Genomic DNA, 72,089 nt, shown 5'->3' with positions numbered 1-72,089 from the left:
GTGCCAATTGTAAAGTTTCCAGTAAGTTACTGAACATTTTACAGGAAATGTTTTACGGTGTGGTTCCAGTTGCACCTACTGGGACAGCACCAGTCTGCAGTTTGCCTCGTGGCACTATATACAAGGAAATGCTGAGGGCCTGTGGGACCAGGAGGAATCTTGGTTCCCACTGGATTTTCATTTCCAACTGAAAGAGAAAGCTGCTCCACTGGCTGCAGGACGGACATGTTGAAGAACAGATGTTTCTCTACACAGCCGTGGCAGCTGCCGCTTCAGATTGACAAAACCAGACATATTAGCTTCACACTCCTGAAGTAGGAACCTAGGTTTCAATTTACAATATTTGGAATGTCAAAGTCAATATAGACCTCGATCTGCATAAACAAACCAAATGTTGTCTGACTTTGTCCCTCTGGCTTTCTATTTTATTGGTCAATTTTGGCCCAAAATCAATGGGAGTGAAGGAACTCAAGATGCAATTGTTTTCAAAATGGTATCTCTTAAATATCAAACATGTTCAAATATGGATTGTGTAGGCCCATGTAGCTCAATAATTACTTTGTCTCAAATTATAATTCAGAAAACATAAAAAAAACACATATTCCTCTATCATTCACGAATCCTAAAGGGGCAATCTGCAGTTCAAACAACAACAAAGCGGTCACCCCACCACCTTTTTAGGTAAACATTTTAGGGATGGACTGAAGAAATGTAACTATTCTCCTGAGTGGCGCAGTGGTCTAAGGCACTGCATCTCAGTACTAGAGGTGTCACTACTGGATGGAAAAATACTGAGGATAATAGTGGATGATATTTCCACTCCTATTTGCAATATTCTCAATTTAAGCCTACTCGAATGTGTGTGCCCCCAGGCTTGGAGTGAAGCATAAGTCATTCCGCTACCTAAGAATAGTAAAGCCCCCTTTACTGGCTCAAATAGCCGACCAATCAGCCTGTTACCAACCCTTAGTAAACTTTTGGAAAAAATTGTGTTTGACCAAATACAATGCTATTTTACAGTAAAGAAATTGACAAGAAACTTTCAGCATGCTTATAGAGAAGGACATTCAACAAGCAAAGCACCTATTCAAATGACTGATGATTGGCTGAGAGAAATTGATGATAAAAAGATAGTGGTGTCTGTCTTGTTAGACTTCAGAGTGGCTTTTGACATTATCAGTCATAGTCTGCTGCTGGCAAAACGTATGTGTTACGGCTTCACACCCCCTGCTATATTGTGGATGAAGCGTTATCTGCCTAACAGAACACAGAGGGTGTTCCTTAGTGGAAGCCTCTCCAACATAATTCAGATAGAATCAGGAATTCCCCAAGGCAGCTGTCTAGGCCCATTACTTTTTTTTCAATCTTTACTAATGAATTGCCACTGGCTTTGAGAAAAGCCAGAATGTCTATGTATGCGGATGACGCAAAACTATACATGTCAGCTACTACAGTGACTGAAATGACTGCAATACTTAACAAAGAGTTGTGGTTAGTTTCAGAGTGGGTGTCAGAGTGGGTGTCAAGGAATAAGTTAGTCCTAAATATTTCTAAAGCGAAAAGCATTGTATTTGGGACAAATCATTCACTAAACCCTAAACCTCAACAAAATCTTGTAATAAATAATGTGAAAATTGAGAAAGTTGAGGTGACTAAACTGCTTGGAGTTACCTTGGATTGTAAACTGTCATGGTCAAAACATATTGATACAACAGTAGCTAAGATGGGAAGAAGTACAGTTGAAGTCGGAAGTTTACATACACTTAGGTTGGAGTCATTAAAACTCGTTTTTCAACCAATCCACAAACTTCTTGTTAACATACTATAGTTTTGGCAAGTCGGTTAGGACATCTATTTTGTGCATGACACAAGTAATTTTTCCAACAATTGTTTACAGACACATTATTTAACTTATAATTCACTGTATCACAATTCCACTTGGTCAGAAGTTTACATACACTAAGTTGACTGTGCTTTTGAACAACTTGGAAAATTCCAGAAAATTATGTCATGGCTTTAGAAGCTTCTGATAGGCTAATTGACATCATTTTTGTCAATTGGAGGTGTACCTGTGCATGTATTTCAAGGCCCTCCTTCAAACTCAGTGCCTCTTTGCTTGACATCATGGGAAAATCAAAAGATATCATCCAAGACCTCAGAAAAGAAAATTGGTGACCTCCACAAGTCTGGTTCATCCTTGAGAGCAATTTCCAAACACCTGAAGGTACCATGTTCATCTGTACAAACTATAGTACGCAAGCATAAACACCATGGGACCACGCAGCCGTCATATCGCTCAGGAAGGAGACGCGTTCTGTCTCCTTCTTGCAAAAAGTGCAAATCAATCTCAGAACAAGAGCAAAAGACCTTGTGAAGATGCTGGAGGAAACTGTAACGGTTGTCTTCATAAATGGACCAAGGCGCAGCAGGTATGTGAATACTCATGGTTATTTATTACCAAAAAAGAGTAAAGCATCCACTTGAAAAAACAATGACGGTGACAACAGTTTTACAGGCTATAAACGCAGTGTAAAAACAACCACCCACAAACCCCAGTGACAAACATACTCCTACATATATGACTCCCAATCAGCAACAACGATCCCCAGCTGTTCCTGATCAGGAGTCACAAGACACACAGAACATTCAAACACACACACAAGACTGCCACGTCCTGACCCCCAAACTACTACAACAGCTCCATCTGCTGGTCAGGACGTGACAGAAACAGGTACAAAAGTATCTGTATCCACAGACATAACCTGAAAGGCCACTCAGCAGGGAAGAAGCCACTGCTCCAAAACCGCCATGAAAAAGCCAGACTACAGTTTGCAACATGGGGACAAAAATCGTACATTTTGGAGAAATGTCCTCTGGTCTGATGAAACAAAAATAGAACTGTTTGGCCATAATGACCATTGTTATGTTTGGAGGAAAAAGGGGGAGACTTGCGAGCCGAAAAACACCATCCCAACCGTGAAGCACAGGGGTGGCAGCTTCATGTTGTGGGGGTGCTTTGCTGCAGGAGGGACTGGTGCACTTCACAAAATAGATGGCATCATGAGGATGGGAATTTATGTGGATATCTTGAAGCAACATCTCAAGACATCAGTCAGGAAGTTAAAGCTTGGTCGCAAATGGGTCTTCCAAATGGACAATGACCCCAAGCATATTCCAAAGTTGTGGCAAAATGGCTTAAGGACAACAAGGTCAAGGTATTGGAGTGGCCATGACAAAGCCCTGCCCTCAATCCTATAGAAAATTTGTGGCAGAACTGAAAAATTGTGTGTGAACAAGGAGGCCTACAAACCTGTCTCAGTTACACCAGCTCTGTCAGGAGGAATGGGCCAAAATTCACCCAACTTATTGTGGGAAGCTTTTGGAAGGCTACCCGAAACATTTGACCCAAGTTAAACAATTTAAAGGCAACGCTACCAAATACTTATTGAGTTTATGTAAACTTCTGACCCACTGGGAATGTGATGGAAGAAATTAAAACTGAAATAAATCATTCTCTCTACTATTATTCTGATATTTCACGTTCTTAAAATAAAGTGGTAATCCAAACTGACCTAAGAAAGGGGATTTTTACTCGGATTAAATGTCAGGAATTGTGAAAAACTGAGTTTAAATGTATTTGGCTAAGGTGTTTGTAAACTTCTGATTTCAACTGTACGTTTATAATAAAGCACTGCTCTACCTTCTTAACAGCAAAACCTAGTTTTGTCGCACCTGGACTACTTTTCAGTCGTGTGGTCAGGTGCCACAAAAAAGGACTTAGGAAATGTTGCAATTGGTTCAGAACATGGCAGCACGGCTGGCTCTTGAATGTACACCGAGAGCTAATATTAACAATATTCATGTCAGTCTCTCCTGGCTCCAAGTGGAGGAGAGATTGACTTCATCACGACAGTACTTGTATTTATGAGAGGTATTGACATGTTGAATGCACCGAGCTGTCTGTTTGAACTACTGGTGCACAGCTCTAACACCCATACATAACCCACAAGACATGCCACAAGAGGTCTCTTCACAGCCCCCAAGTCCTGAACAGACTATGGGAGGTGATCCAGCCTCTCTCCTGACTGACGTCCCTCTAGGCCCCCCCGGCCAGAGGCACAGGAGCGTCGGGATCACTTCTGTTCCCCAGAGCATCCTAACTCCCAAGTATATGAAATCAAGAGTGCACATTCCACAACACCATGGTCTGCACCCTCCTCAGCCAGCGTCTTGACTAGCCAGAGTCAAGGAGACTCCCGCTCCAGTCGTGGAACCACAGCTAGCCTCTGTCAAGGGCCTGTTCTGGTTGCCGTCGCAGTTGTCTTTTCCTCCCTGTGTGGCTGACACTCGGGTGCCCGAGGTTCGACTGTCTGCTACCCTGGAAACTTCAGCCACAAAGACTCCACCTGCTCTCCCTCAGGAGCCCCTCACTGCTCCTGGCCCAGAGTCCAAGCCCGCACTGAAGTCGTTACCCGCTCCTTGGATGGAGCCACAGCCTGCAGCTACATCAGAGGTCAAGTACAGGGGTCTCTCCAGTCACAGCCTGATGGGACCGGCCAGTCCCAGGCCTGGAGTCCTGCTGGCCCAACCTGCTAGGACTGTGATAGTTCCGGCCTCCGAGGGTTCTAGCCCATGTGGGTCATCAGGCTCTTGCCCCGCTAGGTTCAAAGGTACCAGTTGCTCTAGTAGGGCCAGCGCTCTACTATTCTCCAAGTCCAGCGTCAGTATCCCTGGTATGTCCAGAGTCGTTCTCTCTGTCAGGTCCAGAATCGTTCTCCTTGTCAGGTTCAGAGTTGTTCTCCCTGTCAGGTTCAGAGTTGTTCTCCCTGTCAGGTTCAGAGTCGTTCTCCCTGTCAGGTTCAGAGTCGTTCTCCCTGTCAGTTTCAGAGTCGTTCTCCCTGTCAGTTTCAGAGTTGTTCTCCCTGTCAGGTTCAGAGTCGTTCTCCCTGTCAGGTTCAGAGTCGTTCTCCCTGTCAGGTTCAGAGTCGTTCTCCCTGTCAGGTTCAGAGTTGTTCTCCCTGTCAGGTTCAGAGTCGTTCTCCCTGTCAGGTTCAGAGTTGTTCTCCCTGTCAGGTTCAGAGTCATTCTCCCTGTCAGGTTTAGAGTCGTTCTCTCTGTCAGGTTCAGAGTCGTTCTCTCTGTCAGGTTCAGAGTCGTTCTCCCTGTCAGTTTCAGAGTCGTTCTCCCTGTCAAGTTCATAGTATTTTTCCCTGTCAGATTCAGAGTTGTTCTCACTGTCTCCAGCTCTAGTCGGCCCTCAGTCTGCTGCTCTGCCAGGCTTTAGGTTATCTGCCCCACTAGGTTTGCAGCATCTGCCCTCAGTTGGTCGGCAGCACACAGCCTCAGTCAGCAAGCAGTCAGCTCCCTCTGTGTTACATGCCAAACCACCTGCCCTAGTTCTAGGCCCTGGGTCTCCCGTCCCGCTAGACCCAGAGTTATCTGCTCCTCTAGGTGTGCAGTTAGACAGTTCACAGCCCTCAGCCTGCACCCAGTCACCTATACTAGCACTAGGCTATATACGTTCCCTGCTTGGCTAGATTTGCGGCCTCCCACTATACCTGGCTTGCAGTCCTCAGATTTAGTAGTGTGTTCCAAGTCCTCTGCCCTGCTAGGCCCTCAGCTCCCTGACATACATACAGTGCATTCGGAAAGTATTCATACCCCTTGACTTTTTCCACATTTTGTTACGTTACAGCCTTATTCGAAAATGCATGAAATTATTTTTATTTCTCATCAATCTACACACAATACCCCATAAAACTTTTTTTGTCAATTTGCAAATGTATTAAAAATAAAAACAGAAATACCTTATTTACATAAGTATTCAGACCCTTTGCTATGAGACTCGAAATTGAGCTAAGGTGCATCCTGTTTCCATTGATTATCCTTGATGTTTCTGTAACTTGATTGGAGTCCACATGTGGTAGATTCAATTGATTGGACATGATTTGGAAATGAACACACCTATCTATTTAAATTCCCACAGTTGACAGTGCAGCTCTGAGACAGGATTGAGTCGAGGCACAGATCTGGAGACAAATGTCTGCAGGATTGAAGGTTCCTCTGTGGAGATGGGAGAACCTTCCAGAAGGACAACTATTTCTGCAGCACTCCAACAATCAGGTATTTATTGTAGAGTGGCAAGACGGAAGGCACACTTCAATAAAAGGCACATGACAGCCTTGGAGTTTGCCAAAATGCACCTTATTAAGTACTCTCAGACAATGAGAAACAAGATTCTCTGGTCTCATGAAACCAAGATTGAACTCTTTGGCCTGAATGCCAAGTGTCATGTTTGGAGGAAACCTGGCACCATCCCTGTGGTGAAGCATTGTGGTGGAAGAATCATGCAGTGGGGATGTTTTTCAGTGGCAGGGACTGGGAGACCAGTCAGGATCGAGGGAAAGATAAACGGAGCAAAGTAAAGAGAGATCCTTGATGAAACCTGCTCCAGAGTGCTCAGGACCTCAGACTGGGACGAAGGTTCACCTTCCATCAGGACAATGACCCTAAGCACACAGCCAAGACAACGCAAGAGTGGCTTCGGCACAAGTCTCTGAATGTCCTTAAGTGTCCCAGCCAGAGCTCGGGCTTAAACCCGATGGAACATCTATGGAGAGACATTAAAACAGCTGTGCAGTGACGCTCCCCATCCAACCTGACAGAGCTTGAGAGGATCTACAGAGAAGAATGGAAGAAACTCCCCTAATAAAGGTGTGCCACGCTTGTATCATCACAGAAATTGTTGCCAAAGGTGCTTCAACAAGGTAGAGGGTAAAGGGTCTGAATATTTATGTATATTTCTGTTTTAAACGTTTCATCAGGTTAGCAGTTGACCTTACTCTTCAATAACACAGACCCCAAAATTAATCAAGAGGAGGAAAATAGGTATATTCAAAGAGGGCAAATCATAGATTCTAATAAGAGCTACCAATTCATCACGTTTCTCAGAGTCTAAATGATCTACCAAAAAAAAAAAGATCTTTGCAAAGTCTGGGAGTTTTTCAACCGACCTTGTAAGATCTCATCCGAAACCCTAACTTCCTTCTCTTCTCAACCCTCCACAAAGTTAAAGCCACAAGATGCAGTGACTGGAGCAGCAGTCAACGCTGACCTCACCGCTGGAGTGCCTTCCACTTTGCTTAGACCACTGGAGTGATAACATTTTAACAGGTTCACATGGCATAATTTAGAGGACTTCCTATGACCAGGGGTTTCAATAAGATAGTTCAAATCTGACACTGCGCAACACAGTGAAAGGACCACAGTATTTTGCCTGAAAAGGTGAACTTACAAGAGTCAAAAGAGCAAGTACACAATCACCGGGACTAAACTCACGCAGCTCAGCCTGTCCGTCATATTTCAGTTTCATTTTCTGTTGAGAACATATTCGATTTTCTTTCGCCAGTTCACCAGCCCTATACAACTTCAGCCTAAAACCATTTACATAGTCAATAAGGTTCCGAGGTGGTTCTTCAGGCAAACTACCATCCTGCAGCACTGCTAAAGGCCCACGCACCTTATGCCCAAACATTAAGTCATTTGGGCTAAACCCTGTGCTTTCCTGCACTACTTCACGAGCAGCTAGTAACAACCAAGGTAACCCCTCCTCCCAATCTGCAGACAGTTCTGTACAGTATGCACGAAGCAAGGATTTTAATGTTTGATGAAAACGTTCCAAAGCTCCCTGACTCTGAGCTAGGAACGCAGTAGACTTATTGTGTTTAACTTTAAGCTGTTTGAGAACCTGAGCAAATAAATGGGAGGTAAAGTTAGACCCCTGATCTGACTGGATGATTTTTGGAATCCCAAATGTTGAAATAAATTGAGTTAACACTTTAACTACTGATTCGAAGTGATGGAACGCAAGGAAAAAGCTGCCAGATATCTAGTTGCTTGACACATAACAGTTAATAAGTAGCTATGACCTGACTTGGACCGTGGTAAAGATCCAACACAATCGATAATAAGATGCTCAAAAGGTTGCTCTATGGCTGGTATTGGATACAAAGGTAATGGCTTTACAACCTGGTTTGGCTTGCTTGTGCGCTGACAAGTATGACAACACAGTATGTATCTATAATGACAACACTGAGATGAATAATGTCACTATGTTGTTACATGAAATAAGCATCTACAACAATTTTATAATGTACCTATATCAAAACTATGTTTGTCAAACAAATACAAATACAGGAACTATGAACACCTTAACTTCAGAATTAAAATATGTTGCACTGTCATTTTGAACCATGGATAAAAGAATGCAACAATTATTGGATTAATTAAGGAATTAACAAGAGGAAGAAAGCTGATGAATGATACTAAATTGTCAACAACATAGCGGTCAATAGATATCAAGACCAAATTATCTTTTCCTCGATCCTGACTAGTCTCCCTGTCCTGCTGCTGAAAATCATCCCCACAGCACGATGCTGCCACCACCATGCTTCATCGTAGGGATGGTGCTAGGTTTCCTCCAGACGTGACTCTTGACATCTCGGCCAAATAGTTCAATCTTGGTTTCTTCAGGCCACAGAATCTTGTTTCTCATGGTCTGAGAGTCATTTAGGTGTTTTTGGCAAACTCCATGCGGGCTGTCATGTGCCTTTTACTGAGGATTGGCTTCCGTCGGGACACTCTACCATAAAGGCCTGATTGGTGGAGTGCTGCTGAGATGTTTGTCCTTTTGGAAGGTTATCCCATCCCTGGCCAAGGCCCTTCTCCACCGATTGGCCAGCTCCAGGAAGAGTCTTGGTGGTTACAAACTTCTTCCATTTAAGAATGATAGAGGCCAATGTGTTCTTGGAGACCTTCAATGCAGCATAATTTTTTGTTACCCTTCCCCAGATATGTGCCTCGACACAATCCTGTCTCTGAGGAATATGACAATAAATAGTTAAAATGTAAAAAGGCTATAAAACACGATTTTTGTAAAAATGTTCTTAACCAGGTGGTTGATATGTCAGTAAAAAATATGGTGGACTAAGAGTAGATAACATTTTTTTTTTATATAATTATTTTTGGTGAAAAAATTGATTGAATTGTTGACAACCACGTTTCATGACCCACGGGATTAATGAATCAATATTCAGACATAACGTTGCCAATAAAATAAGGCCTATAATTGTAATAAAAATGCATTTTGTCATATCATAGCTCAAATCTTATTATGTAGCAAAATTTGAAATTGTGTTTGTTACATTGGACAAAAGTAGAGATTCTGAGCTACAAATGGCCTTTGAGAAAATGGCCTTTGAATGTCCTGGTACTTCTACTGGAGGGCTCTCTTTGTCTACACCCATTCAGCATCGTTCACACCCTCTTAAGGGTTGATCCGAGCATTCTGTATTAACAACAGCAGTCAAGCACCCCTATAAAGAGTTATTATACACAGATTCAAAAAAGCTATTGATAACAAATGTGTATGTTGTGGTAGTGACCAAGAGACTCTTGACCATTTATTTTGGGACTGTTCTCATGTCAGAAGATTTTGGAGTGAGTTAGAAGATTTTATTACAAAATCAACTACTATTAATGTTAATTTGAAACACTGATATTGTGTTTTATTTTGATCAAAATTATATGAACCGTGATTTAACCTGTTGGGGCTAGGGGGCAGAATACTCTTGCCCAGAAATTAGTAGATTTGAATAGAAAACACTCTAAAGTTTCTAAAACTGTTTGAATGGTGTCTGTGAGTATAACAGAACTCATATGGCAGGCCAAAACCTGAGAAGATTCCATACAGGAAGTGCCCTGTCTGACAATTTGTTCTCCTTCTGTGGCATCTCTATCAAAAATACAGCATCTCTGCTGTAACGTCACATTTTCTAAGGCTTCTATTGGCTCTCAGAAGGCGCCAGAAAGTGGAATGGGGTCTCTGCAGTCTCTGGGCGAAAAACAGCAGGCGTTTTTGTGAGTGGTCAGACAGGGAACAATGACACTGGAGATGCGCGTCCACGAGACGACTGCATGTTTTTCTTTCAGTCTTTGAATGAATACAACGTTGCCCGGTTGGAATATTATCGCTATTTTACGAGAAAAATAGCATAAAAATTGATTTTAAATAGCGTTTGACATGCTTCGAAGTACGGTAATGGAATATTTTGAATTTTTTTGTCACGACATGCGCTCGTGCGTCACCCTTCGGATACTGACCTGAGCACACGAACAAAACGGAGCTATTTGAATATAACTATGGATTATTTGGAACCAAAACAACATTTATTGTTGAAGTAGAAGTCTTGGGAGTGCAGTCTGACGAAGAACAGCAAAGGTAATCCAATTTTTCTTACAGTAAATCTGAGTTTGGTGAGGGCCAAACTTGGTGGGTGTCAAATTAGCTAGCCGTGATGGCCGGGCTATCTACTCAGAATATTGCAAAATGTGCTTTCACCGAAAAGCTATTTTAAAATCTGACACCGCGATTGCATAAAGGAGTTCAAAAAGGCTGTGTGATTATTTTTGACAAGGTACTCTCCTGACATAATCTAATGTTTTGCTTTCGCTGTAAAGCTTTTTTGAAATTGGACAATGTGGTTAGATTAACGAGAGTCTTGTCTTTAAAATGGTGTAAAATAGTCATATGTTTGAGAAATTGAAGTTATAGCATTTATGAGGTATTTGTATTTCGCGAAATACAAATACCTCATAAATGCTATAACTTCAATATATATATATAAATATATATTTAAAATATATTTAAAAGCAGTCAGGCAACCAAGCTAACTTGCTAGCTCCTTCCAAACACAAGTGAGAGAACAGCTCACTGAACATTACTCACCCTAGCAGAGCTGGTTAGGCTGTTATGTTATCCAAAGCGTTGGTGACTGGAATCCAGGCTGTATCACAACCGGCCGTGATTGGGAGTCCCATAAGGCGGTGCACAATTGGCCCAGTGTCGTCTGGGTTTGGCCGGTGTAGGCTGTCATTGTAATTAAGAATTTGTCTAAACTGACTTGCCTAGTTAAATAAAGGTTACATTTAAAAAAAGTACAAAAACTGTGCAGTCAGATTGTCTATTTGTAAATTCAGAACGTTTCGCTTTCGGAGCTTTCAAGCGCACACTGGACACTGGAGTATGGTTGATCCGAGATTCTGACCTCACAATGGCAGTCAAGCACCCAATCTAACTGGCTAATATTGGCTAGCTTGCTAGCTACTTCCAGAAACATAATGAGAGAACACCACACTCTGACCATTTTACTCGCCCTAGCAGAGCTGGTTAGCCTGTTTTCATGTTATCCAGAGCAGGGGTGCCAGGTAGCCTAGTGGTTAGAGAGTTGGGCCTGTAACCGAAAGGTTGCTAGAACGAATCCCCAAGCTGACAAGGTAAAAATCTGTCGTTCTGCCCCTGAACAAAGAAGTTACCCAACTGTTCTTAGGTCGCCATTGTAAATAAGATAGTGTTCTTAACTGACTTGCCTAGTTAAATAAAAACTGTGCTAATAGTAAAAACATTATTACGCTTTTATGCAACATTTATTGACACCGGCCATATTTCACAGGTTTTGAGCGTTCGTAAATTCATCAGTTATTCTGCGCTCTGGCACACTCAGACGAGAGACTTTTGTTAAGACATGTAGCTAGCTAGCTAGCTAGTTAGGTAAACAATGAACCATAATCCCAACTCATGGTGATACTACCCTGCATGAATCTGCAGGTAGCTAACCAACCAGGCTCAATGTTAGCTAGCTAACATTAGGCTATAACTAGTCAAGCAAATGGGTCTAAGGTGCGAATAATAACATCATACACGTAATGTTAGCTACCGAGCCAGCCAGTTAATGTTAGCTAGCTAGCTAACAGTACACTTAACCCTCCTGCTGTGTTCCGGACAAATTGGACCAACTTACATGTTTTCTCTCAGAAGATGTAGTTAATTTAATCTGATTGTCATAAGGTTGCATGACTTTGTCGACACAGGGCATCTGAACAGACAAAATACATTTTGATGATTTTCGTTACATTTTGGGTGTTTCTTTTTAAACTTTTGTACACTTGTGGTGTTCCTGGTCAAAAATGACCGGTCATTAGAAATGAATGGGTGAGAGTACAATTAGTGTATAAAATTGAATTCAGGCACATGCCCATTCATCAGATGGACACACTTCATCTCCCAGACCTCCACATGCATTTGAGCACATACACACACACACACACACACACACACACACACACACACACACACACTTCACTCCCCGTCTTGGCTTCCATGGCAACCCCCATGGGAACCTTTCCCAATAGAATCTTTCCCCCACGGGAACCACACCTGTTGGCATTCTCCCAATCAATGGCAACATTGTTTCAATAATATTTAGAACTTTTCTCACAGCTCTGGTATATAAAGCTTTTTTGAAGCCTTGCTCACAATTCATTCTGTGGCAGCACAATGACCAAACTGTCACATCCTGACCAGCAGAGGGAGTAATTGTATTAGTTTTGGTCAGGACGTGGCAGAGGGTTTGTGTTTTGTATGTATTTCTACATTCTGTCTAGTTTAGGTTTTCTATGTTTAGGTGTTGGACTCTCAATTGGAGGCAGGTGTTTCTAGTTGCCTCTGATTGAGAGTCCTATTTTTACCTTGTCAGCTTGGGGATTCGTTCTAGCAACCTTTCGGTTACAGGCCCAACTCTCTAACCACTAGGCCACCTGGCACCCCTGCTCTGGATAACATGAAAACAGGCTAACCAGAGCCTCACATAGTATATTGTTTGTGTAAGGGCTGTCGTCGGAGAGAGACCAAGGTGCAGCGGAGTTAGTGTTCATCATAAAAGGTTTTAATTAAAAAACAAGAGAACACTACCAACATGAACAAAAACGACAGCAAACAGATTTGCAGGCTAAACAAACAGCAGTGCAAATACAACTACCCACAAAAACCCAAACCGAACACACACCTATATATAGGACTCTCAATCAGAGGCAACTAGAAACACCTGCCTCCAAAAACCACCTCAAGCTGAACCTCGACAAGACGGAGCTGCTCTTCCTCCCGGGGAAGGACCGCTCGTTCCATGATCTCGCCATCACGGTTGACAACTCCCTTGTGTCCTCCTCCCAGAGTGCTAAGAGCCTCGGCGTGACCCTGGACAACACCCTGTCGTTCTCCACTAACATCAAGGCGGTGACCCGATCCTGTAGGTTCATGCTCTACAACATTCGCAGAGTACGACCCTGCCTCACACAGGAAGCGGCGCAGGTCCTAATCCAGGCACTTGTCATCTCCCGTCTGGATTACTGCAACTCGCTGTTGGCTGGGATCCCTGCCTGTGCCATTAAACCCCTACAACTCATCCAGAACGCCGCAGCCCGTCTGGTGTTCAACCTTCCCAAGTTCTCTCACGTCACCCCGCTCCTCCGCTCTCTCCACTGGCTTCCAGTCGAAGCTCGCATCCGCTACAAGACCATGGTGCTTGCCTACGGAGCTGTGAGGGGAACGGCACCTCCGTACCTTCAGGCTCTGATCAGGCCCTACACCCAAACAAGGGCACTCCGTTCATCCACCTCTGGCCTGCTCGCCTCCCTACCTCTGAGGAAGCACAGTTCCCGCTCAGCCCAGTCAAAACTGTTCGCTGCTCTGGCACCCCAATGGTGGAACAAGCTCCCTCACGACGCCAGGACAGCGGAGTCAATCACCACCTTCCCGAGACACCTGAAACCCCACCTCTTTAAGGAATACCTGGGATAGGATAAAGTAATCCTTCTATCCCCCCCTTAAAAGATTTAGATGCACTATTGTAAAGTGGTTGTTCCACTGGATATTATAAGGTGAATGCACCAATTTGTAAGTCGCTCTAGATAAGAGCGTCTGCTAAATGACTTAAATGTTAAATGTAAAATATCTTTGATCATGACACTGGTGAGGAGGAGAGAGTCCTTGTTCAACTTTGACACAAAGTAGTCTGTGATAAATAGTACAATACGTTTCAACTGAGCATTTGTTATAGTCAAAATAATCCATACATTATGCTTTTTTTACTCAAAAACGAGTTGTATGAGCTCAGGTCAATGAGGCCTACAGGCCATAAATAGCAAATAGAAGTTCAAAACTTGTAATGTTCACAAGAACTTAAGTTGATAAAAAGATCTAACACAGTATTAGGTGATAATAAATTAATTATTATGGATTTATAATCAGCTATAATGGGGTGGTCCTTTTGGACCGGGAACACAGAATAAATTAACATGAAACAGGAGGGTTAAACTTGAAATGAAAGCGCTTTCTGTCAAAATTAGACAGGTGTAATATCTGAAAATGTAGCTAGCTAGACTATCTTACCCGTGGTCTGAAATCTGAGTAGACACCAAGAGTGAATTTACCAGCTAGTACGTCTATCAACAGTTGTTGCGATGACATTCTATTGAAATGAATACTTGCATAGTGTAGTCTTTTATTAAGACATGTAGCTAGCTAGCTAAAAAATGTACCATAATCCCAACTCATGACAATACTACTCTGCATGAATCTGCAGGTAGCTAACCAACCAGGTTCAATGTTAGCTAGCTAACATTAGGCAATAACTGGTTAAGCAAATGGGTCTGAGATATGAATAATAAGATAGTACACGTAATGTTAGCTAGCTGTCACAGCGGTCATATTGAGTGGACCAAAACGCAGCGGGTAAAGTGCTCATCTTCTTATTTTATTAAAGAAAAAACACTTAAACAAAACAAACGACGAAAACAGTCCAGGAAGGTGCACAGACTATACTAGAAACAACCACCCCATAAAACACAATAAAAAAAACCCTACTTAAATATGATCTCTAATCAGAGGCAATGAGGATCAGCTGCCTCCAATTAGAGATCAACCCCAAACAATCCCAACATAGAAATAGACAAACTAGATTTAAACATAGAATTAGAAAACATAGATAGTAAACCAAAAACCCCAATACACACAAAACAAACACCCCCTGCCACGCCCTGACCATACTATCAATACAAATAACCCCTTTTACTGGTCAGGACGTGACACTAGCGAGCCAGCCAGCTAACAGTACACTTTAACTTGAAATGAAACCACTTTATGTAAAAATGTGGTAGGTGTAATATCTGAAATTGTAGCTAGCTAGACTATTCTACCCGTATACATCATTAATGGACACGTCTCCTGTCGGATGCCATGGTTGCCCTTAGTTTGAACATGTAATCCAGAGACAGGTGTTTTCTCCATCTCATTAGCTATCATACTCGAAATCCACTGATTTCAAAACTCAGTCCTCCAGAAAGTGGAGCGCTTACACATAACGAGCGAGCCAGCCAGCTAACGTTAGCTAAATAACAGTACACTTTAACTTGACAATAGGCTTATGCAATTTCACTACGCGATAAACAAAAATAAAAGCCGCCATAGGGATATTACCTAGACATACAGACCAGCTCAAATATAGGCTTTATATACCCTCGCCATCCTTTCGGCAAATTTGACCACGACTCCATTTTGTTGCTCCCAGCCTATAGACAGAAACTAAAACAGGAAACGCCTGTGCTCAGGTCTGTTCAATGCTGGTCTGACCAATCTGATTCCACGCTTCAAGATTGCTTTAATCACGTGGACTGGGATATGTTCTGGATAGCGTCGAACAACAACATGGATGTATACGCTGATTCGGTGAGCGAATTTATTAGCAAGTGCATTGGTGATGTTGTACGAACAGCGACTTTTAAAACCTTCCCCAACCAGAAACTGTGGATTGATGGCAGCATTTGTGCAAAACTGAAAGCGCGAACCACTGCTTTTAATCAGGGCAAGGCGACTGGAAACATGACCGAATACAAACAGTGTAGCTATTCCCTCCGCAAGGCAATCAAACAAGCTAAGCATCAGTATGGAGACAAAGTAGAGTCGCAATTCAACGGCTCAGACACGAGAGGAATGTGGCAGGGTCTACAGTCAATAATGGACTACAAAATGAAAACCAGCCCATGTGGACAAACTAAACAACTTCTTCGCAGGCTTTGAGGACAATACAGTGCCACCGACAGGGCCAGCTACCAAAACCTGCAGACTCTCCTTCATCGCAGCCAACATGAGTAAAACATTTAAACGTCTTAACCCTCGCAAGGCTGCCAGCCCAGACGGCATCCCTAGCGTGTCCTCAGAGCATGCGCAGACCAGCTGGCTGGTGTAAAGTATTCAATCAATCTCTATCCCAGTCTGCTGTTCCCACATGCTTCAAGAGGACCACCATTGTTCCTGTTCCCAAGAAAGCGAAGGTAACTGTGCTAAACAACTATCATCCCCGTAGCACTCACTTCTGTCATCATGAAATGCTTTGAGAGACTAGTCAAAGATCATATCACCTCCACCCTACCTGACACCCTAGACCCACTCCAATTTGCTTATCGCCCCAATAAGTCCACAGACGACGCAATCGCAATCTCACTGCACACTGCCCTAACCCATCTGGACAAGATGAATACCTATGTAAGAATGCTGTTAATCGACTACAGCTCAGCATTTTACACCATAGTGCCCTCCAAACTTGTCATTAACCTCGAGACCCTGGGTCTCGACCCCGCTCTGTGCAACTGGGTCCTGGACTTTCTGACGGGCCGCCCCCAGGTGGTGAGTTTAGGAAACAACATCTCCACCCCGCTGATCCTCAACATTGGGGCCCAACAAGGGTGCATTCTCAGCCCTCTCCTGTACTCCCTGTTCACCCATGTCTGTGGCCATGCACGTCTCCAACTCAATTATCAAGTTTGCAGACGACACTACAGTAGTAGGCTTGATTACCAACAACGACGAGACGGCCTACAGGGAGGAGCTGAGGGTCCTCGGAGTATGGTGTCAGGAAAACAACCTCACATTCAACGTCAACAAAACAAAGGAGATGGTCGTGGACTTTAGGAAACAGCAGAGGGAGCACCCCCCTATCAACATCGACAGGACAGTACTGGAGAAGGAGGAAAGTTTTAACCTGTTTAGGATAGGGGGCAGTATTGACACGGCTGGATAAAAAACATACCCGATTTAATCTGGTTACCACTCCTACCCAGTAACTAGAATATGCATATACTTATTACATATGGATAGAAAACACCCTAAATTTTCTAAAACTGTTTGAATGGTGTCTGTGAGTATAACAGAACTCAAATGGCAGGTCAAAACCTGAGAGATTCCTTTACGGAAGTGGCCTGTCTGACCATTTCTTTAACTTCTTTTCCATCTCTATCATTTACTAAGGATCTCTGCTCTAACGTGACACTTCCCACGTCGTCCATAGGCGCTCAGAGCCCGGGAAAATACAGAATGTCGTCATTCCAGCCCCAGGCTGAAACACATTATCGCCTTTCTCAAGTGGCCGATCAAGGGACACTGGGCTTATGCGCGTGACCCGACCGCCCCCGCCTTTGTGATTTTTTCCTCTGTTTGCCGAAAAGGAGATTCCCTGTCGGAATATTATCGCTTTTCTACGAGAAAAATGTCGTAAAAATTGATTTTAAACAGCGGTTGACATGCTTCGAAGTACGGTAATGGAATATTTAGAATTTTATTGTCACGAATTGCGCCATGCGCGCAACACTTCTTTACTATTTCGGATAGTGTCTGGAACGCACGAACAAAACGCCGCTATTCGGATATAACGATGGATTATTTTGGACCAAACCAACATTTGTTATTGAAGTAGCAGTCCTGGGTGTGCATTCTGACGAAGACAACAAAAGGTAATCAAACTTTTATAATAGTAAATATGATTATGGTGAGTGCTAAACTTGCCGGGTGTCTAAATAGCGAGCCCGTGATGCCTGGGCTATGTACTTAGAATATTGCAAAATGTGCTTTCACCAAAAAGCTATTTTAAAATCGGACATATCGAGTGCATAGAGGAGGTCTGTATCTATAATTCTTAAAATAATTGTTATGCTTTTTGTGAACGTTTATCGTGAGTAATTTAGTAAAATGTTAGCGAATTCCCCGGAAGTTTGCGGGGCGTATGCTAGTTCTGAACGTCACATGCTAATGTAAAAAGCTGGTTTTTGATATAAATATGAACTTGATTGAACAAAACATGCATGTATTGTATAACATAATGTCCTAGGGTTGTCATCTGATGAAGATCATCAAAGGTGAGTGCTGCATTTAGCTGTCTTCTGGGTTTTGGTGACATTATATGCTGGCTTGAAAAATGGGTGTCTGATTATTTCTGGCTTGGTACTCTGCTGACATAATCTAATGTTTTGCTTTCGTTGTAAAGCCTTTTTGAAATCGGACAGTGTGTTTAGATTAACGAGAGTCTTGTCTTTAAATGGCTGTAAAATAGTAATATGTTTGAGAAATTGAAGTAATAGGATTTTTAAGGTTTTGAAAATCGCGCCACAGGCTGGCAGTGGCTGTTACGTAGGTGGGACGAATTCGTCCCGCCTAGCCTAGAGAGTTTAAGTTCCTCGGCATACACATCACAAACAAACTGACGTGGTCCACCCACACGGACAGCGTGGTGAAGAGGGCGCAGCAGCGCCTCTTCCACCTCCGGAGGCTGAAGAAATTTGTCTTGTCACCAAAAACACTCAAACTTTTATAGATGCGCAGTCGGCGGTGCGGCAACTGCTCCGCCCACAGCCGCGGGGCTCTCAAGAGGGTAGTAAGTTCTGCACAACGCATCGCCGGGGACGGGCTACCTGCCCTCCAGGACACCTACACCACCCAATGTCCCAGGAAGGCCAAAAAGATCATCGGGGACCGCAATCACCCAATAGGGGGGCCTGTTCACCCCGCTATCATCCAGAGGGCGAGGTCAGTGCAGGTGCATCAAAGCTGGGACCGAAAGACTGAGGGACAGCTTCTATCTCAAGGCCATCAGACTGTTAAACAGCCATCACTAACATTGAGTGGCTGCTGCCAACATACTGACTCAAATCTCTAGCCACTTTAATAATAAAAATTGGATGTAATACATGTATCACTATTCACTTTAGACAATGCCACTTTATATAATGTTTACCCTACATTACTCATCTCATATGTATATACTGTACTCTATACCATCTACTGCATCCTGCCTATGCCATTCGGCCATCGCTCATCCATATATTTATGTGTACATATTCTTATTCATTCCTTTACACTTACTTCTGTGTATAAGGAAGTTGTTGTGAAATTGTTAGATTACTTGTTAGATATTACGGCATGGTCGGAACTAGAAGCACAAGCATTTCGCTACACTTGCATTAACATCTGCTAACCATGTGTATGTGGCAAATACAATTTGATTTGATTTGATTTGAAATAGACAGAAGCGTGCTATATGGCAGACCAATCCAAACACATCTCTCGGCATGTCCAGCCCACTCATTATCTCAGCCAATCATGGCTAGCGGGAAGGTTGTGGACTTTTCTGTGGCTAAACCAACTAGGCTCCTAATTGAACAATATTATTAGTATTTACAGATGACATACAGGTCTGTTAATAAGGCACATGAAAGTTCACATGTTTGAGAACGCATTTGGTAGAAAAAAAAGTTTACGTTCAAACGGCTCTCCTGTGTAGTACTGACCCGCGACATACGCCTAGTTTCCTGAAACATGTCACATATATTAACTCCAAATGTAGTCTGAACATTGTAATATGGCATAGCTGGTATGACTCTCTTGACATTAGTTAACTGCCTGGTAGAGTTCGGTTATTTCCAAAATATAAAGTGGAATAAAAAAAAAAAATACTTTTGGAAATTCATTTTTGAGTTGTAAGTAATAGGAATTTAAGATGAAATCATTTTTTCAACATGTTTTTCAAGAAGAGACAGTTAAAGGTGTAAAGAACCATGATCGTAAGGTTCTAATTGAAACCTTTCATGGTGCCATAAAGAACCCTTTCATAAGGTTCTATAAAGGTTCTGGGAACTGGTGACAGGTTGCCGCTTATCAAACCAATCAACTTTTTTGCATAGGTGGAGCTCCAAACAGAGGTTTTGTTTCTGAAAAATGTTCAGCATCAAGCTAGGTATCACAAGATAAGAAACTAATGGTGAGTGTTATATGCAAGCCCTGCCACTCAAACACAAACTCTCCTACTGAAGTTCTTTAGACTTCCAATAGTCAAGACAACGAAATGACATTTGGAAGGATGGCCTTGTGAAACTACATCACGGCATATGTCCTTTTGCCAGTGCATATGAAAATTGACAGTTGGGCAGTTGATAAGATGGTATATCTTCATGCAGTATGCGCTAATGGCATACCATAGGAACATTCCATAGACTTGTACAAATGTCCATCTGAACTGAATTATGAAATAATTATTCAAGTTGAGGGAGACAGTTACATCATTGGGACACATAATATTTGCCAGACATCACCTTGCAGTATTCTGACCCAATCATATTGTTTGTATAGTTTGTTATTGTCTCAGATTCCAGAGAGACCTGTTAGCACTAACATGCAAGGCTCTGTAATAATGACACGTCACTCTAACAATTAAAGGTATCAAACAAGATCACACACACACACACACGCACACGCACACACACACACACACACACACACACACACACACACACACACACACACACACACACACACACACACACACACACACAATCACACACACACACACACACACACACACACACACACACACACACATCTAGTACACTGTGATTTCATATTACATCAGCAAAACTCAACCTGTGCTCTGTGAATGACGTTCAAAACTCTAAGGAATTCTACCAATTTAAGGTGTTGGAGACACACAAATGCTTTACTCCAGGGACCTAATAAGGCCCTAAAACAGCATAAACATTCAAAGTGAACCTGAGTACAGCTCTATTGTTATTTGTGTGAGTACAACTTCCATTAGGCCTCAGCCACAGTACAACCCTCACCCCTAAACTAGTCTTCCCTGCACAGGTCAAGAATCATGACTCTGTCACAGGTGGGATCTGAACCGTGGTTTCCTGAGTGGAAAACCAACATCTTAACCAATAGTCCTAGAGGAAAGTCCCTCTTGGACTGAGGGTGACACTGATTTAGAAGTACCTCTGCTACACATTTTAGGAGTACCTCTGACTCACCTCTGCTACACATTTTCCATTTAAGTCATTTAGCAGATGGGCGGGTGGCATTAATTATTAAAAGTCTCAGCCTTTGGGGGTTGGGGGGGGGGTTGTTTTAAGATAAACAATTTGAAGTCAGTTCCAAAATATATTTGATTTGGCCTTTACTACTATAGCCCATAGAAACACATTGAATAACACATTCATAAATGGCAAAAAAGACAGTCAAATAAAAATCATAAGGAATACGTTTTTGAAGTGTCTGTCCTATATAAGAAAGTTCAGGAAATATATATAGATAATTTATTTACACTTTTATTGGGGTAGGCACAAAACCTCCATACTTTCATCCATTTTTTAAACCGGTTACCTTTAGATGAGTCCCGTGACACTTGTGGGGGTTGTAGAGTAAAACGGAGAACGCCATGGTGTTCATGAGAATCCTCCCTTTTCACAACAGTTTGTAGCCAACTGGTTTTCACTGTCATTTTACAGTTTTTTTTATTTTGTATTTCCTTATCTGTTGTTTCCCTAATAACAATTTTTTTTACTTAAAAATTGCACTGTCGGTGGCCTGTAAGTAAGCATTTCACTGTAAGGTCTACACCTGTTGTATTCGGCGCACGTGACAAATGTGACCCGATTTCAGGAAACTAGGCGTATGTTGCAAGTCACGACTTCACAGGAGAGCCTTATGAACGTACATTTTTGTAGCTCATGAAAATGCAATTTTTTATAAATTTTTGCTGAAATTCCTTCTCGAACATGTGAACTTTCATGTGCCTTTATATCAAACTTGTACGTCATCTGTAAATACGAATAAAATGGTTAAATTACAAGCCTAGTTGGTTTAGCCACAAAGAAAGTCAGCAACCTTCCCGCAAGCCATGATTGGCTGAGATAATGAGTGGGCTGGACATGCCGAGAGACGAGTTTGGATTGGTCTGCAGTCTATAAAATGAGCTGCTTGTAATGCAGTCTTTTATATATATAACTTTAGCCATGGAGAACTGCAAATATGTTGCTACTACTCTCAATAATATTGCTGCCCTGAATTTATCAGGTGCTATTGACAAAGGTCAGTGGGAAAAAGTTGTGATGGACTACTTTCTAGATGACTATCGTGCCATACAATGCTGACTCTCTCACTCTGAAAATAACACGTTTTGAAATCAGTGAAACACTACCGTACATTCAAGCTATGCAAACTAAACGGAAACAACACAGGAGGTCTTATAAAAGGGGTTTCAGTCTCTCATGAAGCTTCCATGTATACAGGTAAGAATCTAGCTACAGATTCAGATATTAAACATTTCTATTTTTGTCAAAGTTGTTTTCATTGCAAGCTAAAGCTTGCTGTAAGCTAACCAGCTGGAGTTCGATGGCTGGCTTGCTAACTATCAATGAACCTAACATTATTTGGTTGACTTTAGCGTGCTATGACAATTGGTTTGTATTGCTAGTAACATTACTGTCACGACTTCTGCCGAAGTCGGGTCCTCTCCTTGTTCGGGCGGCGCTCGGCGGTCGGCGTCGCCGGTCTTCTAGCCATCGTCGATCCACTTTTCATTTTCCATTTGTTTTGTCTCGTTTTTCCACACACCTGGTTTCAATTTCCCTCATTTACTTGTTGTGTATTTAACCCTCTGATCCCCCAATGTCTTTGTGTAGGATTGTTTGTTGTAAGTGCTTGTGCACATGTTTACTGGTGCGCATCAGGTTTTGTACCCATGTTGATTATTTTCTTGATGCCGTTGGTTTTGATATTAACCTGTTAGTGCTAGGGGGCAGTATTGACACGGCTGGATAAAAAACTTGGTGGGTGTCTAAATGGCTAGCCGTGATGGCTGGGCTATCTACTGAGAATATTGCAAAATGTGCTTTCACCGAAAAGCTATTTTAAAATCGGACACCTCGATTGCACAAAGGAGTTCTGTATCTATAATTCTTAAAATAATTGTTATGCTTTTTGTGAACGTTTATCGTGAGTAATTTAGTAAATTTTTAGTAAATTCCCCGGAAGTTTGCGGGGGGTATGCTAGTTCTGAACGTCACATGCTAATGTAAAAAGCTGTTTTTTGATATAAATATGAACTTGATTGAACAAAACATGCATGTATTGTATAACATAATGTCCTAGGTGTGTCATCTGATGAAGATCATCAAAGGTTAGTGCTGCATTTAGCTGTCTTCTGGGTTTTTGTGACATTATATGCTAGCTTGAAAAATGGGTGTCTGATTATTTCTGGCTGGGTACTCTGCTGACATAATCTAATGTTTTGCTTTCGTTGTAAAGCCTTTTTGAAATCGGACAGTGTGGTTAGATTAACGAGAGTCTTGTCTTTAAAATGCTGTAAAATAGTCATATGTTTGAGAAATTGAAGTAATAGCATTTCTAAGGTATTTGAAAATCGTGCCACGGGATTCAACTGGCTGTTGCGTAGGTGGGACAAATTCGTCCCGCCTAGCCCAGAGAGGCTAGCTAACATTCACTTATGTGTATGAAGTGTGTGTAATGTTAGTGTAGTTTTCTCAGAATGGCATTTTGCATTGCTAGTTATAGCCTAATGTTAGCTAGCTAACATTGAACCATTGAACCTTCATTTAGTTAGCTATGACAATCGGTTTGTATTGCTAGTTAAAGCTTGCTGTTAGCTAGCCATCTGTTAGATGGCTGGTTAGCTACAGTAGCTAACATTCCCTGTATGAACTGTGTGTAGTGATATCTCAGAACTAATTAATTTGATTATACCTTTATTTAACTTGGCAAGTCAGTTAAGGATAAATTCTTATTTTCAATGACGACCTAGGAACAGTGCCTGTTCAGGGGCAAAACGACAGATTTGTAACTTGTCATCTCGGGATTCGAACTTGCAATCTTTCTGTTACTAGTACAACGCTCTAACCACTAGGCTACCCTGCCTTTTCGCAACTATTGTATAATAATGCTAAAATATTTGTATCTGGAATTTGTCTTGTAAATTATGTCTGAGTGTTGGAGTGTAGTCCTGGCTATCGTCAATAAAAAAATAATTGTGTCGTCTGGTTTAATATAAGGAATTTGAAATTATTTATACTTTTACTCTATGACAATTTAGTACTTTTTCCAACACTGGATGTTATAGCATTTATTTAACATGACCCATCAATTTAAAGAAGTGTGTCTGTGTAAGTGTGCAATATTTATTTAAAAAATATCTGGACACTATGTTTACCTGGAATTGTTCCTTATTGTAGGCTACTACCACTTTTAGTCTTAATCTTTACTATACTACTCACTGTTTAGCACATGACCTCACACGTGAATCCTTGAAGAGATGGGTGGGGCTGGCTTAAGAGGTTGTGAACAATGCTGAATGGGTATAGACAAAGGAGAGCACCCCAGTAGGTACCGAAACTTTCAAAGGCCCTTTTCTCAAAAATGAGTATACAAGTTGATCAACTTTCAAGGCAGAATTACTTTCCTATTCTTCCTCAATTGCGATGTATGATATACCATTTTCTAGAGTCGCTCCTTTTATCCAATGTAAAAAAAATATATTTCAAATGTTGCAACTTAAAACCGATTTGAGCTGGTCAGTCACAAATAAACGTTGATTTGATGTCATTTTAGGCGGAAATTTAAGGGTCTGATCCTTAAGAGGTAAATAAATATGTGAATGACCACCTTACTAGTTATAACTTATTAATACATGTGTGAATAACTAGCTTACTAACAGTTACAGATGTGGGAGTAATGATACATTTATGATGAATAAACAACTTACTAATCCATTACAAATGCTTTATTACATGGTGTTATTTTAAAGTGCTACTACTGACTCTCTATATGTGACTCATTTCAGGAAACTAGGCATATGTCGCACGTCATTACTTCCCAGAAGAGGCATTTGACCGTAAACATTTACTTTAATCAATATGCTTTTTTTTGGGTTGGCAGAAATGCGTTCTGGAACATATGTGCAACTTTCATGTGCAACTTTCATGTAACAAAAGTGTATGCTATCTGTAAATACGAAAGACAAAAAATTACGAGCTTAGTTGCTTTAGTCACGGAGAAAGACAGGAACCTTGCCGCTAGCCATGATTGGCTGAGATAATGGATTGGCTGGACATGTCGAGAGATGAGTTTGGATTGGTTTTCCATGTAGCATGCTTCTGACTATAACATGAGCTGCTCGGTATGTGTAGATAATCCTTTCTACCTCTGCTTTTCTGAAAGATATCATGAAGAATTGCAAGTGTTACTACTGCTGCCCAGTTTCTGGAGGACGATTATGCCACGTTGACTCTCTCTGATTCTGAAAATGAATCAGACTATGAGGAAATCCATGATTTATGTAAAAACATTTTCATTGAACCAGACATTGTAGAGTCTTCTGATGACAATGATGGGGAAGAAACGACAATCAACAGTGTTGTTGTCATGGAAGAAATTGACCGAGATGCCCGGTGGAAGCAGAGTATGATAGCTGAGGAGATGGAGAAAAATTCTGGCTTTGATTGCAAATATGTAGAGGGATTCAAAAAGAGAGCAGAGAAGGATGTTGTATAAAACACCTATCTCCGGATTACAACCATGGTTTCCATGACAGTGTATGCTATCTGCAATCATCCATGTACTATAAATGGGTAAGAGTCTAGCAAGTAAAATTTACAGATAGTATACATTTCTAATTTTGTCAAAAGGTAGTTTTCATTGCTGGCTTGCTAGATAACATTACATCCATGATCTTTGTAGTTATATTACTCGTATCTCAGAAAGCCATTTGCATTGCTAGTTATAGCCTAATATTAGCTAACTAATATTTTTAGCAACTCGGAAATCTCTGCCTTACAACTTCAGTGCATTGATAGGCCCAGGACTAGATAAAGAAAACTAAAGCATGAAGTACCAGTGACTCGCTCAATAAGGAAGTGGTCAGATGGCGCGATTCTACGCTACAGGACTGTTTTGCTAACACAGACTGGAATATGTACCGGCATTCATCCAAAGGCATTGAGGAGTATGTCACCTCAGTCATCGGCTTCATCAATAAGTGCATCGAAGACGTCGTCCCCACAATGACCGTACGTACATATCCCAACCAGAAGCCATGGATTACAGGCAATATCCTCATCAAGCTAAAGGCTAGAGCTGCCGCTTTTGTAAGGGGCTGCGATCTGAGCTGGACAGGAGACTTCAGACATGGCAGCTAACTTATGGCCTAGCATGGCAGGATACACTAGACCTACTTGAGGGTCAGAACATACTTGGCCTTCTGGGAAGGCAGGGGACTATAAACCTGACCCTACCAGGAAGGAAGGAACCTCTCACCCTACAAGGAAGGAAGGGAACTCTGACCTTACCAGGAAGGAGGGGAACTCTGACCCAACAGGGAAGGAGGGGAACTTTCACCCTACAAGGAAGGAAGGGAACTCTGACCTTACCAGGACGGAGGGGAATGACAAAGATCTGTTAAATAGCTGTTGTCCCATTCAGGACAGGAGGTATCTCTAGTGTCTGTCAGGGGAGTAGACTGGCGACTTGGGGAGTCCCGGCTGTGATGACGCTCCAGTGGCGGAGACGATGGCTCCAGCCGGGGAGGCCTGGAGCTGTGGTGGTCATTATCTCTGGTTAGAAGGACAACGTGAAAAAGGTTGGCTGGTATGCCCTCACCCATCTGAGCGGTCGGCTGTGAATTCCCTCACACGCTATATACTTATAACTGATTGGTCTGGTTCTGTCCTCTATGGTGCTGTCCTGTTAGAACATGATGTTTAGGCCCATCACTGTACTCTTGGTGGTCACCACCACACACACAGACACAGATGTTTCCATTTGAGGATGTTTGTATGATTTTGGTCATCCGAATGACTTAGAATCATATTGTTGTGGTTCTGTAAGGCACAAATATACACACATGTAAACAGTATTAGTTCAATCAAATATGCCGAATACTGTCAAACACTTACTTCCAAGCCCTTAACCAACAATGCGGTTCAAGAAATAGATTTAAGCAGTTGCAGTTGCCTTACCAGGTGGTGATGATAAGGGTTATGACTATGCAATATACATATATGTACATGAATAATTGGGAAATAGAATTACACTTACAACATGACTATGAAGGGCTATAAACACAGCATCAATATAAACATAAACTTAAAAATTCACCTCTTAGAGAGAGAGAAACGAATTACTTGGATTGACAAAGGGTCAAGATTCATGGCACCCTCTCTCTCCAGCCTTGTGTCAGAATCTGCCAGGCTGAGTTCTTATCAGATCTGCCCTGGCACCACGGGGTCATAAATTACTCTGCACATGCGCAAGCTCCAAGAACCGTCTGGGGTGACTCTGTGATGACTCTAGAAGCTCGCCCATGGCAGCGAAATAAAACACCTTAATAAAGGCCACTATGGAAAACGCTGTGGTAGTTTGTGCATGCAAAATACTATGTTGACCATTACAACAAGAGTGAAGGAAAAGCAGCCAACAAGTTCTCAGCATATGTGGGAATTAAGAGAACTTTGGCAGTATGTCGGTTGGACGTACTGCCAAATTCTCTAAAATGACATGGGGAGGCATCTTATGGTAGAGAAATTAACATTACATTCTCCAACAACAGCTCTGGGGTACATGTAACAGTTTTGCTTCCGTCCCTCTCCTCGCCCATACCTGGGCTCAATCCAGGGACCCTCTGCACACATCAACAATTGTCACCCACGAAGCACCGTTACCCATCGCTCCACAAAAGCCGGGTCTCAGAGAGAGTGACATCACCGATTTAAATGCTGTTAGCGCCCACCCCGCTAACTATCTAGGCATTCCTCACCGGTTTAATACATACTTGCGGAAAGCATGCCAGCATTCCAATTCTCATGCTCCCTTAAAACTTGAGACATCTGTTGTGTTGTGTGACAACACTGCATATTTTAGAGCAGCCAGATGGAAGCCACACCACAGTAAAAGGCACATAATAGCCTTGGAGTTTGTCAGAAGGCACCTAAAGGACACTCAGACCATGAGAAACAAGATTCTCTGGTCTGATGAAACCAAGATTGAACTCTTTGGCCAGAATGCCAACCGTCATTTCTGGAGGAAACCTGGCACCATCCCTACAGTGAAGTATGGTGGTGGCAGCATCATGCTAAGGGGATGTTTTTCAGTGGCAGGGACTGAGAGACAAGTCACGATTAAGGGAAAGATGAACGGAGCAAAGTACAGAGAGACACTTGATGAAAACCTGTTCCAGAGAGCTCAGGATCTCAAACTGGGTCGAAGGTTCACCACCCAAGAGAACAACGACCCTAAGCACACAGCCAAGACAATGCATGATTGGCTTCAGGACCAGTCTCTGAATGTGCTTGAGTGGCCCAGCCAGAGCCTGGACTAGAACCTAATCGAACATCTGTGGAGAGACCTGAAAATAGCTGCAGCAACACTTCCCATCCAACCTGACAGAGCTTGAGAGGATCTGCAGAGAAGAATGGGAGAAACTCCCCAAATACAGGTCTGCCAAGCTTGTAGCGTCATACCCTGCAATCGCTGGCAAAGATTCTTCAACAAGGTACAGAGTAAAGGGTCAAAATACTTAGGGCTCTCCAGAGGGTGGTGCGGTCTGCCCAACGCATCTCCGGGGGCACATTTCCTGCCTTCCAGGACACCTACAGTACCCAATGTTACAGGAAGGACAAAAACATCATCAAGGACATCAACCACCCGAGCCACGGTCTGTTCACCCCGCTACCATCCATAAAGCGAGGTCAGTACAGGTGCATCAAAGCTGTGACCGAGAGACTGAAAAACAGCTTCTATCTCAAAGCCATCAGACTGTTAAATAGCCATCACTGGCCGACTACCACCCGGTTACTCAACCCTGCACCTTAGAGGATGCTGCCCTATGTACATATACACGGAATTACTGGTGACTTTAAATTGAACACTAATCACTCTAATAATGTTTACATACTATTTTACCCATTTCATGTGTACATACTGTATTCTACTGAATTTTTTGTCAATACCACTCAGACATTGCTTGTCCTAATATTTATATATTTCTTAATTCCCTTCTTTTACTTTTAGAATTGTGTGTATTATTGTGAATTGTTAGATACTACTGCACTGTTGGAGATACTGTAGGAACCAAAGCATCTCGCTTCACCCGCAATAACATCTGACAAATATGTGTATGTGACCAATAACATTTGATTTTAATTTGATTTTGTAGTGTATTAATAAAACAGTTCAGATGGACATTTTAATGTCTATGGAATGTTCCTATGAAATGTCACAATTTTGATAGCATTTGCTATACGTTTGTACACCATAAACTTATGGCTTATCAACTTCCCTACTGTCAACTTTCCTACACACTGGCCAGCTGACATGTGACGTGTCGTCATGTGTCCTGAGGTTGTGGATTTTGGTCCAAACTGAGCTTTGACATCCCATGTAAAATAGCCTTTGAGTGACAAAAACATCACCCATGTTGTATTTTCCCCATTAAAATGCTCAATTGGGTAAATGTACCTTTTCTCTCAGCTCTATCAGTAAGGCTGAAGGACAGGCTAGGTGGGCACAGCAACATCCAATCCTGTCATACATTACATCATGCTTTCACAAAAAATGTGTTTAACAAACCGTTTGTTCAATTCTGTGCTCACTTGTGTATGTTTTGTTGGTGGTGGTGGTGGTGGTGTGTGTGTGTGTGTGTGTGTGTGTGTGTGTGTGTGTGTGTGTGTGTGTGTGTGTGTGTGTGTGTGTGTGTGTGTGTGTGTGTGTGTGTGTGTGTGTGTGTGTGTGTGTGTGTGTGTGTGTGTGTAGTGAGACTCTGGGGAGGAGAGTGTCTGTCAGTAACTCAGGGATAAATAGAGAGGCAGAGCTCAGAGTTTGTCAGACAGTGGACCTGACAGGGTCACACACAGGACCAAGCAGGAGAAGGACCTCAGCATTTTTACCTTTTATTACAAATGGAGGAAAACAAAGATGTTCAGTACTGTTTTCAAGACGGAAACTCTTCTTGCAGAAAGGCTTTGCTATTGACATCTATCTACATAACACTGTACATCTTCTTCTCATTGATTTCAGCAGTTACAGTATTTTTGAACATACTGGTGATCATCTCCATCTCTCACTTCAAGCAGCTCCACACTCCAACCAACCTGCTCATCCTCTCTCTGGCTGCGTCAGATCTCCTGGTGGGACTGATTGTGATACCAGCAACGACTGTAGCAATAATGGAATCATGCTGGGGTTTTGGGGAATATTTCTGTGTGTTTCAGATCTACAGTACTTTCTTATGTACTTCTTTATCTCTGGGTAATTTGGTCTTGATATCTATTGACCGCTATGTTGCTGTGTGTGACCCCTTAATGTACCACTCTAAAATAACAACAACAAGAATGATGTGTTGTATATCCGTTACCTGGTGTTGTTCTATCATATACGATGCTGCTATTATAAAAAACTTAGTAAATGTACAGGTACCAAGTAGGTGTTTGACAGAATGTTTTATTGTTGAAGGGTCAATCTGGGGTAATATCGTTGATATTGTAATTACAATGGTTGTCCCATGCTCTATTATTATAACACTCTATGTGAAAATCTTTGTGGTGGCCAGATCACAGGCCAGAAAGGTGTTTTCTAAAGAGGCTGCCAGTGTGTCTGGTGTTAAAACTGTACAGGCTAATAAGTCTGAGACAAAAGCAGCAAAAACTCTTTCTATCGTTGTTTTGAACTATTTAATTTGTTGGATTCCAACTGTATTTATTAACTTTTTTTTTTCTTTTTTAATTGACAATTTTTTATCATATTTCATATTTTTTCTGCCACTTCTTAATTCCTTAATGAATCCAATAATTTATGCTTTCTTTTATCCATGGTTCAAAGTGACAGCTAAACTTTTAATAACTTTGAATTTAAGACGTTCGTAGATCCTAAAATTTTATTCCCTACGTTGGCAATCATAGGTTTGATAGTTTTTTTTCTACAATTGTTGTAAGTATTTATTTCATGTAACAGAACACTGACATTACTTACCTCTGTGTTGTCATCATAGATACATGTGGTGTTGATTCAGATTGATTTGGATTGGAATGGAATGACTTGGAGAAGGCACTTGTTTTATAAAGGATACTGTAGTCATTATGGATTGTGTACTCCAAATACCTAAGGCTGTGGTTGTTCCGTGTTACTTAATGACAAATAGTAAGCCTTCTAATAGTACATTTTGAGGACGTCATGAGTCATTCTATATGTTGTTTAACATCTCCCTCTAGTGGCTCATTTGTGACACAACGTCTTCATCAAGTTTAGTAAAGTTGAAATGTGCAATACTGCATGATAACAGATAACGTCCAGGTCTAAATAAATTCTGTATTGGGTAACTTGTTGATGGTAAAATGTAAGAATATGCAATTATGGGTAACACTTTATAATAACATTCAGTAATAAACCATTTGTAAGGAATTTACAGTTTGCTCACCTTTAAATATTAAGGCCACATTTGTGAAATGTTACTCAGCTAGGTATTCTCACATTTATAAATAACTACTATAGTATATACATTAATTATTCAACACAACAGAGCAGGAGACCACAGCATACACTTGAACCTCAACATACTGGTTATGAACACTACCACTACTCTCACTACCATTACTCTCACTACCACTACTCTCACTACCACTACTCTCACTACATCACTGCTGCTAGGTCAGGGGTCACACCAGAGCAGCTCTCTCAGAAGCTGTTTACTCTGAATGAATATAGAGATTGGGCAACACACTAAATAGTTTATAATGGATTAGTAAATTGTTTATTATCATTTCTCTTATATTTATTTTAGTAAGCTAGTTATTCACACATTTATAAACATCTTTTATAGTCTGTAACAATGATTCAGAAGATCATTCGTCAGATGTTTAATAAATATTCTTATGAACCGTGATTGTTAGTGATTGTTAGTAAAGTAGTTTTGCAGTCCCTCATCCAATGTGAGGACTATTCATACTTTCTTAATACTTTATAAATGTTTTGAACAGTGACCAGTGTAATTTATCACAAAAAGATGGACATGCTATTGGTAGACATTCCAGCAGTACCTGATGCTCCTTAAGTTCCCAAAATGACCTAGAACATATCAATGGTTAAACAATAAGCAACACAACTTGAATATGAAAAAAGATATATTGAACATTTATTTGAAAACAGTCACACTGTTGTAATAGTGTGCTGAAGGAAGTAACGTCTTTGTCTGAAAATGATAACATTCTTGTTTCTAGGAAGTGACTGATTGCACTCATTAGTATCAAATCAAATCAAATTTTATTGGTCAAAAACATGTGTTTAGCAGATGTTATTGCGAGTGTTGCTAAGTGCTATGCATCTAGTTCTGACAGTGCAGCAAATCTAACAAGTAATATCTAACAATTGCACAACAAATACCTAATACACACAAATCTAAGTAAAGGACTGGAATTAAGAATATATGAATATATGGATGAGCAATGTCAGAGAGGCATAGACTAAGAGCAGTTCATAGACTGCTCACAGGGTAAGGGAACCAATATCTAAATACATAATTTAACTTAACATTACGTTTCAAGGGTTATTACCTTTAATATACTACAAAATCAAATCAAAATCAAATTGTATTGGTCACAAACACATGCTTAGCAGATGTTATTGCGGGTGTAGTGAAATGCATTTCTTCCTAGCTCCAACAGTGCAGTAGTATCTAACAATTCACAACGATTGTCACGTCCTGACCAGTAAAGGGGTTATTTGTTATTATAGTTTGGTCAGGACGTGGGAGGGGGTATTTGTTTTATATGGTTCGGGGTGTGTGTGTATGTAGAGGGGTGTTTGATTTATGTATTCCGGGTTTTTGGTCATCTGGAGCTCCCAGAACGCCCTACAGTCCGGAGCTCCCAGAGTACAGTCCAGGGTCTACAGTGACATGCTTCAGGCCAAGGTATTTAGTAGGGGTGGACTGGTCAAGTGGGGGACTAAGGCCTGAGCCTGAGCCACCTCCACTGTAGGAGGTTTGGGGAGGAGGGTGTAGCACGGGAGCAATGTCGGTGACGGCAGCCACCCTCCCTTCCCTCCCTTTAGTTTAGGGGTTTATTTTGTAGTTATTTTTTGTTGTTAGGTGCATCCGGGGCTGCACATTTGGGGGGGGGATACTGTCACGTCCTGACCAGTAAAAGGGTTATTTGTTATTATAGTTTGGTCAGGACGTGGGAGGGGGTATTTGTTTTATATGGTTCGGTGCATGTGTGTATGTAGAGGGGTGTTTGATTTATGTATTCTGGGGTTTTGGTCATTGTTCTATGTTTGTATATTTCTATGTCTGTTCTAGGGTGTTTAGATCTGTGTTTAGGTAATTGGGATTGGGGCCTTCAATTGGAGGCAGCTGTCTATCGTTGCCTCAGATTGAAGGTCCTATAATTAGGAATGTGTTTGTCATGGGATTTGTGTGAAATTGTTCTTTGCATAGATAGCTGTGTGTTGCCTGCAAGACTGTTTGTCGTCCGTTCATTGTTTTCATGTTTTATTTTGTAAAATAAACATGAGCATTCACGTACCCAATGTGTCTTGGTCCATTCACTACGACGACCGTGACAACAATACACACAAATCTAAAAATAAAAGAATGGAATTAAGAAATATATAAATATTTGGACAATCAATGTCTTAGTGGTATTGACAAAAAATACAGCAGAATACAGTATATACACATATGAGATGAGTAAAGCAGTATGTAAACATTATTAAAGTGACCAGGGATTCCATGTCTATGTACAGACTGTAGGACAGCATCCTCTAAGGTGCAGGGTTCAGTAACTGGGTGGTAGTCGCCTAGCGATGGGTATTTAACAGTCTGATAGCTTTGAGATAGAAGCTGTTTTTCAGTCTCTCGGTCCCAGCTTTGATGCATCTGTACTGATCTTGCCTTCCAGAGGATAGCAGGCTGAACAGGCCGTGGCTCGGGTTGTTGATGCCCTTGATGATCTTTTTGGCCTTCCTGTGACATCGGGTGGTGTAGATGTCCTGGAGGGCAGGCAGTGTGCCCCCGGTGATGCGTTGGGCAGACTACACCACCCTCTGGAGAGACTTACGATTATGGGCGGAGCAGTTGCCGTACCAGGCGGTGATACAGCCCAACAGGATGCTCTCGATTGTGCATCTATAAATGTTTGTGAGTGTTTTTGGTGACAAGCCGAATTTCTTCAGCCTCCTGAGGTTGAAGAGGCGCTGCTGCGCCTTCTTCACCATGCTGTCTGTGTGGGTGGACCATTTCAGTTTGTCTGTGATGTGTACGCCGAGGAACTTAAAACGTTCCACCCTCTCCACTACTGTCCCGTCAATGTGGATAGGAGGCTGCTCCCTCTGCTGTTTCCTGAAGTCCACGATCATCTCCTTTGTTTTGTTGACATTGAGTGTGAGGTTATTTTCCTGACACCACACTCCGTGGGCCCTCACCTCCTCCCTGTAGGCCGTCTCGTCGTTGTTGGTTATCAAGCCTACCACTGTAGTGTCGTCTGCAAACTTGATGATTCAGTTGGAGGCGTGCATGGCCAAGCAGTCGTGGGTGAACAGGCAGTACAGGAGAGGGCTGAGAATGCACCCTTGTGGGGCCACAGTGTTGAGGATCAGCAGGGTGGAGATGTTGTTACCTACCCTCACCACCTGGGGGCAGCCCGTCAGGAAGTCCAGGACCCAGTTGTACAGGGCGGGGTCGAGACCCAGGGTCTCGAGCTTAATGACGAGTTTGGAGGGTACTATGGTGTTAAGTGCTGAGCTGTAGTCGATGAACAGCATTATTACATAGGTATTCCTCTTCTCCAGATGGGTTAGGGCAGTGTGCAGTGTGATTGAGATTGCGTCGTCTGTGGACCTATTGGGGCGGTAAGCAAATTGGAGTGGGTCTAGGGTGTCAGGTAGGGTGGAGGGTATGTGGTCCTTGACTAGTCTCTCAAAGCACTTCATGATGATGGAAGTGAGTGCTACGGGGCGGTAGTCATTTAGCTCAGTTACCTTAGCTTTCTTGGGAACAGTGGTGGCCCTCTTGAAGCATGTGGGAACAGCAGACTGGGATAAGGATTGATTGAATATGTCTGTAAACGCACCAGCCAGCTGGTCTGCGCATGCTCTGAGGATGCGGCTGTGGATGCCGTCTGGGCCTGCAGCCTTGCGATGGTTAACACGTTTAAATATTTTACTCACGTTGGCTGCAGTGAAGGAGAGCCCACAGGTTTCGGTAGCGGGCCGTGTCAGTGGCACTGTATTGTCCTCAAAGCGAGCAAAGAAGTTGTTTAGTCTGTCTGGGAGCAAGACATTGTGGTCCGCGATGGGGATGTTTTTTCTTTTGTAGTCCGTGATTGAGATCAAGGATCTCTCTGTACTTTGCTCCGTTCATCTTTTCCTTTATCCTGACTAGTCTCTCAGTCCCTTCCACTGAAAAACATCCCGACGGCATGATGCTGCCACCACCATGCTTCACCGTAGGGATAGTGCCAGGTTTCCTCCAGATGCGATGCTTGGCATTCAGGCCAAAGAGTTTAATTTTGGTTTCATCAGACCAGAGAATCTTGTTTCTCATGGTCTGATAGTCCTTTAGGTGCCTTTTCGCAAACTCCAAGGCTGTTATGTGCCTTTTACAGTGACGTGGCTTCAGTCTGGCCACTCTACAATAAAGGCCTCATTGTTGGAGTGCTGCAGAGATATTTGTTATTCTGAAAGGTTCTCCCTTCTCCACAGAGGAACACTGGAGCTCTCTCAGAGTGACCATCTGGTTCTTGGTCACCTCCCTGACCAAGGCCCTTCTCCCCCGATTGCTCAGTTTGGCTGGGCGGCCAGCTCTAGGAAGATTCTTTGTGGTTCCAAACTTCTTCCATTTAAGAATGATGGACGCCATTGTGTTCTTGGGGTCCTTCAATGCTGCAGAAATGTTTTGTTACCCTTCCCCAGATCTGTGCCTCGACACAATCCTGTCTAGGAGCTCTACAGACAATTCCTTCCTGTCTTGGTTCAGGCTCTGACATGAACTGTCAAATGTGGGACCTTATCCTGTTAGGGCTAGGGGGCAGCATTGACACGGCTGGATAAAAAACATACCCGATTTAATCTGGTTACCACTCCTACTCAGTAACTAGAATATGCATATACTTATTACATATGGATAGAAAACACCCTACATTTTCTAAAACTGTTTGAATGGTGTCTGTGAGTATAACAGAACTCAAATGGCAGGTCAAAACCTGAGAGATTCCTTTACAGGAAGTGGCCTGTCTGACCATTTGTTGAACTTGTTTTCCATCTCTATCATTTACTAAGGATCTCTGCTCTAACGTGACACTTCCCACGTCTTCCATAGGCTCTCAGAGCCCGGGAAAAAACAGAATGTCGTCATTCCAGCCCCAGGCTGAAACACATTATCGCCTTTCTCAAGTGGCCCATCAGGAGACACTAGCTTATGCGCGTGACCCCGACCGCCCCCGCCTTTGGGATTTTTTCCTCTGTTTGCCGAAAAGGAGATTCCCTGTCGGAATATTATCGCTTTTCTATGAGAAAAATGACGTAAAAATTGATTTTAAACAGCGGTTGACATGCTTCGACGTACGGTAATGGAATACTTTGAATTTTATTGTCAGGAATTGCGCCAAGCGCGTGACACTTCTTTACTATTTCGGATAGTGTCTGGAACGCACGAACAAAACGCCGCTATTCGGATATAACGATGGATTATTTTGGACCAAACCAACATTTGTTATTGAAGTAGCTGTCCTGGGTGTGCATTCTGACGAAGACAACAAAAGGTAATGACATTTTTATAATAGTAAATATGATTATGGTGAGTGCTAAACTTGCCGGGTGTCTAAATAGCGAGCCCGTGATGCCTGGGCTATGTACTTAGAATATTGCAAAATGTGCTTTCACCAAAAAGCTATTTTAAAATCGGACATATCGAGTGCATAGAGGAGGTCTGTATCTATAATTCTTAAAATAATTGTTATGCTTTTTGTGAACGTTTATCGTGAGTAATTTAGTAAAATGTTAGCGAATTCCCCGGAAGTTTGCGGGGGGTATGCTAGTTCTGAACGTCACATGCTAATGTAAAAAGCTGGTTTTTGATATAAATATGAACTTGATTGAACAAAACATGCATGTATTGTATAACATAATGTCCTAGGGTTGTCATCTGATGAAGATCATCAAAGGTGAGTGCTGCATTTAGCTGTCTTCTGGGTTTTGGTGACATTATATGCTGGCTTGAAAAATGGGTGTCTGATTATTTCTGGCTTGGTACTCTGCTGACATAATCTAATGTTTTGCTTTCGTTGTAAAGCCTTTTTGAAATCGGACAGTGTGGTTAGATTAACGAGAGTCTTATCTTTAAATGGCTGTAAAATAGTCATATGTTTGAGAAATTGAAGTAATAGGATTTTTAAGGTTTTGAAAATCGCGCCACAGGCTGGCAGTGGCTGTTACGTAGGTGGGACGAATTCGTCCCGCCTAGCCTAGAGAGGTTATATAGACAGGTGTGTGACTTTTCAAATCATGTCCAATCAATTGAATCAACCACAGGTGGACTCCAATCAAGTTGTGGAAACATCTCAAGGATGATCAATGGAAACAGGATGCTCCTTAGATCAATTCCGAGTCATAGCAAAGGGTCTGAATACTTATGTAAATGAGGTATTTCTGTTTTTATTTGCAAATACAATTGCAAGAAATTCTAAAAAACAGTTTATGGGGTATTGTGTGTGGACCGATGACAGAAAAAAATATGTTAATCAATTTTAGAATAGTGCTGTAACGTAACAAAATGTGGAAAAAGTCAAGGGGTATAAATACTTTCTGAATGTACTGTATGTATGAAAATACCCTCAAATAAAAGGTGACATTCTATCATGTCGCCTCATATTTAACATTTGATCTCATATCCAATGTGCAGGAGTAAAGAGCTAGATTCTTTAAAATGTTTTCCTGCTGAGTGGAACAGAGGACAGGGATTATTTTCAGTATGTACAGTGACCAGAGGAAGTCAGTATCAATCACAATCTGTGACAGAGGGATAACTTGACTTATTCTATACTGAACAAAAATATAAATGCAATATTTTGCTGAGTTACAGTCATATAAGGGATTCAGTCAAATTTCTGCCCTGTTAGAGCTGTCCCGGTCAACTGTAAGCACTGTGAAGTAGAAACATCTAGGTGCCCGCACAAGCTCACAGAACTGGAAGGCTGAGTTCTGCAGCGCATACCGAGTAAAAATCCTCTGTCCTTGGTTTCACATCTCACTACCGAGATCCAAACTGCCTCTGGAAGCAACATCAGCACAATATCTGTTAGTCGGGAGCTTCATGAAATGTGTTTCCATGGCCAAGCAGCCGAACACAAGCCTAAGATCACCATGCTCAATGCCAAGTGACGGCTCGAGTGGTGTAAAGCACACCGCCATTGGACTCTGGAGCAGTGGAAACACGTTCTCTGGAGTGATGAATCACGCTTCACTATCTGGCAGTCTGACAGACGAATCTGGGTTTGGCGGATGCCAGGGGAACTCTACCTGCCCCAATGCATAGTGCCAATTGTAAAGTTTCCAGTAAGTTACTGAACATTTTACAGGAAATGTTTTACGGTGTGGTTCCAGTTGCACCTACTGGGACAGCACCAGTCTGCAGTTTGCCTCGTGGCACTATATACAAGGAAATGCTGAGGGCCTGTGGGACCAGGAGGAATCTTGGTTCCCACTGGATTTTCATTTCCAACTGAAAGAGAAAGCTGCTCCACTGGCTGCAGGACGGACATGTTGAAGAACAGATGTTTCTCTACACAGCCGTGGCAGCTGCCGCATCAGATTGACAAAACCAGACATATTAGCTTCACACTCCTGAAGTAGGAACCTAGGTTTCAATTTACAATATTTGGAATGTCAAAGTCAATATAGACCTCGATCTGCATAAACAAACCAAATGTTGTCTGACTTTGTCCCTCTGGCTTTCTATTTTATTGGTCAATTTTGGCCCAAAATCAATGGGAGTGAAGGAACTCAAGATGCAACTGTTTTCAAAATGGTATCTCTTAAATATCAAACATGTTCAAATATGGATTGTGTAGGCCCATGTAGCTCAATAATTACTTTGTCTCAAATTGTAATTCAGAAAACATTAAAAAAACACATATTCCTCTATCATTCACGAATCCTAAAGGGGCAATCTGCAGTTCAAACAACAACAAAGCGGTCACCCCACCACCTTTTTAGGTAAACATTTTAGGGATGGACTGAAGAAATGTAACTATTCTCCTGAGTGGCGCAGTGGTCTAAGGCACTGCATCTCAGTACTAGAGGTGTCACTACTGGATGGAAAAATACTGAGGATAATAGTGGACGATATTTCCACTCCTATTTGCAATATTCTCAATTTAAGCCTACTCGAATGTGTGTGCCCCCAGGCTTGGAGGGAAGCATAAGTCATTCCGCTACCTAAGAATAGTAAAGCCCCCTTTACTGGCTCAAATAGCCGACCAATCAGCCTGTTACCAACCCTTAGTAAACTTTTGGAAAAAATTGTGTTTGACCAAATACAATGCTATTTTACAGTAAAGAAATTGACAAGAAACTTTCAGCATGCTTATAGAGAAGGACATTCAACAAGCAAAGCACCTATTCAAATGACTGATGATTGGCTGAGAGAAATTGATGATAAAAAGATAGTGGTGTCTGTCTTGTTAGACTTCAGAGTGGCTTTTGACATTATCAGTCATAGTCTGCTGCTGGCAAAACGTATGTGTTACGGCTTCACACCCCCTGCTATATTGTGGATGAAGCGTTATCTGCCTAACAGAACACAGAGGGTGTTCCTTAGTGGAAGCCTCTCCAACATAATTCAGATAGAATCAGGAATTCCCCAAGGCAGCTGTCTAGGCCCATTACTTTTTTTTCAATCTTTACTAATGAATTGCCACTGGCTTTGAGAAAAGCCAGAATGTCTATGTATGCGGATGACTCAACACTATACATGTCAGCTACTACAGTGACTGAAATGACTGCAATACTTAACAAAGAGTTGTGGTTAGTTTCAGAGTGGGTGTCAAGGAATAAGTTAGTCCTAAATATTTCTAAAGCGAAAAGCATTGTATTTGGGACAAATCATTCACTAAACCCTAAACCTCAACAAAATCTTGTAATAAATAATGTGAAAATTGAGAAAGTTGAGGTGACTAAACTGCTTGGAGTTACCTTGGATTGTAAACTGTCATGGTCAAAACATATTGATACAACAGTAGCTAAGATGGGAAGAAGTACAGTTGAAGTCGGAAGTTTACATACACTTAGGTTGGAGTCATTAAAACTCGTTTTTCAACCAATCCAATTCTTGTTAACATACTATAGTTTTGGCAAGTCGGTTAGGACATCTATTTTGTGCATGACACAAGTAATTTTTCCAACAATTGTTTACAGACACATTATTTAACTTATAATTCACTGTATCACAATTCCACTTGGTCAGAAGTTTACATACACTAAGTTGACTGTGCTTTTGAACAACTTGGAAAATTCCAGAAAATTATGTCATGGCTTTAGAAGCTTCTGATAGGCTAATTGACATCATTTTTGTCAATTGGAGGTGTACCTGTGCATGTATTTCAAGGCCCTCCTTCAAACTCAGTGCCTCTTTGCTTGACATCATGGGAAAATCAAAAGATATCATCCAAGACCTCAGAAAAGAAAATTGGTGACCTCCACAAGTCTGGTTCATCCTTGAGAGCAATTTCCAAACACCTGAAGGTACCATGTTCATCTGTACAAACTATAGTACGCAAGCATAAACACCATGGGACCACGCAGCCGTCATATCGCTCAGGAAGGAGACGCGTTCTGTCTCCTTCTTGCAAAAAGTGCAAATCAATCTCAGAACAAGAGCAAAAGACCTTGTGAAGATGCTGGAGGAAACTGTAACGGTTGTCTTCATAAATGGACCAAGGCGCAGCAGGTATGTGAATACTCATGGTTATTTATTACCAAAAAAGAGTAAAGCATCCACTTGAAAAAACAATGACGGTGACAACAGTTTTACAGGCTATAAACGCAGTGTAAAAACAACCACCCACAAACCCCAGTGACAAACATACTCCTACATATATGACTCCCAATCAGCAACAACGATCCCCAGCTGTTCCTGATCAGGAGTCACAAGACACACAGAACATTCAAACACACACACAAGACTGCCACGTCCTGACCCCCAAACTACTACAACAGCTCCATCTGCTGGTCAGGACGTGACAGAAACAGGTACAAAAGTATCTGTATCCACAGACATAACCTGAAAGGCCACTCAGCAGGGAAGAAGCCACTGCTCCAAAAACCGCCATGAAAAAGCCAGACTACAGTTTGCAACATGGGGACAAAAATCGTACATTTTGGAGAAATGTCCTCTGGTCTGATGAAACAAAAATAGAACTGTTTGGCCATAATGACCATTGTTATGTTTGGAGGAAAAAGGGGGAGACTTGCGAGCCGAAAAACACCATCCCAACCGTGAAGCACAGGGGTGGCAGCTTCATGTTGTGGGGGTGCTTTGCTGCAGGAGGGACTGGTGCACTTCACAAAATAGATGGCATCATGAGGATGGGAATTTATGTGGATATCTTGAAGCAACATCTCAAGACATCAGTCAGGAAGTTAAAGCTTGGTCGCAAATGGGTCTTCCAAATGGACAATGACCCCAAGCATATTCCAAAGTTGTGGCAAAATGGCTTAAGGACAACAAGGTCAAGGTATTGGAGTGGCCATGACAAAGCCCTGCCCTCAATCCTATAGAAAATTTGTGGCAGAACTGAAAAATTGTGTGTGAACAAGGAGGCCTACAAACCTGTCTCAGTTACACCAGCTCTGTCAGGAGGAATGGGCCAAAATTCACCCAACTTATTGTGGGAAGCTTTTGGAAGGCTACCCGAAACATTTGACCCAAGTTAAACAATTTAAAGGCAACGCTACCAAATACTTATTGAGTTTATGTAAACTTCTGACCCACTGGGAATGTGATGGAAGAAATTAAAACTGAAATAAATCATTCTCTCTACTATTATTCTGATATTTCACGTTCTTAAAATAAAGTGGTAATCCAAACTGACCTAAGAAAGGGGATTTTTACTCGGATTAAATGTCAGGAATTGTGAAAAACTGAGTTTAAATGTATTTGGCTAAGGTGTTTGTAAACTTCTGATTTCAACTGTACGTTTATAATAAAGCACTGCTCTACCTTCTTAACAGCAAAACCTAGTTTTGTCGCACCTGGACTACTTTTCAGTCGTGTGGTCAGGTGCCACAAAAAAGGACTTAGGAAATGTTGCAATTGGTTCAGAACATGGCAGCACGGCTGGCTCTTGAATGTACACCGAGAGCTAATATTAACAATATTCATGTCAGTCTCTCCTGGCTCCAAGTGGAGGAGAGATTGACTTCATCACGACAGTACTTGTATTTATGAGAGGTATTGACATGTTGAATGCACCGAGCTGTCTGTTTGAACTACTGGTGCACAGCTCTAACACCCATACTTAACCCACAAGACATGCCACAAGAGGTCTCTTCACAGCCCCCAAGTCCTGAACAGACTATGGGAGGTGATCCAGCCTCTCTCCTGACTGACGTCCCTCTAGGCCCCCCCGGCCAGAGGCACAGGAGCGTCGGGATCACTTCTGTTCCCCAGAGCATCCTAACTCCCAAGTATATGAAATCAAGAGTGCACATTCCACAACACCATGGTCTGCACCCTCCTCAGCCAGCGTCTTGACTAGCCAGAGTCAAGGAGACTCCCGCTCCAGTCGTGGAACCACAGCTAGCCTCTGTCAAGGGCCTGTTCTGGTTGCCGTCGCAGTTGTCTTTTCCTCCCTGTGTGGCTGACACTCGGGTGCCCGAGGTTCGACTGTCTGCTACCCTGGAAACTTCAGCCACAAAGACTCCACCTGCTCTCCCTCAGGAGCCCCTCACTGCTCCTGGCCCAGAGTCCAAGCCCGCACTGAAGTCGTTACCCGCTCCTTGGATGGAGCCACAGCCTGCAGCTACAGCAGAGGTCAAGTACAGGGGTCTCTCCAGTCACAGCCTGATGGGACCGGCCAGTCCCAGGCCTGGAGTCCTGCTGGCCCAACCTGCTAGGACTGTGATAGTTCCGGCCTCCGAGGGTTCTAGCCCATGTGGGTCATCAGGCTCTTGCCCCGCTAGGTTCAAAGGTACCAGTTGCTCTAGTAGGGCCAGCGCTCTACTATTCTCCAAGTCCAGCGTCAGTATCCCTGGTAGGTCCAGAGTCGTTCTCTCTGTCAGGTCCAGAATCGTTCTCCTTGTCAGGTTCAGAGTTGTTCTCCCTGTCAGGTTCAGAGTCGTTCTCCCTGTCAGGTTCAGAGTCGTTCTCCCTGTCAGGTTCAGAGTCGTTCTCCCTGTGAGTTTCAGAGTTGTTCTCCCTGTCAGGTTCAGAGTCGTTCTCCCTGTCAGGTTCAGAGTTGTTCTCCCTGTCAGGTTCAGAGTCGTTCTCCCTGTCAGGTTCAGAGTTGTTCTCCCTGTCAGGTTCAGAGTCGTTCTCCCTGTCAGGTTCAGAGTTGTTCTCCCTGTCAGGTTCAGAGTCATTCTCCCTGTCAGGTTTAGAGTCGTTCTCTCTGTCAGGTTCAGAGTCGTTCTCTCTGTCAGGTTCAGAGTCGTTCTCCCTGTCAGTTTCAGAGTCGTTCTCCCTGTCAAGTTCATAGTATTTTTCCCTGTCAGATTCAGAGTTGTTCTCACTGTCTCCAGCTCTAGTCGGCCCTCAGTCTGCTGCTCTGCCAGGCTTTAGGTTATCTGCCCCACTAGGTTTGCAGCATCTGCCCTCAGTTGGTCGGCAGCACACAGCCTCAGTCAGCAAGCAGTCAGCTCCCTCTGTGTTACATGCCAAACCACCTGCCCTAGTTCTAGGCCCTGGGTCTCCCGTCCCGCTAGACCCAGAGTTATCTGCTCCTCTAGGTGTGCAGTTAGACAGTTCACAGCCCTCAGCCTGCACCCAGTCACCTATACTAGCACTAGGCTATATACGTTCCCTGCTTGGCTAGATTTGCGGCCTCCCACTATACCTGGCTTGCAGTCCTCAGATTTAGTAGTGTGTTCCAAGTCCTCTGCCCTGCTAGGCCCTCAGCTCCCTGACATACATACAGTGCATTCGGAAAGTATTCATACCCCTTGACTTTTTCCACATTTTGTTACGTTACAGCCTTATTCGAAAATGCATGAAATTATTTTTATTTCTCATCAATCTACACACAATACCCCATAAAACTTTTTTTGTCAATTTGCAAATGTATTAAAAATAAAAACAGAAATACCTTATTTACATAAGTATTCAGACCCTTTGCTATGAGACTCGAAATTGAGCTAAGGTGCATCCTGTTTCCATTGATTATCCTTGATGTTTCTGTAACTTGATTGGAGTCCACATGTGGTAGATTCAATTGATTGGACATGATTTGGAAATGAACACACCTATCTATTTAAATTCCCACAGTTGACAGTGCAGCTCTGAGACAGGATTGAGTCGAGGCACAGATCTGGAGACAAATGTCTGCAGGATTGAAGGTTCCTCTGTGGAGATGGGAGAACCTTCCAGAAGGACAACTATTTCTGCAGCACTCCAACAATCAGGTATTTATTGTAGAGTGGCAAGACGGAAGGCACACTTCAATAAAAGGCACATGACAGCCTTGGAGTTTGCCAAAATGCACCTTATTAAGTACTCTCAGACAATGAGAAACAAGATTCTCTGGTCTCATGAAACCAAGATTGAACTCTTTGGCCTGAATGCCAAGTGTCATGTTTGGAGGAAACCTGGCACCATCCCTGTGGTGAAGCATTGTGGTGGAAGAATCATACAGTGGGGATGTTTTTCAGTGGCAGGGACTGGGAGACCAGTCAGGATCGAGGGAAAGATAAACGGAGCAAAGTAAAGAGAGATCCTTGATGAAACCTGCTCCAGAGTGCTCAGGACCTCAGACTGGGACGAAGGTTCACCTTCCATCAGGACAATGACCCTAAGCACACAGCCAAGACAACGCAAGAGTGGCTTCGGCACAAGTCTCTGAATGTCCTTAAGTGTCCCAGCCAGAGCTCGGGCTTAAACCCGATGGAACATCTATGGAGAGACATTAACTACAGCTGTGCAGTGACGCTCCCCATCCAACCTGACAGAGCTTGAGAGGATCTACAGAGAAGAATGGAAGAAACTCCCCTAATAAAGGTGTGCCACGCTTGTATCATCACAGAAATTGTTGCCAAAGGTGCTTCAACAAGGTAGAGGGTAAAGGGTCTGAATATTTATGTATATTTCTGTTTTAAACGTTTCATCAGGTTAGCAGTTGACCTTACTCTTCAATAACACAGACCCCAAAATTAATCAAGAGGAGAAAAATAGGTATATTCAAAGAGGGCAAATCATAGATTCTAATAAGAGCTACCAATTCATCACGTTTCTCAGAGTCTAAATGATCTACCAAAAAAAAAAAGATCTTTGCAAAGTCTGGGAGTTTTTCAACCGACCTTGTAAGATCTCATCCGAAACCCTAACTTCCTTCTCTTCTCAACCCTCCACAAAGTTAAAGCCACAAGATACAGTGACTGGAGCAGCAGTCAACGCTGACCTCACCGCTGGAGTGCCTTCCACTTTGCTTAGACCACTGGAGTGATAACATTTTAACAGGTTCACATGGCATAATTTAGAGGACTTCCTATGACCAGGGGTTTCAATAAGATAGTTCAAATCTGACACTGCGCAACACAGTGAAAGGACCACAGTATTTTGCCTGAAAAGGTGAACTTACAAGAGGCAAAAGAGCAAGTACACAATCACCGGGACTAAACTCACGCAGCTCAGCCTGTCCGTCATATTTCAGTTTCATTTTCTGTTGAGAACATATTCGTTTTTCTTTCGCCAGTTCACCAGCCCTATACAACTTCAGCCTAAAACCATTTACATAGTCAATAAGGTTCCGAGGTGGTTCTTCAGGCAAACTACCATCCTGCAGCACTGCTAAAGGCCCACGCACCTTATGCCCAAACATTAAGTCATTTGGGCTAAACCCTGTGCTTTCCTGCACTACTTCACGAGCAGCTAGTAACAACCAAGGTAACCCCTCCTCCGAATCTGCAGACAGTTCTGTACAGTATGCACGAAGCAAGGATTTTAATGTTTGATGAAAACGTTCCAAAGCTCCCTGACTCTGAGCATGGAACGCAGTAGACTTATTGTGTTTAACTTTAAGCTGTTTGAGAACCTGAGCAAATAAATGGGAGGTAAAGTTAGACCCCTGATCTGACTGGATGATTTTAGGAATCCCAAATGTTGAAATAAATTGAGTTAACACTTTAACTACTGATTCGAAGTGATGGAACGCAAGGAAAAAGCTGCCAGATATCTAGTTGCTTGACACATAACAGTTAATAAGTAGCTATGACCTGACTTGGACCGTGGTAAAGATCCAACACAACCGATAATAAGATGCTCAAAAGGTTGCCCTATGGCTGGTATTGGATACAAAGGTAATGGCTTTACAACCTGGTTTGGCTTGCTTGTGCGCTGACACGTATGACAACACAGTATGTATCTATAATGACAACACTGAGATGAATAATGTCACTATGTTGTTACATGAAATAAGCATCTACAACAATTTTATAATGTACCTATATCAAAACAAATACAAATACAGGAACTATGAACACCTTAACTTCAGAATTAAAATATGTTGCACTGTCATTTTGAACCATGGATAAAAGAATGCAACAATTATTGGATTAATTAAGGAATTAACAAGAGGAAGAAAGCTGATGAATGATACTAAATTGTCAACAACATAGCGGTCAATAGATATCAAGTCCAAATGATCTTTTCCTCGATCCTGACTAGTCTCCCTGTCCTGCTGCTGAAAATCATCCCCACAGCACGATGCTGCCACCACCATGCTTCATCGTAGGGATGGTGCTAGGTTTCCTCCAGACGTGACTCTTGACATCTCGGCCAAAAGTTTCTTCAGGCCACAGAATCTTGTTTCTCATGGTCTGAGAGTCATTTAGGTGTTTTTGGCAAACTCCATGCGGGCTGTCATGTGCCTTTTACAGAGGATTGGCTTCCGTCGGGACACTCTACCATAAAGGCCTGATTGGTGGAGTGCTGCTGAGATGTTTGTCCTTTTGGAAGGTTATCCCATCCCTGGCCAAGGCCCTTCTCCACCGATTGATCAGTTTGGCCGTGCGGCCAGCTCCAGGAAGAGTCTTGGTGGTTACAAACTTCTTCCATTTAAGAATGATAGAGGCCAATGTGTTCTTGGAGACCTTCAATGCAGCATAATTTTTTGTTACCCTTCCCAGATCTGTGCCTCGACACAATCCTGTCTCGGAGGAATATGACAATAAATAGTTAAAATGTAAAAAGGCTATAAAACACGATTTTTATAAAAATGTTCTTAACCAGGTGGTTGATATGTCAGTAAAAAATATGGTGGACTAAGAGTAGATAACATTTTTTTTTAATATAATTATTTTTGGTGAAAAAATTGATTGAATTGTTGACAACCACGTTTCATGACCCACGGGATTAATGAATCAATATTCAGACATAACGTTGCCAATAAAATAAGGCCTATAATTGTAATAAAAATGCATTTTGTCATATCATAGCTCAAATCTTACTTATGTAGCAAAATTTGAAATTGTGTTTGTTACATTGGACAAAAGTAGAGATTCTGAGCTACAAATGGCCTTTGAGAAAATGGCCTTTGAATGTCCTGGTACTTCTACTGGAGAGCTCTCTTTGTCTACACCCATTCAGCATCGTTCACACCCTCTTAAGGGTTGATCCGAGCATTCTGTATTAACAACAGCAGTCAAGCACCCCTATAAAGAGTTATTATACACAGATTCAAAAAAGCTATTGATAACAAATGTGTATGTTATGGTAGTGACCAAGAGACTCTTGACCATTTATTTTGGGACTGTTCTCATGTCAGAAGATTTTGGAGTGAGTTAGAAGATTTTATTACAAAATCAACTACTATTAATGTTAATTTGAAACACTGATATTGTGTTTTATTTTGATCAAAATTATATGAACCGTGATTTAACCTGTTGGGGCTAGGGGGCAGAATTTGCACGGCCGGATAAATAAAGTACCCGATTTAAACTGGTTACTACTCTTGCCCAGAAACGAGAATATGCATATAATTAGTAGATTTGAATAGAAAACACTCTAAAGTTTCTAAAACTGTTTGAATGGTGTCTGTGAGTATAACAGAACTCATATGGCAGGCCAAAACCTGAGAAGATTCCATAGAGGAAGTGCCCTGTCTGACAATTTGTTCTCCTTCTGTGGCATCTCTATCAAAAATACAGCATCTCTGCTGTAACGTCACATTTTCTAAGGCTTCCATTGGCTCTCAGAAGGCGCCAGAAAGTGGAATGGGGTCTCTGCAGTCTCTGGGCGAAAAACAGCACGAGTTTTTGTGAGTGGTCAGACAGGGAACAATGACACTGGAGATGCGCGTCCACGAGACGACTGCATGTTTTTCTTTCAGTCTTTGAATGAATACAACGTTGCCCGGTTGGAATATTATCGCTATTTTACGAGAAAAATAGCATAAAAATTGATTTTAAATAGCGTTTGACATGCTTCGAAGTACGGTAATGGAATATTTTGAATTTTTTTGTCACGACATGCGCTCGTGCGTCACCCTTCGGATACTGACCTGAGCACACGAACAAAACGGAGCTATTTGAATATAACTATGGATTATTTGGAACCAAAACAACATTTATTGTTGAAGTAGAAGTCTTGGGAGTGCAGTCTGACGAAGAACAGCAAAGGTAATCCAATTTTTCTTATAGTAAATCTGAGTTTGGTGAGGGCCAAACTTGGTGGGTGTCAAATTAGCTAGCCATGATGGCCGGGCTATCTACTCAGAATATTGCAAAATGTGCTTTTGCCGAAAAGCTATTTTAAAATCTGACACCGCGATTGCATAAAGGAGTTCAAAAAGGCTGTGTGATTATTTTTGACAGGGTACTCTCCTGACATAATCTAATGTTTTGCTTTCGCTGTAAAGCTTTTTTGAAATTGGACAATGTGGTTAGATTAACGAGAGTCTTGTCTTTAAAATGGTGTAAAATAGTCATATGTTTGAGAAATTGAAGTTATAGCATTTATGAGGTATTTGTATTTCGCGAAATACAAATACCTCATAAATGCTATAACTTCAATATATATATATATATATATATATATATATATATATATATATATATATATATATATATATATATATATATTTAAAATATATTTAAAAGCAGTCAGGCAACCAAGCTAACTTGCTAGCTCCTTCCAAACACAAGTGAGAGAACAGCTCACTGAACATTACTCACCCTAGCAGAGCTGGTTAGGCTGTTATGTTATCCAAAGCGTTGGTGACTGGAATCCAGGCTGTATCACAACCGGCCGTGATTGGGAGTCCCATAAGGCGGTGCACAATTGGCCCAGTGTCGTCTGGGTTTGGCCGGTGTAGGCTGTCATTGTAATTAAGAATTTGTCTAAACTGACTTGCCTAGTTAAATAAAGGTTACATTTAAAAAAAGTACAAAAACTGTGCAGTCAGATTGTCTATTTGTAAATTCAGAACGTTTCGCTTTCGGAGCTTTCAAGCGCACACTGGACACTGGAGTATGGTTGATCCGAGATTCTGACCTCACAATGGCAGTCAAGCACCCAATCTAACTGGCTAATATTGGCTAGCTTGCTAGCTACTTCCAGAAACATAATGAGAGAACACCACACTCTGACCATTTTACTCGCCCTAGCAGAGCTGGTTAGCCTGTTTTCATGTTATCCAGAGCAGGGGTGCCAGGTAGCCTAGTGGTTAGAGAGTTGGGCCTGTAACCGAAAGGTTGCTAGAACGAATCCCCAAGCTGACAAGGTAAAAATCTGTCGTTCTGCCCCTGAACAAAGAAGTTACCCAACTGTTCTTAGGTCGCCATTGTAAATAAGATAGTGTTCTTAACTGACTTGCCTAGTTAAATAAAAACTGTGCTAATAGTAAAAACATTATTATGCTTTTATGCAACATTTATTGACACCGGCCATATTTCACAGGTTTTGAGCGTTCGTAAATTCATCAGTTATTCTGCGCTCTGGCACACTCAGACGAGAGACTTTTGTTAAACCTCTCTAGGCTAGGCGGGACGAATTCGTCCCACCTACGTAACAGCCACGGCTATCCTGTGGCGCGATTTTCAAAACCTTAAAAATCCTATTACTTAAATTTCTCAAACATATGACTATTTTACAGCCATTTAAAGATAAGACTCTCGTTAATCTAACCACACTGTCCGATTTCAAAAAGGCTTTACAACGAAAGCAAAACATTAGATTATGTCAGCAGAGTACCAAGCCAGAAATAATCAGACACCCATTTTTCAAGCCAGCATATAATGTCACCAAAACCCAGAAGACAGCTAAATGCAGCACTCACCTTTGATGATCTTCATCAGATGACAACCCTAGGACATTATGTTATACAATACATGCATGTTTTGTTCAATCAAGTTCATATTTATATCAAAAACCAGCTTTTTACATTAGCATGTGACGTTCAGAACTAGCATACCCCCCGCAAACTTCCGGGGAATTCGCTAACATTTTACTAAATTACTCACGATAAACGTTCACAAAAAGCATAACAATTATTTTAAGAATTATAGATACAGACCTCCTCTATGCACTCGATATGTCCGATTTTAAAATAGCTTTTTGGTGAAAGCACATTTTGCAATATTCTAAGTACATAGCCCAGGCATCACGGGCTCGCTATTTAGACACCCGGCAAGTTTAGCACTCACCATAATCATATTTACTATTATAAAAGTTTCATTACCTTTTGTTGTCTTCGTCAGAATACACACCCAGGACAGCTACTTCAATAACAAATGTTGGTTTGGTCCAAAATAATCCATCGTTATATCCGAATAGCGGCATTTTGTTCGTGCGTTCCAGACACTATCCGAAATAGTAAAGAAGTGTCGCGCGCATGGCGCAATTCGTGACAATAAAATTCTAAGTATTCCATTACCGTACGTCGAAGCATGTCAACCGCTGTTTAAAATCAATTTTTACGACATTTTTCTCGTAGAAAAGCGATAATATTCCGACAGGGAATCTCCTTTTCGGCAAACAGAGGAAAAAATCCCAAAGGCGGGGGCGGTCGGGGTCACGCGCATAAGCTAGTGTCTCTTGATGGGCCACTTGAGAAAGGCGATAATGTGTTTCAGCCTGGGGCTGGAATGACGACATTCTGTTTTTTCCCGGGCTCTGAGAGCCTATGGAAGACGTGGGAAGTGTCACGTTAGAGCAGAGATCCTTAGTAAATGATACAGATGGAAAAGAAGTTCAACAAATGGTCAGACAGGCCACTTCCTGTAAAGGAATCTCTCAGGTTTTGACCTGCCATTTGAGTTCTGTTATACTCACAGACACCATTCAAACAGTTTTAGAAAATGTAGGGTGTTTTCTATCCACATGTAATAAGTATATGCATATTCTAGTTACTGAGTAGGAGTGGTAACCAGATTAAATCGGGTATGTTTTTTATCCAGCCGTGTCAATGCTGCCCCCTAGCCCTAACAGGTTAAGACATGTAGCTAGCTAGCTAGCTAGTTAGGTAAACAATGAACCATAATCCCAACTCATGGTGATACTACCCTGCATGAATCTGCAGGTAGCTAACCAACCAGGCTCAATGTTAGCTAGCTAACATTAGGCTATAACTAGTCAAGCAAATGGGTCTAAGGTGCGAATAATAAGATCATACACGTAATGTTAGCTACCGAGCCAGCCAGTTAACCTGTTGGGTCTAGGGGGCAGCATTTGCACGTCTGGATAAAAAAAATGTACCCGATTTAATCTGGTTACTAATCCTACCCAGTAACTAGAATATGCATATACTTATTATATATGGATAGAAAACACTCTAAAGTTTCCAAAACTGTTTGAATGGTGTCTGTGAGTATAACAGAACTCATTTGGCAGGCAAAACCCTGAGACATTTTCTGACAGGAAGTGGATACCTGATGTGTTGTATTGACTTTAAACCTCTCCCATTGAAAAACACAGGGGTTTAGGAATATTTTGGCACTTCCTATTGCTTCCACTAGATGTCACCAGCCTTTACAAAGTGTTTTGAGTCTTCTGGAGGGAGATCTGACCGAACAAGAGCCATGGAACGGTGATGTCCCATTAGACACCTGGCGCGCTACTTCATGTTGGGTACCCTCGTTCCAATACGTTATAAAAGGCTATGCATTCGTCCACCTTGAATATTATTCATGTTCTGGTTAAAAAAGGCCCTAATGATTTATGCTATACAACGTTTGACATGTTTGAACGAACGGAAATATATTTTTTCCCCTCGTTCATGACGAGAAGTCCGGCTGGCTTACATCATGTGCTAACGAGACGGAGATTTTTGGACATAAATGATGAGCTTTTTTGAACAAAACTACATTCGTTATGGACCTGTGATACCTGGAAGTGACATCTGATGAAGAGAATCAAAGGTAATGGATTATTTACATAGTATTTTCGATTTTAGATCTCCCCAACATGACGTCTAGTCTGTATCGCAACGCGTATTTTTCTGGGCACAGTGCTCAGATTATTGCAAAGTGTGATTTCCCAGTAAGGTTATTTTTAAATCTGGCAAGTTGATTGCGTTCAAAAGATGTAAATCTATAATTCTTTAAATGACAATATAATATTTTACCAATGTTTTCTAATTTTAATTATTTAATTTGTGACGCTGACTTGACTGCCGGTTATTGGAGGGAAACGATTTCCTCAACATCAATGCCATAGTAAAACGCTGTTTTTGTATATAAATATGAACTTGATAGAACTAAAAATGCATGCATTGTCTAACATAATGTCCTAGGAGTGTCATCTGATGGAGATTGTAAAAGGTTAGTGTATCATTTTAGCTGGTTTTATGGTTTTGGTGACCCTGTCTTTGACTTGACAAAACATTACACACAACTCTTGTAAATGTACTGTCCTAACATACTCTAAATTTATGCTTTCGCCGTAAAACCTTTTTGAAATCGTAAAACGTGGTTAGATTAAGGAGATGTTTATCTTTCAAATGGTGTAACATAGTTGTATTTTTGAAAAATTTGAATTTTGACATTTATTTGGATTCAAATTTGCCGCTCTTGAAATGCACCTGCTGTTGATGGAGTGCACCACAGGTGGCACGCTAGCGTCCCACCTAGCCCCAAGAGGTTAATGTTAGCTAGCTAGCTAACAGTACACTTAACCCTCCTGCTGTGTTCCGGACAAATTGGACCAACTTACATGTTTTCTCTCAGAAGATGTAGTTAATTTAATCTGATTGTCATAAGGTTGCATGACTTTGTCGACACAGGGCATCTGAACAGACAAAATACATTTTGATGATTTTCGTTACATTTTGGGTGTTTCTTTTTAAACTTTTGTACACTTGTGGTGTTCCTGGTCAAAAATGACCGGTCATTAGAAATGAATGGGTGAGAGTACAATTAGTGTATAAAATTGAATTCAGGCACATGCCCATTCATCAGATGGACACACTTCATCTCCCAGACCTCCACATGCATTTGAGCACATACACACACACACACACACACACACACACACTTCACTCCCCGTCTTGGCTTCCATGGCAACCCCCACGGGAACCTTTCCCAATAGAATCTTTCCCCCACGGGAACCACACCTGTTGGCATTCTCCCATACAATGGCAACATTGTTTCAATAATATTTAGAACTTTTCTCACAGCTCTGGTATATAAAGCTTTTTTGAAGCCTTGCTCACAATTCATTCTGTGGCAGCACAATGACCAAACTGTCACGTCCTGACCAGCAGAGGGAGTAATTGTATTAGTTTTGGTCAGGACGTGGCAGAGGGTTTGTGTTTTGTATGTATTTCTACGTTCTGTCTAGTTTAGGTTTTCTATGTTTAGGTTTGGGTGTTGGACTCTCAATTGGAGGCAGGTGTTTCTAGTTGCCTCTGATTGAGAGTCCTATTTTTACCTTGTCAGCTTGGGGATTCGTTCTAGCAACCTTTCGGTTACAGGCCCAACTCTCTAACCACTAGGCTACCTGGCACCCCTGCTCTGGATAACATGAAAACAGGCTAACCAGAGCCTCACATAGTATATTGTTTGTGTAAGGGCTGTCGTCGGAGAGAGACCAAGGTGCAGCGGAGTTAGTGTTCATCATAAAAGGTTTTAATTAAAAAACAAGAGAACACTACCAACATGAACAAAAACGACAGCAAACAGATTTGCAGGCTAAACAAACAGCAGTGAAAATACAACTACCCACAAAAACCCAAACCAAACACACACCTATATATAGGACTCTCAATCAGAGGCAACTAGAAACACCTGCCTCCAAAAACCACCTCAAGCTGAACCTCGACAAGACGGAGCTGCTCTTCCTCCCGGGGAAGGACTGCCCGTTCCATGATCTCGCCATCACGGTTGACAACTCCCTTGTGTCCTCCTCCCAGAGTGCTAAGAGCCTCGGCGTGACCCTGGACAACACCCTGTCGTTCTCCACTAACATCAAGGCGGTGACCCGATCCTGTAGGTTCATGCTCTACAACATTCGCAGAGTACGACCCTGCCTCACACAGGAAGCGGCGCAGGTCCTAATCCAGGCACTTGTCATCTCCCGTCTGGATTACTGCAACTCGCTGTTGGCTGGGATCCCTGCCTGTGCCATTAAACCCCTACAACTCATCCAGAACGCCGCAGCCCGTCTGGTGTTCAACCTTCCCAAGTTCTCTCACGTCACCCCGCTCCTCCGCTCTCTCCACTGGCTTCCAGTCGAAGCTCGCATCCGCTACAAGACCATGGTGCTTGCCTACGGAGCTGTGAGGGGAACGGCACCTCCGTACCTTCAGGCTCTGATCAGGCCCTACACCCAAACAAGGGCACTCCGTTCATCCACCTCTGGCCTGCTCGCCTCCCTACCTCTGAGGAAGCACAGTTCCCGCTCAGCCCAGTCAAAACTGTTCGCTGCTCTGGCACCCCAATGGTGGAACAAGCTCCCTCACGACGCCAGGACAGCGGAGTCAATCACCACCTTCCGGAGACACCTGAAACCCCACCTCTTTAAGGAATACCTGGGATAGGATAAAGTAATCCTTCTAACCCCCCCTTAAAAGATTTAGATGCACTATTGTAAAGTGGTTGTTCCACTGGATATTATAAGGTGAATGCACCAATTTGTAAGTCGCTCTAGATAAGAGCGTTTGCTAAATGACTTAAATGTTAAATGTAAAATATCTTTGATCATGACACTGGTGAGGAGGAGAGAGTCCTTGTTCAACTTTGACACAAAGTAGTCTGTGATAAATAGTACAATACGTTTTAACTGAGCATTTGTTATAGTCAAAATAATCCATACATTATGCTTTTTTTACTCAAAAACGAGTTGTATGAGCTCAGGTCAATGAGGCCTACAGGCCATAAATAGCAAATAGAAGTTCAAAACTTGTAATGTTCACAAGAACTTAAGTTGATAAAAAGATCTAACACAGTATTAGGTGATAATAAATTAATTATTATGGATTTATAATCAGCTATAATGGGGTGGTCCTTTTGGACCGGGAACACAGAATAAATTAACATGAAACAGGAGGGTTAAACTTGAAATGAAAGCGCTTTCTGTCAAAATTAGACAGGTGTAATATCTGAAAATGTAGCTAGCTAGACTATCTTACCCGTGGTCTGAAATCTGAGTAGACACCAAGAGTGAATTTACCAGCTAGTACGTCTATCAACAGTTGTTGCGATGACATTCTATTGAAATGAATACTTGCATAGTGTAGTCTTTTATTAAGACATGTAGCTAGCTAGCTAAAAAATTTACCATAATCCCAACTCATGACAATACTACTCTGCATGAATCTGCAGGTAGCTAACCAACCAGGTTCAATGTTAGCTAGCTAACATTAGGCAATAACTGGTTAAGCAAATGGGTCTGAGATATGAATAATAAGATAGTACACGTAATGTTAGCTAGCTGTCACAGCGGTCATATTGAGTGGACCAAAACACAGCGGGTAAAGTGCTCATCTTCTTATTTTATTAAAGAAAAAACACTTAAACAAAACAAACGACGAAAACAGTCCAGGAAGGTGCACAGACTATACTAGAAACAACCACCCCATAAAACACAATAAAAAAAAACCTACTTAAATATGATCTCTAATCAGAGGCAATGAGGATCAGCTGCCTCCAATTAGAGATCAACCCCAAACAATCCCAACATAGAAATAGACAAACTAGATTTAAACATAGAATTAGAAAACATAGATAGTAAACCAAAAACCCCAATACACACAAAACAAACACCCCCTGCCACGCCCTGACCATACTATCAATACAAATAACCCCTTTTACTGGTCAGGACGTGACACTAGCGAGCCAGCCAGCTAACGTTAGCTAGCTAACAGTACACTTTAACTTGAAATGAAACCACTTTATGTAAAAATTTGGTAGGTGTAATATCTGAAATTGTAGCTAGCTAGACTATCCTACCCGTATACATCATTAATGGACACGTCTCCTGTCGGATGCCATGGTTGCCCTTAGTTTGAACATGTAATCCAGAGACAGGTGTTTTCTCCATCTCATTAGCTATCATACTCGAAATCCACTGATTTCAAAACTCAGTCCTCCAGAAAGTGGAGCGCTTACACATAACGAGCGAGCCAGCCAGCTAACGTTAGCTAACTAACAGTACACTTTAACTTGACAATAGGCTTATGCAATTTCACTACGCGATAAACAAAAATAAAAGCCGCCATAGGGATATTACCTAGACATACAGACCAGCTCAAATATAGGCTTTATATACCCTCGCCATCCTTTCGGCAAATTTGACCACGACTCCATTTTGTTGCTCCCAGCCTATAGACAGAAACTAAAACAGGAAACGCCTGTGCTCAGGTCTGTTCAATGCTGGTCTGACCAATCTGATTCCACGCTTCAAGATTGCTTTAATCACGTGGACTGGGATATGTTCTGGATAGCGTCGAACGACAACATGGATGTATACGCTGATTCGGTGAGCGAATTTATTAGCAAGTGCATTGGTGATGTTGTACGAACAGCGACTTTTAAAACCTTCCCCAACCAGAAACTGTGGATTGATGGCAGCATTTGTGCAAAACTGAAAGCGCGAACCACTGCTTTTAATCAGGGCAAGGCGACTGGAAACATGACCGAATACAAACAGTGTAGCTATTCCCTCCGCAAGGCAATCAAACAAGCTAAGCATCAGTATGGAGACAAAGTAGAGTCGCAATTCAACGGCTCAGACACGAGAGGAATGTGGCAGGGTCTACAGTCAATAATGGACTACAAAATGAAAACCAGCCCATGTGGACAAACTAAACAACTTCTTCGCAGGCTTTGAGGACAATACAGTGCCACCGACAGGGCCAGCTACCAAAACCTGCAGACTCTCCTTCATCGCAGCCAACATGAGTAAAACATTTAAACGTCTTAACCCTCGCAAGGCTGCCAGCCCAGACGGCATCCCTAGCGTGTCCTCAGAGCATGCGCAGACCAGCTGGCTGGTGTAAAGTATTCAATCAATCTCTATCCCAGTCTGCTGTTCCCACATGCTTCAAGAGGACCACCATTGTTCCTGTTCCCAAGAAAGCGAAGGTAACTGTGCTAAACAACTATCATCCCCGTAGCACTCACTTCTGTCATCATGAAATGCTTTGAGAGACTAGTCAAAGATCATATCACCTCCACCCTACCTGACACCCTAGACCCACTCCAATTTGCTTATCGCCCCAATAAGTCCACAGACGACGCAATCGCAATCTCACTGCACACTGCCCTAACCCATCTGGACAAGATGAATACCTATGTAAGAATGCTGTTAATCGACTACAGCTCAGCATTTAACCTGTTAGGGCTAGGGGGCAGTATTGACACGGCTGGATAAAAAAACATACCCGATTTAATCTGGTTACCACTCCTACCCAGTAACTAGAATATGCATATACTTATTACATATGGATAGAAAACACCCTAAATTTTCTAAAACTGTTTGAATGGTGTCTGTGAGTATAACAGAACTCATTTGGCAGGCAAAACCCTGAGACATTTTCTGACAGGAAGTGGATACCTGATGTGTTGTATTACCTTTAAACCTATCCCATTGAAAAACACAGGGGCTGAGGAATATTTTGGCACTTCCTATTGCTTCCACTAGATGTCACCAGCCTTTACAAAGTGTTTTGAGTCTTCTGGAGGGAGATCTGACCGAACAAGAGCCATGGAACGATGATGGCCCATTAGACACCTGGCGCGCGAGTTCATGTTGGGTACCCTCGTTCCAATACGTTATAAAAGAGTATGCATTCGTCCACCTTGAATATTATTCATGTTCTGGTTAAAAAAGGCCCTAATGATTTATGCTATACAACGTTTGACATGTTTGAACGAACGTAAATATATTTTTTCCCCTCGTTCATGACGAGAAGTCCGGCTGGCTTAGATCATGTGCTAACAAGACGGAGATTTTTGGACATAAATGATGAGCTTTTTTGAACAAAACTACATTCGTTATGGACCTGTGATACCTGGAAGTGACATCTGATGAAGAGAATCAAAGGTAATGGATTATTTACATAGTATTTTCGATTTTAGATCTCCCCAACATGACGTCTAGTCTGTATCGCAACGCGTATTTTTCTGGGCGCAGTGCTCAGATTATTGCAAAGTGTGATTTCCCAGTAAGGTTATTTTTAAATCTGGCAAGTTGATTGCGTTCAAGAGATGTAAATCTATAATTCTTTAAATGACAATATAATATTTTACCAATGTTTTCTAATTTTAATTATTTAATTAGTGGTGCTGACTTGACTGCCGGTTATTGGAGGGAAACGATTTCCTCAACATCAATGCCATAGTAAAACGCTGTTTTTGGATATAAATATGAACTTGATAGAACTAAAAATGCATGCATTGTCTAACATAATGTCCTAGGAGTGTCATCTGATGGAGATTGTAAAAGGTTAGTGCATCATTTTAGCTGGTTTTATGGTTTTGGTGACCCTGTCTTTGAATTGACAAAACATTACACACAACTCTTGTAAATGTACTGTCCTAACATACTCTAAATTTATGCTTTCGCCGTAAAACCTTTTTGAAATCGTAAAACGTGGTTAGATTAAGGAGATGTTTATTTTTCAAAGGGTGTAAAATAGTTGTATGTTTGAAAAATTTGAATTTTGACATTTATTTGGATTCAAATTTGCCGCTCTTGAAATGCACCTGCTGTTGATGGAGTGCACCACGGGTGGCACGCTAGCGTCCCACCTAGCCCATAGAGGTTAACACCATAGTGCCCTCCAAACTTGTCATTAACCTCGAGACCCTGGGTCTTGACCCTGCTCTGTGCAACTGGGTCCTGGACTTTCTGACGGGCCGCCCCCAGGTGGTGAGTTTAGGAAACAACATCTCCACCCCGCTGATCCTCAACATTGGGGCCCAACAAGGGTGCATTCTCAGCCCTCTCCTGTACTCCCTGTTCACCCATGTCTGTGGCCATGCACGTCTCCAACTCAATTATCAAGTTTGCAGACGACACTACAGTAGTAGGCTTGATTACCAACAACGACGAGACGGCCTACAGGGAGGAGCTGAGGGTCCTCGGAGTATGGTGTCAGGAAAACAACCTCACATTCAACGTCAACAAAACAAAGGAGATGATCGTGGACTTTAGGAAACAGCAGAGGGAGCACCCCCCTATCAACATCGACAGGACAGTAGTGGAGAAGGAGGAAAGTTTTAACCGCTGGGCACAGGCCATCCCCATTTAATGTTCACTCTCGGTGGGAGTTCGTTCGATTTAAACCTTGACGGTTTAGAGCTGACCAAACATGCGGGGAACGCAGGTTTTGTTTCATCACAGCCTTCTGTGATCAGACCGATTCCGACAGGACACCTGTTCGGCCGTTCCCCATTATCTTGGCCCTCCCTCTCCTGGCCGAAGCCGGGGCAGCGTTCGAGCCATCGTTCCCTGATTGGCTGCCTGCTAAGGGGGGCAGGCTTCATGTCAAGAGCTCTCCTGCAGATCATCGGGTCAGGTGCAACCGCCCACGCATTAGTTTCATGCGATCAATAGCCGTTGCCCTCTGCAGGACCCTCCTTGCAGTAGACCAGTATCGAGGCAACTCTTGTTTACATGCTGTCGACACCTGCTGAGGTAGGTGGACTGTAGGAGGGGGTTGAAAGAGCCTTACGAGAAGGCTGCCTCCCTTACCCCCTGCACTAGCATTACAGAGACAGTTCGCTAGTGGCTAGTGGCTAGGCGGGGTTGGGGAGGTTGCCCTCCTTTCTCCCACCCGCCCTTCGCCAAAGCGAGAGGCCATAGTTCAAAGACAATAGGTTTAACTTAAGGGGGCCTCCGGGTGCTCCTCTGCGTCGTCGCCGAAGCGCCGGTGAAGCCGGGGAGACATTAAACCCCCGCCTGCGCCGGGGCACAGAGCAGTTGACTGGGTTCCCAGTGCCGCGCGAGGATACGGGGCGATACTCAAGCCGCTTAAAAATGTGAGACCATTTTGGGAAGTCCCGGTCCACTGGACACCCCCAGTCCCCCTCGGTGGCGGCCTACACACCCGCCCATCGGTGCGTCATTTAGCCGTGCCTAACGGGGAAAGGGGATGGAGCCAGTCGGGCACATCCCAGGCGAGGAGGAGTTGCCGGGGACCTCACTCGAACGGGGCGCGGTTGAAGCTTGTCAATAAGACGGGAGGCCGTCTCCGACAGGGGCTCCCTCGATAGAGGCTATCCACGTGGGGCGGGAGGAACCGTCCGTCTGAACACCGACCAATGGCCGGCCGACAGGGGCCCTCCCAGGTGGTTTCCTCCCCGCTTACCCTTCGCCTGCCCTGCGCTTGTGGCGCTTACTTGGCCACCCCGGTTTATCTCCTTCCCGTAGCTTCCTCCCCGGGCCCCCGGAACCAGGGCTGTGGAGGATCCTGATCGTATGTCCTGTCGGTGTCCGGAAACGCCCACTGTATAGCTATATCTCCTACTAAGGAGAAAACACCTCTCAAGGTGAGAAGGCCCTCCTCTCTATCTCCTATTAAGGAGAAATCATGTGTCAGGTGAATAGCTTTCTCTATATCTCCTACTAAGGAGAAACCCTTGTCAATGTGTGTAGGCCATTCTCTCTATCTCCTACTAAGGAGGAATCATATGTCAGGTGAATAGCTACTCTCTATATCTCCTACTAAGGATGACCACCTGTCAAGGTGAAAAGGCCATTCTCTCTCTCTCCTACTAAGGAGGAAACACCTGTCAATGTGTGTAGGCCATTCTCTCTATCTCCTACTAAGGAGAAATCATGTGTCAGGTGGATAGCTATTCTCTATGTCTCCTACTAGGGAGAAAACACCGTCAATGTGAGTAGGCCATTCTCTCCATCCCCTACTAGGATACCTCATAAGTCAGATGGATAGCTATTCTCTATGTCTCCTACTAAGGAGAAACCCTGTCAATGTGAGTAGGCCATTCTCTCCATCCCCTACTAGGATACCTCATAAGTCAGGTGAATAGCTATTCTCTATGTCTCCTACTAAGGAGAAAACACCTGTCAAGGTGAAAAGGCCATTCTCTCTATCCCCTACTCGGGGGAAATCATATGTAAGGTGAATAGCTATTCTCTATATCTCCTACTAGGGAGAAAACACCTCTCGATGTGGGGAGGCCATTCTCTCTATCTCCTACTAAGGAGAAATCACCTATCAAAATGGAAAGGCCCTTCTCTCTCTCTCTTTCCCATCCGGAGTCCCCTCTCAAGGAAAAATGTCCGCTCACTCTCCCTCCTTATCTCGCTCGTACGGGGCGCGGTTGAAGCTTGTCAGTAAGACGGGGCCGTCTCCGACGGGCTCCCTTGATAGAGGCTATCCACGTGGGGCGGGAGGAACCGTCCGTCTGAACACCGACCAATGGCCGGCCGACAGGGGCCCTCCCAGGTGGTTTCCTCCCTGCTTACCCTTCGCCTGCCCTGCGCTTGTGGCGCTTACTTGGCCACACCGGTGTATCTCCTTCCCGTAGCTTCTCCCAGGGCCCCCGGAGCATGGGGCTGTGGAGGACCTGATCGCACGACCTGACGGTGTCCGGGACCGCCCACCGCAGGTATCTATTATCTATTAATAATCCTGTATCCTGTATCTATTAATAATATCCTCTCTAGTCCCCTCTAGCTCCCATATGGTATGTGTGATCCTGGCTCTTTTCCCTCTGTATCTTAGACCGTGTGTACTTGAACCAAATCCTAATGGGCGGCGTATAGGGAGGGTTTGAGCATCCCCACACCGCCCACATTCATTTTTTACGGCTGGTCCCGCGCCATGACAGGCGTCATAAGGGAGGGTTTGGGGCAGCCCTACTCGAGGGCTCCCCCCTTACCTCCCTATGCCCTCCTGCCAGAGCTAGATCAGTACCTCCGCCCGGTGTCGTGGGAGTAGGGGTTGGGGGGGTCCTACTAGAGGGCCCCCCCCTTACCTCCTCCCACTAACCCGACGGAGGCTGCTTCGCATTGATCAGTTAGCCTTTCTCTCTGCTCAGCCACTGCTCTGCTCCTGACTGGCATCCTACGGCGAGGGGTTGGCGAGGCCCTGCTAGAGGACCCCTCCCTTACCTCCCCATACTAGCCTGCCAGAGACGGCCCGGTCGCTCTCCTACCGGCGACAACCAGGGGGGTCCGAAGAGGCCACATGTAGGCCCCCTCCTCATCCCCCCTGACGCCGCCCAGTTGGTGAGTTCGTGGACCACGCACACAAGGCTTCGTGCCTGGAGTTATTGTGGGGGCCCTGTTGGATATCCCCCCTTTACCTCCTTGCACTCACCTGCAACCACCAATCCGATACCTTTCAGTTGGCATCACACCGGTAGGGGCTGGAGGGGCCCTACTAGAGGGCCCCTCCCTTACCTCCCAGTGCTGTCCTCCCAAGACTTTCCCTACTCTCTCTTTCTTCTCTGGTTATTGCCAAGCGGGGGTTTTGGGTTTGCCCTCGCCTCCCTACCTTGGCCACCCGAGGTATGCCTCCGGGCCCTGCTCAGCCCCATATGGAGCCCCCTAGGTATGTGCCAACTGGCCTGGTTCTGGTGACGCTTATTGTTTAAAGTGCTATCAATGTATGGGATTGTGTGTGTAGAGTATATCTCCTGTGCATCTATAACACTAAACGGTAGAAGAAATATAAATGTATATAGCTTCACTGTTAATGTGAGAAGGCCATTCTCTCTATCCCCTACTAAGGGGAAGACACTGTCAGGTGGACAGGCAGCTCTCTCTATCTCCTACTAAGGAGAAAGCCCCTGTCAGGGTGAAAGGGCCATTCTCTCTCTATCCTTCTGAGGAGAAGTCACTTCCCGGTGACTAGCTATCCTGTATATCTCCTACTAAGGAGAAATCACCTATCAAGGTGGAAAGGCCCTTCTCTCTCTCTCTTCCCATCCGGAAAAAGTCCACTCACTCTCCCTCCTTATCTCGCACGAACGGAGCGCGGCTGAAGCTTGTCATCAAGACGGGGATAACCGTCTCCGACAGGGGCTCCCCCGATAGAGGCAATTCCACGTGGGGCGGGAGGAACCGTCCGTCTGAACACCGACCAATGGCCGGCCGACAGGGGCCCTCCCAGGTGGAAATAGATTGCAAATCGGTCAGAAGATGTAAAACAGGCTCGACAACAGAGGACAACCATGGATACGCAACATGTTGGAAGCTAGGGACGGACACATTCATGGGACAAGAACCATGGTCATGGAGGACCCAAACCCACAAGGTAATAGCTGAGATAGAGCACCTGTCCAGGACAGAGCTCAATATCCTCCCACCACCAAGCTGGGAAAATCGGATCAATACTTAGGACCAATCGGGCGCCGGAGGGATATGGTCCAATGGTCTAAATTTTCTAAAACTGTTTGAATGGTGTCTGTGAGTATAACAGAACTCAAATGGCAGGTCAAAACCTGAGAGATTCCTTTACAGGAAGTGGCCTGTCTGACCATTTCTTGAACTTGTTTTCCATCTCTATCATTTACTAAGGATCTCTGCTCTAACGTGACACTTCCCACGTCTTCCACAGGCTCTCAGAGCCCGGGAAAAAACAGAATGTCGTCATTCCAGCCCCAGGCTGAAACACATTATCGCCTTTCTCAAGTGGCCGATCAAGGGACACTGGCTTATGCGCGTGACCCCGACCGCCCCCGCCTTTGGGATTTTTTCCTCTGTTTGCCGAAAAGGAGATTCCCTGTCGGAATATTATCGCTTTTCTACGAGAAAAATGTCGTAAAAATTGATTTTAAACAGCGGTTGACATGCTTCGAAGTACGGTAATGGAATACTTAGAATTTTATTGTCACGAATTGCGCCATGCGCGCGACACTTCTTTACTATTTCGGATAGTGTCTGGAACGCACGAACAAAACGCCGCTATTCGGATATAACGATGGATTATTTTGGACCAAACCAACATTTGTTATTGAAGTAGCAGTCCTGGGTGTGTATTCTGACGAAGACAACAAAAGGTAATGAAACTTTTATAATAGTAAATATGATTATGGTGAGTGCTAAACTTGCCGGGTGTCTAAATAGCGAGCCCGTGATGCCTGGGCTATGTACTTAGAATATTGCAAAATGTGCTTTCACCAAAAAGCTATTTTAAAATCGGACATATCGAGTGCATAGAGGAGGTCTGTATCTATAATTCTTAAAATAATTGTTATGCTTTTTGTGAACGTTTATCGTGAGTAATTTAGTAAAATGTTAGCGAATTCCCCGGAAGTTTGCTAGTTCTGAACGTCACATGCTAATGTAAAAAGCTGGTTTTTGATATAAATATGAACTTGATTGAACAAAACATGCATGTATTGTATAACATAATGTCCTAGGGTTGTCATCTGATGAAGATCATCAAAGGTGAGTGCTGCATTTAGCTGTCTTCTGGGTTTTGGTGACATTATATGCTGGCTTGAAAAATGGGTGTCTGATTATTTCTGGCTTGGTACTCTGCTGACATAATCTAATGTTTTGCTTTCGTTGTAAAGCCTTTTTGAAATCGGACAGTGTGGTTAGATTAACGAGAGTCTTGTCTTTAAATGGCTGTAAAATAGTCATATGTTTGAGAAATTGAAGTAATAGGATTTTTAAGGTTTTGAAAATCGCGCCACAGGATAGCAGTGGCTGTTACGTAGGTGGGACGAATTCGTCCCGACTAGCCTAGAGAGGTTAACTGAAGGGTTTCTACCTGTAGCAAAGTGCTCATATTCAGTCAAAATTGCAGCCTTGCTCCCTCGGTTCCGAGCATGGTTCACCACCGATCTGACTGGTTGACTGCACCGGCGCAGTCGCCACCGCCTGCTGACTCTCGTCCAACAGCTGCTGATCCACGGACAACTCACTTCCCACACACTGGAAATACACAGGGTTCTTCCAGGGCTCCAGCAGCGGTGCAACATCGTTGTTAGGCTGCGTACACTTCCATGATTCGGGCCGCTGTCTCTCGGCTGAAAGCCGGCAAGATTGCATAGCACGCTTCCATTTAATAGTACCAGGCTTAACCTGTTAGGGCTAGGGGGCAGCATTTGCACGTCTGGATAAAAAAAATGTACCCGATTTAATCTGGTTACTAATCCTACCTAGTAACTAGAATATGCATATACTTATTATATATGGATAGAAAACACTCTAAAGTTTCTAAAACTGTTTGAATGGTGTCTGTGAGTATAACAGAACTCATTTGGCAGGCAAAACCCTGAGACATTTTCTGACAGGAAGTGGATACCTGATGTGTTCTATTACCTTTAAACCTATCCCATTGAAAAACACAGGGGTTGAGGAATATTTTGGCACTTCCTATTGCTTCCACTAGATGTCACCAGACTTTACAAAGTGTTTTGAGTCTTCTGGAGGGAGATCTGACCGAACAAGAGCCATGGAACGATGATGTCCCATTAGACACCTGGCGCGCGAGTTCATGTTGGGTACCCTCGTTCCAATACGTTATAAAAGAGTATGCATTCGTCCACCTTGAATATTATTCATGTTCTGGTTAAAAAAGGCCCTAATGATTTATGCTATACAACGTTTGACATGTTTGAACGAACGTAAATATATTTTTTCCCCTCGTTCATGACGAGAAGTCCGGCTGGCTTAGATCATGTGCTAACAAGACGGAGATTTTTGGACATAAATGATGAGCTTTTTTGAACAAAACTACATTCATTATGGACCTGTGATACCTGGAAGTGACATCTGATGAAGAGAATCAAAGGTAATGGATTATTTACATAGTATTTTCGATTTTAGATCTCCCCAACATGACGTCTGGTCTGTATCGCAACGCGTATTTTTCTGGGCGCAGTGCTCAGATTATTGCAAAGTGTGATTTCCCAGTAAGGTTATTTTTAAATCTGGCAAGTTGATTGCGTTCAAGAGATGTAAATCTATAATTCTTTAAATGACAATATAATATTTTACCAATGTTTTCTAATTTTAATTATTTAATTTGTGACGCTGACTTGACTGCCGGTTATTGGAGGGAAACGATTTCCTCAACATCAATGCCATAGTAAAACGCTGTTTTTGGATATAAATATGAACTTGATAGAACTAAAAATGCATGCATTGTCTAACATAATGTCCTAGAAGTGTCATCTGATGGAGATTGTAAAAGGTTAGTGCATCATTTTAGCTGGTTTTATGGTTTTGGTGACCCTGTCTTTGACTTGACAAAACATTACACACAACCCTTGTAAATGTACTGTCCTAACATACTCTAAATTTATGCTTTCGCCGTAAAACCTTTTTGAAATCGTAAAACGTGGTTAGATTAAGGAGATGTTTATCTTTCAAAGGGTGTAAAATAGTTGTATGTTTGAAAAATTTGAATTTTGACATTTATTTGGATTCAAATTTGCCGCTCTTGAAATGCACCTGCTGTTGATGGAGTGCACCACGGGTGGCACGCTAGCGTCCCACCTAGCCCATAGAGGTTAAGTGCATGGACAGACTTGAAATGCCGGTCTATCCGCGCGATATTCAGCTTGGAACAAAGCCCACAGTCACGTCTTAGTCTGCCGCTCATAGCTTCTCTCTCTCTCCTGCCTTCCCGAGTGTGTGTCTCTCTTGGTGTGCTCCACCACATTAATACCTAACCCTAACCATGGATAGAGTACAGTACTTATTGGAGGCTAATAGACAACTGAATAACCCAAAAAATTATGTCACATTAGATCACTCTATTCAATCTGAGACCAAAAACATGATTAAGATGATATTGTTGGAATTGCTTTACCTTCAGATCCATGGAACGGCTATGGGGAAGAAGTTTGCTCCAGCCTTTGCCAACCTATATATGTGTTTTTGGGAAGAGACAGTGTTTGTGAAGTGTCAGACCCTCCCCTCTTTGTATCTTAGGTATTTGGATGACATCTTTGGGATTTGGGTGAATTCTATGAGGGAGTTTGAGTGTTTCTTGGAATCCCTAAATACACATCATCCTGCAATTACAATATCCCACAATATACAAAGAGAAAAACTAGAGTTTTTAGACACTCAGGTTTTCTTTGTACCTTCGGAGGGGCAGACTAAATCATTGGCTACTAAAGTCTTCTTTAAGGAGACAGATAGGCATGCTTTGCTACATAAGGCAAGTTATCATCCAAAACATACCTTTAGATCGATAATTAAATCCCAGTTGATCCGGTTCAACAGAATTTGTACATTGGGTGAGCATGTGGAGGAGGCAACAACCATTCTTTTTGGAGCTTTGGGGCCACGGGGATATTCAAAACATTTCCTTAGGGAGATAAAAGCAGAGGTAGGAAAATTATTTGGAAGGGAAGAGGGTTACAATAAAACAGCAGAAACACATAATCTGATACCATTTGTTGCTACATACTCTGGGAGTCTGGGTGGATTTAGCAGGACGTTGAGGTCTAACTTCCGGGAAGCGCAACAAGCGGTGGAGGGGCTGTTGAATTGTAGAATAATCTCAGCATATAGGAAAAATAAAAACCTTGGGGATAAATTAGTCCACTCTGCCTTCCGGCCGAAAGAGGTACCTAACAAATTGGAAAAATACCTGGAGAGACCAAAATATATTACTAATGCCTTCTCGGGTTTGGGGTTTCCTATAAGACAGAGAATCGAATTGTCAACGGTAAACTTGATTTATGTAATCAAGTGCAAATTGTGCCAAAAAATGTATATAGGAGAAACCAAGAATGCACTACAGGCTAGACTAAAACAACACCTATACAATATGGCCAAAGGTAATAAGAGCACGGTGTTGTATTTACATTTTAGCCTACATGCCAGTGATAATTTGAATATCTTTGGTCTGGAGACAAACGGGGGCTGGTCTAGGAAACAACGACAGGGGATGGAAAGAATTTGGATTGGGCGCCTCCAAACAATAGATCCCAAGGGCCTGAATGAAAAATATTACATTTATTCTGGCTTACTTACCTGATGGGAGGTGCCATCTCCAGTGGGATTGGATGAGTGGGTTTTCGTTTGGGGATAGGATGGTGGGGGGCTGTGGGAGAACCGCACAAGATAAATGTTCGTTTATCAAATAATTTAATTATTTATTTATTTTTACATATGTTTTCAAGCACTTATGATCAATATTATGGCACTTATTTTATTTATAGGATTAGATTTATGTTGTTATTATTATTTATTTAGTGTGGTGTGGTTTTATCTTTCTATATATACCCCCAGAGCACTTATTTTGAGTTTAAAGCACTTGCATATTTAGTGGGGTATGTTTGTTTATTTATTTATTTATTTATTTATCAAAGCACTTATTTTCATATGTACGTCTTTTTTTAAATGTTTATTTATGATTTACGTTTATTTATATATATATATATTTTTTTTATATGCTTTTTTAACATCTATGATGATATTTATTTTATGTACATTCATTTTCTGTATCTTTTAGTCTGGCGTGGTTTTATTTGACTTTCTTTTGTATATATTTTTTGAGCACTTATCTTAATTTGATAGCACTTATTTTTACACTCAGTGTGGGACGTTGATCCGTTTATTGTGGTCTTGCCTTTGTGTAGTAGCACTTATTATTGTCCTGTATCGGTACCTTTTATTTGTGTGTTTGTCGGGCGGTTCCCCACTCCTGAAATTCTACTCCTCGAAATCCTGATTCCCTATCCTAGACCCTTATATTCAACCCTAATTTTAAAATCCTAATTATTTACCCTAATTTCTAGATCCTCATGCCTAACCTTAACCCCTAGACCCTAGATCTAAACCTGATTCTTGGATTGATCTTAACTTTAACCCCAACCTCTGGTTCTTAGGTCCCAACCCTTATTTTTCCATTTTCACCTCAATCTCTGCACCTTTCTTACCTAACCCCTACCCGAACCCTCATATCCCTTTATCTAACCCTAATCCTCATACCCCTTTAGTTCTAATCTTAACCTTTATATCCCCTTATCTAACCCTAACCTTTATACCTGCTTACCTAATCCTAACCTTGATACCCCCTTATCTAACCCTAACCCTTATACTCCCTTATAATCCTAACCTTAACCTTTTATATCCCTTTATGTAACCCTTATATCCCCTTAGCTCTAACCTTAACCTTTATACCCCTTATCTAACCCTAACCCTTATACCTGCTTATCTAACCCTAACCTTTATACCCCCTTACCTACCCAAACCCTTACATCCCCTTATCTAACCCTCAGTTTACCCTTTATATCTCTTTATTTAACCCTTACATCCCCTTAGTTCTAACCTTAACCCTTATACCCTCTTATCTAACCTTAACCTTTATACCTTCTTATCTAACCCTAACCTTTATACCCCCTTATCTAACCTTCATACCCCCTCATCTAATCCTAATCCTTATACCCCCTTGACCCTTATATCCCCCCGTCTGGCCCTAACTCTTGGAGCTGGTGTGCCGAACTTTAACCCCTGTACTTTTATGACCATCCTAATTTCAGGTTGGTGGTCTTGACCTTGGGTTTTGGCCTCTATCCCTTAGGGATTGCATCTTGGGTTGCAAACCTAGGTTTTATCTTCCGGGTAATCTTTTTATCAATATTTTTTATTTTCCTTCTTCCCCCCCCCCTTTTTTTTCTTTTTTCCCTCCCCTGTTCTTAATCAAGGTATTTTATACAAGGTTTTTACCATTTATTTAAAGTTTTGCCTGTGCCAGTGCATATCAGATTCGTCTGTTTTTCTTTCAACCCTAACCCTAACCCTAACCCTAACCGTGCAACCCAAGGTTTGACACCAACACAAACATAAACCCTCTTAAACCTAACCCTAACCCTAACCCTAACCCTAACCCTCTTAAACCTAACCCTAACCCTAACCCTATTTTCCCTTTATCTAGAGTTTTACTCTATTTTCCCCTTTATTCTCTGATATAACTGGGTTCCCTTGTACTCTCAACCTATCATACTAGCTAATATCAGCCAAGGACCAATCAGACATTGACGCATCAACCTAAGCATTCTTGACCTATGCCCTCTCAACCTAGCATACTAGCAAAATCTCACTTAAGATCCAATCAGACTAGGACACATTAGAATTAGGACATATCATTCGTTCAAAAAGAATAACAGAGGCAAATATGAACCAATAGCCTTCGTGTAATTGGTTGAGAACCCACCCCCCTTCCCTTCCAACTAGGATTTATATCCCTTCCTCAAAGACAGCTCTCCTTAGCCTCTGAAGAAGCATTATACATGCGAAACGTCAGGCTTTTTTCCCCTTTTCCTTTTTGTTTTTAGGAGTCAATCTAGTATATTTTAACATCTTAGCCCCTTCAGGGTCCTAGATAACCACTCAGACTATCATTTTTAGAAACAATATTAACCTACTTACGTTTTGTAAAGGTTTTTAGGAGTCAATCTAGTGGATTTTAACAGTAGAATTTATTCAGATTGGAGGGGTACACAGCAATAGGCCTGCGCACCACAAGACAAATCAGTCTCTTTTTAACCCTACTTCAATTCAAAACCTAACCCTAACCCTAACCCTAACCCCTAACCCCTAACCCTAACCCTAACCCTTTTTCCTTTTTGTTTGATACAGTGAACTTATTGAAATTTGCTTTTGAAAGTTTTTTAAGAATAAAGGTACATTTTAATCCAGCTATTGGGAGGAAATAAGATACAACTTAAGAACTAACAACCGAAGACAACTGAAGAACCAACAACTGAAAACCTAAAAAGACAATCCAGAAATCAAGAAGATAAGAAGACAACGAACAACATAAGCTACCTGGGTCACTCCCAGCGGACACAAAGAGGATAATGAATCCATAAAACTTGAAAGGGATTCACCACTTCAACAGTATAACAGTCAAATTGGTTGTAACATCCACCTGTGCTAATACCCCTCTTTTCAGGCTCTATCACCCACAGAAGGCGGTAAGCATAATTCAACAACCATCATCTTGTATGTGACTGAACATTAGCTGGGTTAAATATGCTTAACAATAGATTCACTGTTTTGAACACCCTTCCACAGGAGGGGGAGACAAACACCCACATTACAGTACAACACATTATGCCTAACACACCTTCTACTCAACACACAACTAAGACCTACTTCAAACTGATACAAGCCATACAGCACAAACAAATCATTGAACATGCACTCAACACTCAGATATTTCCAGTGGGGATGATGAAACAGGTCACTAAACTCACAGACTTTATTAAACCATCATCCCCCAACATAGAGACAAAGCAGAAAGTAGCTGATAATACAAAAAATTGGATGTCAGCAAATATGCATATCTTGCATGAACATTACCAGGCAATACTAAACACTCTATCCCCTACAGGCTTTCCGTTTAACAATAGTGCCTTCCAGACAGCAGTTCGTTGGGCCCAACACAGGTACAAGCACAAATTACGTGACAGTACAGTCCCCATAGTGCAATCACTGTTAGAG

This window comes from Salmo salar, chromosome 13 (genome assembly GCF_965601325.2).
Source record: "Salmo salar chromosome 13, fSalSal1, whole genome shotgun sequence".
Classification (NCBI taxonomy): Eukaryota; Metazoa; Chordata; class Actinopteri; order Salmoniformes; family Salmonidae; genus Salmo; species Salmo salar.
Note: the sequence above shows the minus strand (reverse complement) of the source record.